At 39.8% G+C, this 72089-nt stretch overlaps 1 protein-coding gene and 1 long non-coding RNA gene across 2 annotated transcripts; both read right to left on the reverse strand.

Annotated features, from left to right (window-relative positions):
• Positions 1-14189: 14189 nt before the first annotated feature.
• pyroxd2 (pyridine nucleotide-disulphide oxidoreductase domain 2) lies at positions 14190-60708 on the reverse strand. The gene is made up of 16 exons (XM_034185100.1): positions 60540-60708; positions 52904-52923; positions 47328-47421; positions 41727-41800; positions 40460-40615; positions 39093-39246; positions 38889-38950; positions 38719-38816; positions 38489-38630; positions 38256-38390; positions 38108-38180; positions 22170-22323; positions 21594-21745; positions 19910-20016; positions 15264-15384; positions 14190-15104 (listed from the first exon to the last, which is right to left on the reverse strand). The coding sequence occupies exons 1-16, from the start codon at positions 60667-60669 to the stop codon at positions 15034-15036; spliced, it is 1743 nt and encodes a 580-aa protein (XP_034040991.1). The 5' UTR covers positions 60670-60708; the 3' UTR covers positions 14190-15033.
• On the reverse strand, positions 23500-30785 carry LOC117523538. Its single transcript, XR_004564531.1, has 3 exons — positions 30158-30785; positions 28025-28029; positions 23500-23509 (listed from the first exon to the last, which is right to left on the reverse strand). It is a non-coding gene; the product is annotated as an uncharacterized LOC117523538 (long non-coding RNA).
• Positions 60709-72089: the final 11381 nt, after the last annotated feature.

Raw genomic sequence — 72089 nt, forward strand, 5'->3', positions numbered from 1 at the left:
GGCAACATTACCGGCAACTGTTAAATTTTTCGCGTGTTTCCGAGAGTAGTTTGTGTGTCTCTCTATCAGTGTTATAACACTAAAATTGACAATGTCTGAACCCAGATCATTTATGGACACTTGGTCCACCTTCAAGACATTCTATTTGAAATCTGTAGAAGATGTTTCTGTGTAGGCTCTCAGTTGTCCAGGTGGTTTCCATAGTAGAGAGGCTTGAATCTTCGACTGGACTGGGTTGCTTGACGCGAGGACATTTCGCTTCAAATCGCAGAAGCTTCCTCAGCTAAAATTCTTGCTCTGGAAGTCTGACTTCTGTCTGACTCTTGTAGAGAAGAATAAAACAGAAGCCAACAAAAGCTGGAGTTTTAAACCTAACCAGACCCCTCCTACTGAGAGGCAGACTGCTATAGGCTAGTGACTAAACAATAGCTCTAATTAGTAACTATTGTGCTGTAGTTAGCACACCTAATGGCAGGACAGCTGTCCCTGTAATGATGGGATGGATGCCTTTCTGATGGCTCCCTTGATGACTTGAATGACTCATTACCATGAACAAAAGACTGAAACTCCTTTGACCTGAGTACCCCATTGTAAACAGGGGATAAAGCGTGTCTCAGACCCCCTCCCCGGTTAAGGCTGGGTTTCAAACGTTTCACAAAGAAAGCCTCCTTGACCCCTCTCTCAAACCATTTATTCTTTCTGGCTAATATTTTAACTTCCTTGTCCTCAAACGTGTGGTTAGTGTCTGTATCTGTAGAAGAATCTGTAGAAGAGAAAATTTGTATACCGGAAGAAAAAAAAATTAGACACAATTGTCTGTGACATGCAGGGAGGAGAAGAGCTAAAATGGCCTGAAATGACTGCTCTCGGTACTTGTCAAAAATGCTGACTGCATTGAAAGACCAGTACAGAGTAGTGCTGAGAGAAAAAATTGAAAGCAGAGAATAAGGGCCTGTTTAAAATCAAGACCAACAAATTGTGCAAAACAGCTGATAAAAATCCTATTCATTATCACAGTGCCGTAATACAGCTTCGTGCCTGTAAATCCTGGGAAGAAACTGTGGCTCAGAGAAAGATGACCAACACAGAGGGAACTGTGGAATAATCTGACACACCAAAATCCGAGAAAATACCACTGCCTCTAAAGGGTGAAGTGGCACCTGTGGTACAGAGAATTTATTCTACATTAGCAGACATCGACTCACCACCTTATAATAATGCTATGGCGATTCAAAATGGCACACTGCCATTGACTCCACAGCCTGTCCAAGCTCCAATTCTAGTGATTCAGTGTGGAAACAATATGGAGCAATAGAAAAGGACAGACTTTATTTATTGATGGGAGAATCTGCTTACCATCAGCATTAGCACACGTCATAACTGATGGAGCACATGGTATGGCTCATTTGTCAAGAAGGCTGACAGAAAAAAACTGTGTCAGAACACTGGCGGCATCCCAGACTAACTGAACTGATTAAACATCAGTTGGAAAACTGCAAGGTATGTCTGGAGTATAATTCGTGTCCAGGCATGACCCCCACAATGGGGTCATATCCGGTGCCAACTGCTCCGTTTCAGGACATAGTAATTGATTACACAGACATGGGCCCAGAAAACCAAACTCAAGGCTACAGCTACTTGCTGGTCATTGTGGATTGCTATAAAAAGTGGGTAGAGGTCATCCCCACCAAAAAGGAAGATGCTGCATCAATTTGCAAATATCAGTTCATACCTAGACATGGGTTCCCGGGATCAATCAGATCAGACAATGGTTCATATTTCAAAAATGAAGATTTGACTCGAGTCGAGAAAAGTATGGGCATTAAACACAGATTTGGCTCTGTTTATCACCCACAGTCCCAAGGACTGGTGGAGAGAGCAAATCGAACACTCAAGGAGAAGTTGGCTAAAATTTGTGCTGAGTCAAAGGTGACCTGGGTACAGGCATTGCCAATTGCCTTGATGGCTATCAGGGCTTCCATTAACTCATCAACGGAATTCTCCCCACATGAACTTTGCACGGGAAGGACTTTTCCCAACCCAGCTGCTACTGGCATAAGGGGGACACCCCTAGATGTTAGCCAAATACAACACACCTATTATGTCTGCATTGGTAGTCTCTCGTTCCTGGTGCAGCAATGAGAAGGCAATCCTCCACAGGGACCTGTGGGGAATAAAGTAAAATTTCAAATCAAATTTCAAATTTCAAATCAAGTACATTCAGGAAATTGGATCTGAGTGGACAGAACCAAGGTGGACTGGTCCACACAAAGTGATAAAGGCAAACCTACACTCAGTACAGGTGGAAACCAAGGAAGGCATTTGGTATCATTATCTGTCTCAGTGTGCTCCAGCAAGAACACCTGACAGAACATTGAACACAATTAGAAATATTCTAGCTGACCAAAGATTTGACAAACCATTAGATGAGCTAATTGAAAGGGAGTTGGACGAGCACCCAATTATAGGTTTTGTAGCGTTATTAAAAGATGTGTATGCATTCTGAACCCATTTTTGCGCAAAAATGAGTGATTTTTGACAATTGATCTGCTCTGCTGGTTTAATAAACCTGGTTGGTTTACCTTTAATTCAAATTTTTGTTGTTGGTGTATTCTATTTTCCACTGCCTTCAGATTCACGGGGGGAACCTGAGATTTTTTGTGTTTTGAGAAAAGGTTATTTTCCCCAGCAGGTCGCACTTTCATAACGCCACAATCAATGAGCTCGTTAAAAAAAAGTGTCTGGTCCCTTCAAGAAAATTGTACTTTGAGTGCATTTGGGTTTCCATTTATTTAAAATCAGAAGAGAAAAAACAGCACTCTTGCTCAAACTATTGAGTAACATATATGATGTGCATGTTGCTTTAAATATCAGACATGTTTCCATGGTAACCAGACAACAATTCATCTGCTGACGTTAGAGCACCAAACTGACGTTGCACACAGAACACACACAGACATTAAATTCAGAAACGCATCAACCACCAAACTGTCAACACCTCTAGGAGAAATAAGAAACATTTGTCTCCCAACTTTGTCAAACAGGTAAATTGAAATGATTTAAATGACATAATACACACCAAATTATTGTATATAAATTAAGCTGCTATCAATGAACAGAATAAGGTGTGCAAATTGAAATCACTTAATCAAAAGTGCAAACAATAAGTACACAGCCTATTTCCATCTGGATTTACTGTATCTGAGTAAAATATTGTGAAGGGACATGATGAGATGAAACATTTTTTTCCATTAATGACAGTAAATTAAGATGAATTAAAAATAGAATGTTCCTGTTATCCAGGCAGCAGGTACGAAAAACAAAACAGAGATTTTCTTCTGTTTGGTAACACTTTCATAACGCCACAATCAATCAGCTTGTAAAAAAAAGTGTCTGGTCCCTAAAAAAAAAAAAAAAATTGTATTTTGAGTGCATTTGGGTTTCCATTTATTTACAGTCATAATACCACAAAAAAACACCAAAGATAGCATTTTAGTTGAAACCTTTGAGTAACATATATGATGTGCATGTTGCTTTAAATATCAGACATGTTTCCATGGTAACCAGACAACAATTCATCTGCTGACGTCAGAGCATCAAACAGACGTTGCACACAGAACACACACAGACATTAAATTCAGAAACACATCAACCACCAAACTGTCAACACCTCTAGGAGAAATAAGAAACATTTGTCTCCCAACTTTGTCAAACAGGTAAACTGAAATGATTTAAATGACATAATACACACCAAATTATTGTATATAAATTAAGCTGCTATCAATGAACAGAATAAGGTGTGCAAATTGAAATCACTTAATCAAAAGTGCAAATAATAAGTACACAGCCTATTTCCATCTGGATTTACTGTATCTGAGTAAAATATTGTGAAGGAACATCATAATGTTACTGAGATGAAACAATTTTTTTCCATTAATGACAGTAAATTAAGATGAATTAAAAATAGAATGTTCCTGTTATCCAGGCAGCAAGTACGAAAAACAAAACAGAGATTTTCTTCTGTTTGGTAACACTTTCATAACGCCACAATCAATCAGCTTGTAAAAAAAAGTGTCTGGTCCCTAAAAAAAAAAAAAAAAAATTATTTTGAGTGCATTTGGGTTTCCATTTATTCTGAAACCTTTGAGTAACATATATGATGTGCATGTTGCTTTAAATATCAGTCATGTTTCCATGGCAACCAGACAACAATTCATCTGCTGACGTTAGAGCATCAAACTGACGTTGCACACAGAACACACACAGACATTAAATTCAGAAACACATCAACCACCAAACTGTCAACACCTCTAGGAGAAATAAGAAACATTTGTCTCCCAACTTTGTCAAACAGGTAAACTGAAATGATTTAAATGACATAATACACACCAAATTATTGTATATAAATTAAGCTGCTGTCAGTGAACAGAATAAGGTGTGCAAATTGAAATCACTTGATCAAAAGTGCAAACAATAAGTACACAGCCTATTTCCATCTGGATTTACTGTATCTGAGTAAAATATTGTGAAGGAACATGATAATGTTACTGAAATGAAACAATTTTTTTTTCCATTAATGACAGTAAATTAAGATGAATTAAAAATAGAATGTTCCTGTTGTCCAGGCAGCAGGTAAGAAAAACAAAACAGAGATTTTCTTCTGTTTGGTAACACTTTCATAACACCACAATCAATCAGCTTGTAAAAAAAAGTGTCTGGTCCCTAAAAAAAAAAAAAAAAAAATTATTTTGAGTGCATTTGGGTTTCCATTTATTCTGAAACCTTTGAGTAACATATATGATGTGCATGTTGCTTTAAATATCAGTCATGTTTCCATGGCAACCAGACAACAATTCATCTGCTGACGTTAGAGCATCAAACTGACGTTGCACACAGAACACACACAGACATTAAATTCAGAAACACATCAACCACCAAACTGTCAACACCTCTAGGAGAAATAAGAAACATTTGTCTCCCAACTTTGTCAAACAGGTAAACTGAAATGATTTAAATGACATAATACACACCAAATTATTGTATATAAATTAAGCTGCTGTCAGTGAACAGAATAAGGTGTGCAAATTGAAATCACTTGATCAAAAGTGCAAACAATAAGTACACAGCCTATTTCCATCTGGATTTACTGTATCTGAGTAAAATATTGTGAAGGAACATGATAATGTTACTGAAATGAAACAATTTTTTTTTCCATTAATGACAGTAAATTAAGATGAATTAAAAATAGAATGTTCCTGTTGTCCAGGCAGCAGGTAAGAAAAACAAAACAGAGATTTTCTTCTGTTTGGTAACACTTTCATAACACCACAATCAATCAGCTTGTAAAAAAAAGTGTCTGGTCCCTAAAAAAAAAAAAAAAAAATTGTATTTTGAGTGCATTTGGGTTTCTATTTATTTACACTCATAATACCACAAAAACACCAAAGATAGATGAAACACGTTTTTACATTAATGACAGTAAATTAACATGAATTAAAAACAGAATGTTCCTGTTATCCAGGCAGCAGAGGAAAAAAATAAAATAAAAAAAGGAACCAGCTTAGTTGCTTTTCACAGCTACATTTAATTTATAATAGCACATAATGTTAATGTTGGCACACTAAGCATTTATGGCATAATGCTGAAGGCAATTAGGATTAAAACAAAATGTGAATAAAATGTAAATTGGCCAACACAAAGTGTTGGAGAGACACATAGAGATGTGACTGTTTCTGAAGTCACCCCATCATGTCATTTGTCATGATATAAACTCAAAAAATAAATTACTTTAAATTTGTTTTCTCATGTTCATTAGATTTCACTTTGTAATTTGCTGTCGGAACTCTGAGCTCAAGGTGATCTAAAAACAAGCTTACGTATTTCTCAATTTTTCCACATTTATCAGTGGCGATTTTCCCTACTCTGGAAAAATGTCTATTTTAAGTATCATTTATGAAAACAATATTAGGATCTGATCAAGACTGACCCTAACTTGAAAGCAAATCTAAAGCTGTCTAATTTGAAAAATTAGGCTTCACTAATATTGAACCTATACAAACTATAATTCATCCAGTTAATGTAATCGCCTGTTTGCATTACACGTTTGTGTTTGGACCAGTTCATTGTATTCGAAACACCTTGAAAATAAACCTTTACACAATTAGTTCAAATCCATAGGTTCAGTGGTCAAATACTGCATGTGTTTGTGTTTTTCTGTCTTATCTGATCAGGTTTCATCTCTGCTTACTATAGTCATTGAATTTCATTTTTCCAGTAATTTTCAGTAAAATTATGAAAATGTTTGCTTTTGTCCCAGAAGGCACTTTCATAATGTTTTGGTTGTGCACCCAGATTAGATCTCACTTTACATATACAAATGAAATGGGCCTTAAAGATTTGCACAGTGTTGCACGTGTAGAAGGGGCAGGAAAAAAATATTAAAAAAAACCCCAAAGACAAAACCACTCCTGTTCTTCAAAATATGTGCAGAACATGACCTCTCCTGTGTGTTTCATGTAACAACAGGTTCCCATCTGGTACTTTGTGAATTTCTCAGAAAACTGATTTGTGATTTTTCTATCATTGTGAAGGTGTAACATCTGCACCTCTCCACAAGGGTGGTGCTGTAAATCTAAAAGAATTCTGTCAAGAATTTTGGCTGAATTTTGTCAATATGTTTTGCCAGATGGTCTTTACATCAGGGAATATTTGAATTTTGAGGAAGTTCCAAATTTGTCTCAAGATTTTTTTTAATCCCTTTTTTCTTTAACATTGTGAAATTGGGTTCTTTCAGGAGTTACCTTAATGACATCTTAAACTCAATAAATAAATATCCTGCTAAATTCAGGCTTAAAATTAATTTTAATCCACTGGCAGAGGTATGCACACTGAGTGTCCTGTTATTTTCTTGCCATTAAAGGTGAGCTATTTTGTGCACAATATTAAATTTGTTGTTACTTTTCTTCAGGGGTTTATAGAAAGATCCTCTGGTCTCAAGCCCAACGCTTAACCACGAGATCATCACCTCCACCACAAAACAGACTACAAGGACATTAAAACCAGGTGAAAGTTGGTTATTATTCAGCTGAATCATGTTCTGCCCAAGTGCTTTTCTAGTTTTTACATTGAAATTTTAGCTTGAATTGTCTTTGTAGATCATTTCACTTTACTTAAAGTGTTTAATTTTTCACATTTGTTCCATTTGAACTCATCTTGTTTTATGTTAATTTAAATTTTAAACTGTTGTATTTGATATTTTTCTTGTCTGCAATTTTCTATAACTAAAATAATCATCATTATTGATGTTGTGTTCTATCTCCAGTGGACGTCATGGATTATTCTCAGATTTTCTTCATGGATCTGCTTCATCATGACAGTGAAACTGACCGGCTGGTGCACATGGCCGAGGTTATGATGCGCTGCTTCCGCGATCCCAGAGACCCTGAACTCTCAGCGCCTCCTCCTGCACCTCTTGTGGAAGAACAGGTAGAGTTGGACAGAACACAGTCATTTTATTATTATTATTTATTATTTTATTTTATTTATTTATTTATTTATTTATTTATTTTAATTTTGTCATTACATCATAAATGAAAAGTTACAAAACAATTTAAAGTGTCATAAAAGCAGGAAGGTTGTCTTCAGTTCCACCTGATGCAACAAATAAAAACAACATTAAATACTGTATGTGCTCAGTAACACATGGATGTAGATTTGACAGATCCACCACTCACACAGTATCACAAATAGATGAGTACTAATACTTCTCAGTACTCCTAATGATACTTTGTTACCTCCGCCAAGGAGGTTATGTTTTCGGTCGCGTCCGTTTGTTTGTTGGTTGGTTGGTTTGTTAGCAGGATTACTCAAAAAAATCCTCAACGGATTTCAATGAAATTTTTACCAGGGGTGTATCTTGGCCTAACTAGAAGTCATTAAATTTTGGTAATGATCCGGAACACGATCCGGAACTAGTAATTTTTTAAAGGATTCTTTATCGTTGCAGGATAGGGCCAATTTCAACATTTTTGCATCTAACTTCATGAAGATGGGTCACAAAGGCTGAACAAAAATTAAGTTACGACACAACAATAATTTAGTATTTGCTTCTCCTCATTGAATAAACTTATTAGAAAATAAAAATAAAAAACTTGTGTAGTTCATGCAGTTTCTCTTTATAAATACATTTGCTGAAGATCTAAGGGTTTAACCACTGAATCTGAAACATGACGGTAGATGCGTGAAACGATGTGGAATAAGTCTCTTTGCCAAAGGGTATTCAATGTGACGTCAGTGACCCTACGGCCTTGGCGGAGGTGTGCGCTCTATGAGTGCCTCTAGTTTTGTAAATGAGAAAAGGAGAATGGAGAGATGGATTGGTGAAAATGTGGACAGACATCTTGTAATTACTGGTTGTGTGTGTTTGTATCTCCAGGATCAGGATCCTGTGATCATGGACCTTGGAGGTCCTCAGAATGTCAGTGCTCCTGGTCCACAGTCTACGTTGTTGCAGATTGCCCCTCCCACATGGTACCCTGATCCATACACCGCTGCCCCTCCCACATTATACCCAGATGCTGACACCACTGCCCCTCCCACACTGTACAGGGCTCCCTCCATTCCTGCTGCTTCTACCTCCATTGCTCCTCCCAGTCCTTCAGCCTCTGCAGGACCCACTGTCTCTCCCAGCACTTCTGAGCCCAAACCCTATGTTAAAAAACCCCCCAATGCATTTATGATCTTTAGGAAGGAGCAGCACCCTCATGTCGTGGCACGACATAATGTGCGAGACTGTGCCATCGTCAACAAGCTACTGGGACAGATGGTGAGTGTGTGCACACGACATGTGAATGTGCGCGATCTCGTGGTGGTGTCAGTGAGCATGTTAACTGACTGTGTGTTGTCTTGTGGTTGCAGTGGCATTCTCTTTCTGGAGCAGAGAAGAACAAATACTATGAAGAGGCACGAAAAGAAAGCCAGCTGCATTATCAGCTCCACCCAACGTGGAAGCCCAACAGGAAGGTGAGTAAAGAGCTGGAAAACACATGTTGGATGTTGACGTCACTCACGTATGTGACTTGTTTTTAGCAGCTGATGTTGTGTAAAAAGTCATAATATGCTTATGTTTCTGTGTACTCAAAAAAATCCTCAACGGATTTCAATGAAATTTTTACCAGGGGTGTATCTTGGCCTAACTAGAAGTCATTAAATTTTGGTAATGATCCGGAACACGATCCGGAACTAGTAATTTTTTAAAGGATTCTTTATCGTTGCAGGATAGGGCCAATTTCAACATTTTTGCATCTAACTTCATGAAGATGGGTCACAAAGGCTGAACAAAAATTAAGTTACGACACAACAATAATTTAGTATTTGCTTCTCCTCATTGAATAAACTTATTAGAAAATAAAAATAAAAAACTTGTGTAGTTCATGCAGTTTCTCTTTATAAATACATTTGCTGAAGATCTAAGGGTTTAACCACTGAATCTGAAACATGACGGTAGATGCGTGAAACGATGTGGAATAAGTCTCTTTGCCAAAGGGTATTCAATGTGACGTCAGTGACCCTACGACCTTGGCGGAGGTGTGCGCTCTATGAGTGCCTCTAGTTTTGTAAATGAGAAAAGGAGAATGGAGAGATGGATTGGTGAAAATGTGGACAGACATCTTGTAATTACTGGTTGTGTGTGTTTGTATCTCCGGGATCAGGATCCTGTGATCATGGACCTTGGAGGTCCTCAGAATGTCAGTGCTCCTGGTCCACAGTCTACGTTGTTGCAGATTGCCCCTCCCACATGGTACCCTGATCCATACACCGCTGCCCCTCCCACATTATACCCAGATGCTGACACCACTGCCCCTCCCACACTGTACAGGGCTCCCTCCATTCCTGCTGCTTCTACCTCCATTGGTCCTCCCAGTCCTTCAGCCTCTGCAGGACCCACTGTCTCTCCCAGCACTTCTGAGCCCAAACCTTATGTTAAAAAACCCCCCAATGCATTTATGATCTTTAGGAAGGAGCAGCACCCTCATGTCGTGGCACGACATAATGTGCAAGACTGTGTCATCGTCAACAAGCTACTGGGACAGATGGTGAGTGTGTGCACACGACATGTGAATGTGCGCAATCTCGTGGTGGTGTCAGTGAGCATGTTAACTGACTGTGTGTTGTCTTGTGGTTGCAGTGGCATTCTCTTTCTGGAGCAGAGAAGAACAAATACTATGAAGAGGCACGAAAAGAAAGCCAGCTGCATTATCAGCTCCACCCAACGTGGAAGCCCAACAGGAAGGTGAGTAAAGAGCTGGAAAACACATGTTGGATGTTGACGTCACTCACGTATGTGACTTGTTTTTAGCAGCTGATGTTGTGTAAAAAGTCATAATATGCTTATGTTTCTGTGTGCAGATTAAAAAGGTCAAACAGTCTCGACCCTGACCTTCAGGCAGCCTGCAGAGATCGTCCAATCAACTTTATTTTTGTATTACCTGTAAATATGTAATTTTAATAAATTATCTTTTTTAACATAAAATGTTTTTGTGCATTTTTCAAAGAACCAATGGGTCACTGATTTCATTCTTACTTCAGATAAAAAGTAAAACCTGATCAATTTAAAGGTCCATGTCTCCTGAAAATAAGAGATTCCTGACTTTTTCTAATGTAAATTTGTCTGTATATAGACATGGTCCACTCTGGACAGGACACCTGTCTACATATAGACAGACAAACTCGCTCGCACACCAACGGTCAATTTAGACCTGCACATCTTTGGAAGTGGGAAGAAGCCGGTGCACCTGGAGGGAACCCACGCAAACATGGGCAGAGCATGGAAACTCCACAGAGAAAGAACACAACAACGCCAGATTTTTTGTCATTATTTATTTTTTCAAAGTATTTGGGTGCGTGTATGAAAACGCCAAAGATCATTTAAAGTGTGTTTTTTAATTTGATGAAGATAAATATAAATAGCTTGAATTTATACTGTTAAAACTGAACACCCGTGTCCTATCCCTTCAAGGCCACACGTCCAGAACACACGAGCACAGACAGCCTGACAAACCCGGAGTGTGGCAGACTGAGACATTGATTGTAGCTCCAGATTGTGCTATGTCTGTCATTAAGAATCACCTTGGCAATCTGAGCGGCTCTGTTAAAGGCAGCCCGCGTAACCTGGGTGTCATTTTGGATGGAGGGATGTCTTTGGAACATCACACTAGGCAGCTCGTTAAGAACTGTTTTTTCCAAATTTGTAACATTTCCAAATTACGCAAAATGGTGGCTTTTAATGAGCTAGAGATGATTGTACACACATTTGTTTCTTCGCGACTTGATTATTTTAAGTCTCTTTACATGCCTCAATAAGAAAGACGACTTCTTACCCACACCCACAGGAGAATGCATATTACTTCTGTCCTCAAGTCTTTACATTGGCTCCCTGTTTTTAGCTCCACCAAGGAGGTTATGTTTTCGGTCGCGTTTGTTTGTTTGTCTGTCTGTTTTCAGCAGGATAACTCAAAATGTTTTGAACAGATTTTGATGAAATTTTGTGGAGTGGTTGGAAATGACAAGAGGAACAAGTGATTAGATTTTAGTGGTGATCCGGATCACGATCCGGATCCAGGAATTTTTTAAAGGATTCTTCACCATTGCGGGATAGGGGGAATTTTGACATTCTAGTTTCTAACTCCACAAAAACAAGGCAGAAAGGCTTGAAAAAAATTAGGGTGTAACATAGTCAAATGTTCTATCAAACAACAAAGTTTGGTGATGATCGGATCCGGATTCCGGATCTGGTGATCCAGAATATGCAAAAATATAGGGAAAATAGAAAATGTGTCAGCGTGAGGTGACAAATGAAGCTAGAGATGCACAACTAACACCAAATTGTAGCTGAATCTGTACTGATTCAGTAAGGTGTCATCAGATTTGATGTAGCTTCAAATGTTATGGAGCTAGATCCAGAAGAAAACCGCCATTACCGAAAAATCGTTTTTATACAATAACTTTTGAACTAATAAAGACATAAAAGTGATTCCAAGTTCTAGTGGTATGTTTTCATGGTCAAGGGTGTCAAATATAAAGGAAAGAAAAGTGTATGTATCCTAATTTTGGTTGTAACACTGAATTGTTGAATAGATCACTGTGCCAAGGAGGGAATCTCTTTAGGGTCAGTGACCCTATGGCCTTGTTTAGAGAAGTGTTTCATAAATGTTAAAAAATTCATATATTTGCAGTTTAGTTGAATAATAAATTGAATTTTGTCTGTTTTTGTCTATAAGCACATGCAATATCAATATCAGTGCTCAGATGACAGTAGCTTCTGGGAAAGGTGCAAGTTGCAATAAACTGTGATGCCAAGCGCTAAGGATACATGCTATCCGGTCACAGCAGATGAAACGTTTTTACTACTGAGCAAACATCATTGTTATGCCTAGTCTACACTGGTAAACTTGACCAAACTTTGGTTTGCAAACACTACCAAACACTGCGTTTGCTTATGTTTGGCTTGGGCGTCCATACTATGAAACAGTACCAAGCAAATATTTTCCACTGTTTTGTACTTTCCCTCTAAAAATGATCAGAAACAATGGCAAAATTCAAGAGAGAAGTCATCAGGGCATCTGCAGCAGTAATATGTGTAATTGCTGTGGAACATTGCTGCCGCCGCCAAAAACAACACAAGCCTCTGGATTAAGAAAAGACAAGTATGGGGCCTACAATTGCCTTCTTAAAGAAATACAGTCCTCAGACAAAGTTATAAGGACTTTCTGAGGATGGATGAGGCAGCTTTTGAGGGACTCCTTCAGAAGGTGGAGCCACTGATAAAAAGCAAGACACACACTTGATTATGGTGTTGTATAGGCATGGATGTTTCTCGTATTCCTCAATTAAATTTTGTATCTCTTCAAATCCCCCCCTCTTTCCTTCTTGGAGGCTGCCATTTTGTCCAACTAGTAATTCACATGATCACCAGCTCTTCTCTGATTGGCTGTTTGTTGGCAAACTTCACCAAACATGTTTTCAAGAATGAACATGTCCAAACTTTTGCACACTAGTTTGGTGGTGTTTGGCAATACGTCCACACTACCAAACTCGGGCAAACTTTTCATGGCAAACACGACCAAATATGAAGCAGAAACAAATGTTTGCTAGTGTAGACTAGGCTTTAGACTTTTTTAGGTTCAATGATTCCACGGCGTGTAGATGTTATGGCGTCAGTGACCCCATGGCCTTGGCGGAGGTTTGCACTCTCTGAGTGCTTCTAGTTTACAGGATAAATTACAAAATCCTAGTGCTGACCTATAGAGCTTTACATGGACAGGCACCAGAATACATTAAGGACCTGATCCAGCCTTATGTTTCCAGCAGGAGTTTGAGGTCTTCCAATCAGAACCTGCTGATGGTTCCCCGAACTTGTTTCAAAACTCAAGGGGACAGATCCTTTAAAGCTGTGGCACCTCGCCTCTGGAATGAGCTTCCCTGTTCCCTTCACTCACTGGATTCTCTGGATGTTTTTAGACAGCAACTAAAGACACATTTTTTCAAACTGGCATTTTAGTTGCATTTTTACTGTTTTTATATTTGTATGTGTTGGTTTTGATTGTCCATTTATATCATGTGAAGCACTTTGTGACCTTGGTCTGTGAAAAGTGCTATATAAATAAAGCTTACTTACAGAGAGTACCAGTTAATTTCTGAACATTTCACAGACAGCTCTCAAACTCTGTGGAAATCTTTGGGGAAAAAAAAAAAAGACTGCCATTGTAGGCTTTTATAGTTTTCTGCTCGTGCAAATCTCTGATCTGCGCTCTGAATTTTGACGCAAACCATCACAACTGCTTCACTCAGACAGAAAAGTGTGAGAATACCTTTGATTATAAGCAGAGGCAACAATATTTGCAGTACACATCTTGACCTCATGACCTTTGAGCATATCATGGAACATCATGTCAGGCATTAGTCATGACTTTATTAAAAAATGGTCAATTTCTGATATGTTTTAAACCAACATGTTACACCCTACTTCTAAGCATGTTATTTATGAGAACGTTAACCCAAAACACTTTACTGATTTAAGAGTCAACACACCTGTCAGCAGTTCCACATGTTCAATACAATTCATCATAAGCACATATTTCAATCATTAATCAAACTGTATAATATGATATCACTTCAAAACCATCATAAATCAACTGAACACCCATCAAAGCATAGGCATACACATTTTCACTCATTTGACATCATGATAAAACCCTTAAACACATTATGGAACAAGTATACACACTATTCAACTTCATTCATTCCATGCAGCACCTACTTCATTTAAGCCGGCATGGTGTGCATACTGCTAAACGTTTGCTACTTTTTGAAAATAATGAACACAAAACTTTTTATTCAGTTTGGTAACTTTTAGCAATGTTAGCATGCAAAGCTAATTATGAGCAAAATAGCATAGATTTTCATTTATTCTTTACACAGGAACAGTACAAAGAATGATACTGAACAGAAAGTCATAAAGACAGCCCAAAAGATCAGTGGCTGCTCTCTCCCCTCCCTGATGGACATTTACAGCTCCCGCTGCCTTAGCAGAGCCCTAAACATCACTAAGAACACCTCCCACCCTGGCTTTGAACTGTTTGACCTGATGCCCTCAGGTAAGCGCTACAGGTGTACTAAGACCAGAACAAACAGACTCAAAAACAGTTTCTTTCCCAAAGCAGTAACCATCCTGAATTCCCGCATACATCGACGATAATGTGCAACATTCCATCCCATAATGTGCAATATTTATAATTTTTAATAATGTATATAATAACAAACTTATTCTGCAATGTACATACCATCCAGGACCGTGCACCTTACCTTCTAATGTTTACACTGTATATATATTTTTTGATACATATTATTTGATATCACTGCTTTTCTTCTCACTTGCCTGCACTGATTTTGGAGTTGGCTTTTAATCTCGTTGTACATCGTATAATGACAATAAAAGGCATTCTATTCTATTCTATTCTAATCTTGAGAGACGTCTCAGTGAGATTTCAGATCAGCCATGACGGTGAGAGCAGCGTTGCAGCCAGGAGACCCCATCACACCACCACCTAAAGACAATCAAACATTAAACATACAAAAGGCAACATCATCAGCTGTCACCATATGACTTCATCCAAATGTCCCAATGTCGACATACAGTATAACAGAAACTATTTCACTCATAATTCAGTTGTCAGCAAAATCTTTAAAAAGCTTTCAAGGCCCACCTGGATGGCTGCCGCTGCCACACAGGTACAACCCTTTAATTGGTGAACGGTAGTCTGAGAGAGAAGGCAAAGGTCGTGCAAGGTAAAGCTGATCCAGTGACATTGATCCATGAAAGATGTTCTGTAAAGAAACTAAAGGTTAGCGTTTGTGTTAGGATCCTCCCAGGTTTTGATTATTTTTATCTTCAGTGCTTTGGTGTAATTGCTTCTACGAGTGGGCTGTCATGAGATTAATCCACCTCCTACCCTGATCCTACTCATCACACCCTGGATACATTTTGTGTGTGTGCTACTCAAATACTGTATGTTTTACCAGACTATGAAATACATTCATAATAAATAAGTAAAAGCCTTATGTGAAGTAATCAGTAAATTATTAAAACTTCCACCATCCAATCAGAACCCAGAGAAATTACAACCCTTTATCCACTTTTATTACTTTTATTAAATATACACTGGTGAAAAGTAATGACGTAATTCTTTTTATCCTTCGTCAGGGAAATAAAATGGAAGGCCAAATTACACAAGCAGCAATAGCCTACTTAAGGGTGATTCTTAGACTACGGGCACTTATTACAACCCCTGGCAAAAATTATGGAATCACCGGCCTCAGAGGATGTTCATTCAGTTGTTTAATTTTGTAGAAAAAAGCAGATCACAGACATGACTAAAGTCATTTCAAATGGCAACTTTCTGGCTTTAAGAAACACTATAAGAAATCAAGAAAAAAAGATTGTGGCAGTCAGTAACGGTTACTTTTTTAGACCAAGCAGAGGAAAAAAAATATGGAATCACTCAATTCTGAGGAAAAAATTATGGAATCACCCTGTAAATTTTCATCCCCCAAATTAACACCTGCATCAAATCAGATCTGCTCATTGACATTGACCCTATGCCATGACATTGACCCTATGTGTCTTTTTGCAAGGAATGTTTTTGCAGTTTTTGCTCTATGGCAAGATGCATCTTGAAAAATGATTTCATCATCCCCAAACATCCTTTCAATTGTCCAAAATATCAACATAAACTTGTGCATTTATTGATGATGTAATGACAGCCATCTCCCCAGTCCCTTTACCTGACATGCAGCCCCATATCATCAATGACTGTGGAACTTTACATGTTCTCTTCAGGCAGTCATCTTTATAAATCTCATTGGAAAGGCACCAAACAAAAGTTCCAGCATCATCACCTTGCCCAATGCAGATTCGAGATTCATCACTGAATATGACTTTCATCCAGTCATCCACAGTCCACAATTGCTTTTCCTTAGCCCATTGTAACCTTGTTTTTTTCTGTTTAGGTGTTAATGATGGCTTTCGTTTAGCTTTTCTGTATGTAAATCCCATTTCCTTTAGGCGGTTTCTTACAGTTCGGTCACAGACGTTGACTCCAGTTTCCTCCCATTCGTTCCTCATTTGTTTTGTTGTACATTTTTCGATTTTTGAGACATATTGCTTTAAGTTTTCTGTTTTGACGCTTTGATGTCTTCCTTGGTCTACCAGTATGTTTGCCTTTAACAACCTTCCCATGTTTGTATTTGGTCCAGAGTTTAGACACAGCTGACTGTGAACAACCAACATCTTTTGCAACATTGCGTGATGATTTACTCTCTTAAGAGTTTGATAATCCTCTCCTTTGTTTCAATTGACATCTCTCGTGTTGGAGCCATGATTCATGTCAGTCCACTTGGTGCAACAGCTCTCCAAGGTGTGTTCACTCCTTTTTAGATGCAGACTAACGAGCAGATCTGATATGATGCAGGTGTTAGTTTTGGGGATGAAAATTTACAGGGTGATTCCATAATTTTTTCCTCAGAATTGAGTGATTCCATATTTTTTTCCTCTGCTTGGTCTAAAAAAGTAACCGTTACTGACTGCCACAATCTTTTTTCTTGATTTCTTATAGTGTTTCTTAAAGCCAGAAAGTTGCCATTTGAAATGACTTTAGTTTTGTGTCATGTCTGTGATCTGCTTTTTTTCTACAAAATTAAACAACTGAATGAACATCCTCCGAGGCCGGTGATTCCATAATTTTTGCCAGGGGTTGTATATATATATATATATATATATATATATATATATATATATATATATATACACACACACACACACAAAGAAAGAAAGAAAGATTTGACAGCCAGTCCAAAATAAATAAAACAGTGGTTGTTAGAGTGAGTATGCGGGCAATGCACCGTTTTGTTTTTGTCCATAATTTTTGCCAGGGGTTGTATGTCCTTTGATCATATTGTATGAAAAACAGAAAAAAGGGGAAATTTCACACTTTTATAGTTATTTTTACAATGAATGTGTGTTAAGAAATTTGTTCTAGTAGTCTATGATGACTTTTTCACCTTTTTTCAGCATCATTATATGTAAATATTGCCGTTTTGTGCTTGTCCCACACCCAGACTTTTGATCTTCAATGATAAAAATGAATGGTAAAGAAACATTTTTTCTAATGTTTTAAAATATCTCTGAATAAAATATCAGTAAAATAATCAAAACATAATTGGGGTATTCAATGTCATACAACTGTTGTGATTTTTTTTTTAAACAAAATGTAGTTGTCCCACACTACTGCCGTAATTTCCACCACAACACTGTAATGTCCCTTTAAACAGTTTGTATGAAAGATTGTTTGGGTAGTTTCTATGGAGATAAACAGTGACATCAGAGCACATGTATATAGCGCCAAATCACAACAAACAGTTGCCCAAAGGCGCTTTATATTGTAAGGCAATGGTGTGGTGGAAATTACATTTACAAGGCCAATAGTGCCCATAGTTAAAGAATCACCCTTAAATATGGCTTTAGGAATGAAAGACAAACTGAAAAACAAGTTAATTTCAAGCTACATGTAACTTCAACGACACTTGCTCCTATTTTTTAATCAAGCCTGTGATAACTTTATTGCCTGCAACTATATGGTACATTACATTAGCAAGACAAAGTTTGTTTTTTTTATTGATCTGGTGCATTAAAATTTACTGAACTCTAAGGAGTTTACCCTCATATGCGCTTTTAAACTGGAGACTCACAGAATAATAATCATTTATCATTTTAAAGTTATTGGGTGAATAATCTCGCTGGGAATGGACTCACTGATCTATCTATTAGGGGTGTAGCAATTAACCAATATAAATCGCAAATCAATAATAAAGTTAAAAGATGTGTGTACATTGATCTAAATGTACTATGAACTGGTGAATGGCTCAGTTTTACAGTTAGAAATTGGTCAACGTCCTGCGTGCTTCCACATGTTCAAACTGTTGTCAAAATTTGAAGGTCGGTGTGAGGCTCTTGCTTGGTTCCAGGAATGTTAACTTTGAGGTAAAGAAAAAAAATGACATATCTGATAGCAGCAGGTGGTATAAAGGATAAATGTACTCATTTGAACTCCACAATCAGTTCACAATTTTTTAATACTGTCACATTGGAATATCAAAGCTATGCTAATAATGCCTGACGTCTTCTTCTTTTATGTTATGCATTTTGCTACTGTATCTTTTGCTACTGTAAAGTTTTATTGTTGGTTTATAAAATTGTTCATGGACTGGCACCTTCCTACCTGGCGGACTTGGTTAAGCCCTACGTACCTGCGAGGCCCTTGCGTTTACAGGGTGCAGGGCTTCTGTGTGTTCAGAGGATGAACAAAAAGTCTGTGGGGTATAGAGCCTTCTCCTACTGTGGTCCGGCTCTTTGGAACGATCTACCTGCTGTTATTCGGCAGTCTGACACGGTGATTTTTAAATCAAGACTGAAGACCCACTTTTTTAGACTGTCTTATCATTAATTTTTAATCTGTTTGTGTTTGCTTTGTAATTTCTTTTTATTCTACTGTGTTTTATCTTTTTACTGTGCTTTTCTTGCTTTTTAATTTTGATTTTAGATTAATTTGTGTTGTTGTGAATTATGTGAAGCGCCTTGGGGTGAGTTTGTCTTGAGTTGGCACTATATAAATTAATAAATTGAAATTGTATGTGGTGCTGCCCCCAGTGGTAAACAAAAAGCAGGAACAGGTAGTGCCAAAGTGCTACAGCACAGTAGCAAAAACCTGAAGAAGATCCCTGGACTTTTATGAAACATCTATTTGTAGGGTAAGAAAGGCCACATTTAGCTTATTGTAGTTCCAACCATCCATCCATTCAATTTTGTCCGCTTCATCTGTTACATAATGAAAAGCATTGTCTCTGAATCCTATGGTAGCCCATGTATCTAGATGTGTATCAGATCATTTTATAAGGGAGACATGCACACCTCAACTATCTAGCTGTTCATTCACTCATTGCATTTTAGAGGGTACAACTCCAAAGCCTTGAGAAAATATGGCTGTATTTGTAGTTCATATGAAATAACCACCTATACTCTACACCGTAAGATTAAGGTGTTATCACAGGAGGTTGAAGTTAATAATGCCCCAGGAAACCCGTAGCAATAAAGAACAGCACAGACTTTGTATAACTGATATTAACATCTGACTTATGGGTTATGACACAACCATCTGTAACCATTAACTGCTGATGTAGTAGGTCTGTTCCAAAGAGGAAACCAGCTGGCGGAACATTGTCAGTGACAGAGATGACTTCCTCATCCAGAGAACTGGTCTTCAAACACGTTTCCTGAATTACAGGCTTTAGTACGTACGCCTCCGGTGAGCCCAAAAATCCTTTCCAGGTCAGGTGGAGTCAGGATGTCTCTGCCCACGACAGAACCTCTGAACCCAGGGGCGTATCGCTCCACCCAGTCAAACACTACAGAAATACACAGACAAGTTAATCAGCACACATCCCAGCAAACACCCTCTAGGGTCATTACAATGAACACTCTGTATGTTTGGCTCAGTGTTTAATTAGTCAGTATTTAACATCTCAACTTCAAATCATGAGTCAAGTCAGTCAGACGATATATTTATAATCCATTGTTTTAAATAGGTGATTTGTTTTTTAAGAGAACATTTAAATATAATTTCACAGCTAGAAAGGCACTCACAGAGGGTCACAATAATGACGACTAATATGTATATGTCGCGGACATGAATGAGCGAAGCTCTTCAGCATGTCATTTAGGTCCTTCAGACTTTTCTTTTAAGTAAATGTTTCAGGGGAGCATTAGCATGGCTAAAGCCTTTCATCTTATGGAGCTTATCTTTTAAAGCATTTTTTATTTTTTTTTGCCTTTCAGTTGACACCCCCCCCCAACCCCAATTACAGCCCTCTTAGCCCCCTGCCACTTTAAGCATTTTTTTTTAATGTAGATGTAAATTAATATTCAAAGTTTTCAGCTAGTTGACACTAGGGCTGCACAATATGGCAATTTGGCACTTCCTGTTTGGGCCACGAGTGATCTTTGTGCTGCTGCGAAGCGCTTCGCTCGTATTATCTCTGCTACATGTGAGAGGAGGGAGCATTCTGAGGTTTTCACCCAATCAGAACTCCATGATGTAAAAAAACAAAACAAATTGAGCCATCTTGTCTTCAGGCCAAAATATCAACATCAAAAACCAGCAATACAACAGACAATCACATTAACCCGGGACTCTTTATGGTTCACGGTGACGCTGAATCTCTTTACTCTTCATTTGTATCAACGGCAACACTGAAGAACCCTGTCTTACAAAACATAAATTTTATAAATAATAGTTCTTGGCTTGACAAGTCTGTTCCAAAAAATCTGATTAAATCTCATCCACATCAGGACTAACCTAGTCATTAAAATTGAGCAAAATCAAAACTAGCAAAAAATTATTACAAAAATCTTTCCACTCATGTCTGGAAATCCATCCCAAAACACAATGGATTCTAGGCCATAACAAAAGTCAAGACAAGTTTTGTTAAAACTGATTATTTTTGGTATAAGCCCATCAACAAAACAACCATAGAACAAATGGTTCAGTGGGATGATGTGTTGGGCAACCAATGTTTAGACCTGGGTTTGATTCCCAGTCACGCATTTATTTCAGTTTTTATTTCATGCAAAACATTATTTTACTCTCAACTTTTTTGTCACCAATAATGCATGTTAATTTCATCTTAGTGTTTTTGAACACTGACAGTCATAGTCTCATTTTCGTCATGAAAAAAATGTTGTTGATGAAGATATTTCGTCTCATCTCGTCTGACGAAATTAACACTAATCACCTCACCAGTGGCGCTGAGGGCCTATAGAGGCTTCACTTTTTCTTCTGCGAACAAACCAACTATCGAAATGCTAAGTAATAATGGCAAGCCAGAGAATTTTTTTTTTTTTTTTTAAAAGACTGAGTAACACACACACACAGCAGTAATGGAGCATTTCTATTCTATGCTAAATGTTCAGGGTTATTTCTAACCGGTGTCTGCGAAAGCATCTCTGTCCTGGTCAGTCCACTCTCTCCCTTCTATGTGGTAGGGGGTAAACTGGGTGAACAGTGAAATGACATGGCAGCCAGGGGGAGCCAGAGTAGGATCCAATACTGAGGGAATGGTCATCTCCAGCATGGGTCTACAGAAATGTGAAATAGCAATATACGCTTGAAGGTTGTAAAAAAAATGCAATGTATGTGTCAAGTAAATTCAAACTGTGTTTAATGTGCTAAATGGTTACTTTACGACTGCACAAGTGAAAAACTGAGGCTGAAAGCACAAGATGTTGAATGACAAATGTCTTTTTTTTTAGGTGTTAATGGGGGGTGGGGGGGGAGACTATAATCCCACCAAATCCCATGGCAGAATTGAATTTCACTTTGAATAAAATCTGTTTATAAAATCTATTTTACCCAGATATCTGTTTACCTCCTTCAATATTTCATTCTTGTGAGGCCTCGTAATCATGACATTTGATGACAAAAGAATCATGCTTCCACAAAAGCTTTAAAAAACATTCCACTGTTCTAAATTGTACATGGACTGTATGCGGCATAGGGTACCTCGATGATGGACGTCCATTCACGGCCTCTTTGTATGCTGTGTCCAGCACCTCCAAACTCTCACAGTTGAGGTGAATGGAGCACTGATGGTGGGGTCCGGGTTTGCCATCTGGTGTGGGACAAGCTAGGAAGTTTGGCAGTTTGTCCACCGCCACTGTTATAAACAAGTAACACCAATAAAATATATATCAATCCTCCTGATATTTACATCTTAAACAAGTTTCAATAAATGACTTAACTGGCTTGAAATTAATGGAAAACAAAGTGGACATATTATCAGTTACAACATGAGGCAAAAATGCCAAAATTATATTTTCTTCCACCTGATGTCAGGTGTGCTCATTTTCTCTGCTTGTATCATTGTAAATTGATTAACTTTTGGTTTACAATTTTTGGTTAAAGTGAAGTTGCCATTTCCTCAGGAAAAACAATCAGCAAATTCATTGTAAAAGAAAATGGGGTATTTTCACAAGAAAGGCTGCAAAAACAATCCCACTTATGTTGTTCAATAAATGTTCAGGAAACTACATTTCTTTAAGCTTCATCAGTACACATCGAGAAACTTATTAATCTATACACCTGAAGTCCATGCCAAAAGTACTTGTTTTATAATACTGTTAACATTTTTAAAGTTAGGCCTTTCTTGCAAATATCTGCAATGTAGTAACTAAATAGGGTCACCTTTCAACTATTTTTTTAAACATTCTATTATCAGCTCATAAACACTCCCTACAGAAATTTCTAATGCCAGGATTTCAACAATTAATTCAATCGATACACAGTGCATCTAGAAAGTATTCACTGCGCTTCATTTTTCCACATTTTATGGTACAGCCTTGTTCCAAAATGGATGAAATTCCTTTTCCCCCTCAAATTTCTACACACAATACCCCATAATGACAATGTGAATAAAGTTGCAAATTTATTAAAATTGAAAAGAAAAAAAAAAACCCACAACAAAACAAAGTAAGTAATCACATGTACATAAGTATTCACAGTCTTTGCCATGAAGCTCAAAATTGAGCTCAGGTGCATCCTGTTTCCACTGATCATCCTTGAGATGTTTCTAGCTTAACTGGAGTCCACCTGGGGTAAATTCAGTTGATTGGACATGATTTGGAAAGGCACACACCTGTCTACATATAAGATCCCATAGCTGACAGTGCATGTCAGAGCTCCAGCATTCCTCTGTGGAGAAAGGAGAACCTTCCAGAAGGACAACATCTCTGCAGCAGTCCTCCAATCAGGTCTGTATGGTAGAGTGGCCAGATGGAAGCCACTCCTTAGTAAAAGACACATGGCAGCCCGCCTGGAGTTTGCCAAAAGGCACCTTAAAGACTCTCATACCATGAGAAACAAAATTCTCTGGTCTGATGAGACACAAATTGAACTCTGGTGTGAATGCCAGGCATCATGTTTGGAAGAAACCAGGCACCATCCCTACAGTGAAACATGGTGGTGGCAGCATCATGCTGTGGGGATGTTTTTCAGCAACAGGAACTGGGAGATTAATTGCTAATTGAAAAATTGCTATGGAGTCTGACCAGATGCCATTATATCAAACTGGGATCCAAGTGGATTGAAAATTTTATTCTGGAGCCCACAATGTTTATTCAAACTGAATCGAAGTAGATGAAATTGAAGGTGACTATACAGGTGAGAATTACATAAAATTGCATCTGAAAGTATAACTGTTCACAAAAAAATAAAAAAAATCTGCTTGAACCCCAGGTGTACTGATTAGGGTTAAACACATTTGATCCTGAAGTATCACAAGCAGAAGCCAATCAAAAGCCAGTGTGTGTCCCAAGCCTACATGCGCATGTAGGGTATATTCATGAACTTGACTGGTGTTTTAATTTTATTATACTGACTTACAACAACTAATGCCATGCTTCCACACACTGTGATACAATAATTGGTAGTAAGCACCTCAAAAGCTGGTTTGCGATCTGCTGATAAACACAAAGTAAGTTCTTTCAGCGAGAATCTGTGAAGTAGTTTTGACGTAATCCTTAAAAGCCTAGAAAGTGAAATCCTGAGCCATAAGCTGGATCTGGATCACTTTTAATATTCAGTGGAGTCTTCCATGCCCTAATATGTATCTGTGGTGCCAATTTGGTGAGAATCCACAAAGTATTTTTGACATAATCCTTCAAAGCTGACAGTTGTATGTAAAAGTTTGGACACCCCTGATCATTTTCATGATTTTCCTTTATAAATCATTGGTTGTCTGGATCAGAAATTTTAATTAGATATATCATTTAGCAGACAAACACAGTGATATTTGAGAAGTGAAATGAAGTTCATAGGATTTACAGAAAGTGTGCAATAATCCTTTAAAGAAAATTAGGCAGGCAAAGTTGGGCACCCCAACAGAAAAAAGTACATCAATATTTAGTAGATCCTCCTTTTGCAGAAATAACAGCCTCTAAATGCTTCCTATAGTTTCCAATGAGAGTCTGGATTGTGGCTGAAGGTTTTTTTTTTTTTTTGGTCCATTCTTCTTTCCAAAACATCTCAGGTTTGGTTTCCAAGCATGGACAGCCCGCTTAAAATCACATCACAGATTTTCAACAATATTCAGGTCTGGGGACTGCATGAATGTCTTAGTAGATTTTGAGCAGTGTTTAGGGTCATTGACTTGTTGAAAGAGCCAGTCCCAGTGCAACTTCATCTTTGTCACTGATTCATGAACATTGTTCTCAAGAATCTGCTGAATCTCCCTCAACTTTAACAAGATTCCCAGTACCTGCACTGGCCACACAGCCCCACAGCATGATGAAACCACCTCCAAATTTTACTGTAGGTAGCAAGTGTTTTTCTTGGAATGCTGTGTCATGCAAACTGCCCCTTGTTATGTCCAAATAACTCAATTTTAGTTTCATCAGTCGACAGCACCTTATTCCAAAATGAAGCTGGCTTATCCAAATGTGCTTTAGCATATCTCAAGCGACTTGGTTTGTGGCGTGCATGCAGAAAAGGCTTCCTCTGTATTACAGCATCTCCTTGTGTAAAGTGCGCTGTATAGTTGAACGATGCACAGGGACACTGTGCAGCAAGATCCTGTTGTAGGTCTTTGGAGCAGGTCTGTGGGTTGACTATGACTTTTCTCACCATCCTTCGGTTCAGCTTATCTGAGATTTTTCTTGTCCTGCCACTTTGGGCCTTAACTAGTACTGTGCCTGTGGTCTTCCATTTCCTCACTATGTTCCTCACAGTGGAAACTGAAAGCTGAAATCTCTGAAATAGCTTTTTGTATCCTTCCCCCTAAACCATGATGTTGAACAATCTTTGTTTTCAGGTCATTTGAGAGTTGTTTAGAGGCTCCCATGTTGCCACTCATGAGAAGACATGCAAAGAGGGAAAACATTTGCAAATGGCCACCTAAATACCCTTCCTCATGACTAGATTCACCTGTGTAAAGAGGTCAAGGGTCAGGGAGCTTACCAAACCAATTCTGTGTTCCAATAATTAGTGCTAAATGTATTCAAATCAATAAGGGTGCCCAAATTTATACACATGCCCAATTTTGTTTAAATAATTATTGCACTCTTTCTGTAAATACCAGAAACTTCATTTCACTTCTCAAATATCAATGTGTTCGTCTGCTATATGATATATGTATTTAACTGAAATTTCTGATCCAGACAACCAATGATTTATAAAGGAAAATCATGAAAATTATCAGGGGTGCCCAAACTTTTGCATACAACTGTATATAAAGTGAAACTTGATCCATAATCCGGATCCAGATTACCTACAAAATTTAATGGAGTCTTCCATGTCCTATCTGTGGTGAAAATGTGGTCAAAATCCGTGCAGTAGTTTTGACGTAATCCTGTTAACAGTAATCCTTCAAAGCCGATAAAAAGTGAAACTTGATCCAGAATCTGGATCTAGAGCCGGATCACCTCGAACAATTAATGGAGTCTTCCATGGCCTAATATGCATCTGTGACAAAAATTCCATCAAAATCCATGTGGTAGTTTTGACGTAATCCTGCTAACAGACAGACAAATAAATAAATAAATAAATGCTAATGATTTTATTACGTGCTTGGCAGACGTAATAAACTTTATATTATTACTGTTATGAGTACGAGGATTAGTACCTTATTAGTAGCAGCAGGAGGAGAACAAGAAAAAAATAATAAACCGTAATTAAGTTTAAGACACACACACAATGAAAAGTATGTTGGTTGTAAACTCTTCCTGGGTAATAGGTCTTTACTGCAACACCACTAATTAGCAAGCAGGAAACTACAAATGACTCCGCGCAGGGAAGCTTTTTTTCCAAGTAAGAACCCAGAAGCCACATGTACCAGAGCAATGTGCGCTTTGTACAAGAAGCTTAGGCAGCGGTGCAGTGATTCTATAATAACATGCTGTAAGCCACAAGGCCTAAGAGCTGATCCTTCATGATACAAACAGCTGTTTGAGCATTACTGCTGAGTCTTCAGTGTACCACACCTTCCCACTCACTCACAGTGAGTCATCAGTGGTGAAATGTGACAAGAGCAGAGCAATAGTGAAAGTAGGCCAGTAGTTAGACTGGCACAGTTCTGATCAGATGTTTACATACTCATTATGGGCATGAATGTCATGGTAATTTTAGGTTTTTAATGACTGTTTTTTTGTTGTTGTTTGTTTGTTTGTCAGGCTTGAATGATTGTACAACGTACACCATTAATGACTTTTAAAATACAAGAATTGGGTGCACAAGCTTAACTTATTTTTGATGTTTTCCAGTCCACACAGGGTCAAAATTAAACATTCAGGCTCAAATATATGCATGCATACATGCATTCACTTAAATCTTTTAATGAATGGTCCTGAAGGTCCTACAACCCCAATTCCAATGAAGTTGGGACATTGTGTGAAATGTAAATAAAAACAGAATACAACGATTTGCAAATCCTCTTCAACCTATATTCAATTGAATACGCCACAAAGACAAGATATTTAATGTTCAAACTGATAGACTTTTTTGTTTTTGTGCAAATATTTGCTAAAATTTAAATGGATGCCTGCAACACACTCCAAAAAAGCTGGGACAGGGCAATCATAGACTGGGAAAGTTGTAGAATGCTCAAAGAACACCTGTTTGATACGATACACTTTACTGTCCCTTCCGGGAAATTTGTCTTGGACTCCAAGAGCTGCACAAATAAAACTGCCATGACATAATTACATGACTCATGCATATTACACATAACTTGATACACACACCAATCATACATATTGCACATATTCCTAATACACATATCCAAATTGCACATACCCCTATTACACAGCAGTCTCACACAAATAATTGATGCATATTGCACATATCCCTAAACACATACTCCTATTGCACAGCTGTCTCACACAGATAACACCCCTATTGCACAGCCGTCTCCCACATATGGTTAAAAGGAAAATACTGACAATGAATAAACAACACTAAAATAGCAATGCCACCATGTCATTAATGCACAATCCTACTACCTATCCCAGGAACCATTATTTAAGACTCTAATTGAGGTGGGCACAAATGAGTTTTTAAAACGATTCAATCTGCACTGAGGGACTCTGTATTGCCTACCAGATGGTAGGAGTTCATACTCAGGATAGAAGATGTGGGAAGGATCCAACAAAGCTTGCTGTGCTTGTTTGAGAACAGACTGTTCATACATGGACTGCAGTCCATGTATGAACAACTGTGTGAAAAAATAGTCCAACAGTTTAAGAACAATGTTTTGCAACAGTCAATTGCAATAAATTTAGGGATTCCATCATCTACAGTCCATAATATAATCAGAAGATTTAGAGAATCTGGTGAACTTTCTACATTTAAGCAGCAAGGCCGAAAACCAACACTGAATGCCTGTGACCTTCAATCCCTCAAGCGGCACTGCATTACAAACCAACATAATTGTGTAAAGGATCTTACCACATGGGCTCAGGAACACTTCAGAAAACCGTTGTCAGTTAACACCTTTCGTCGCTACATCTACAAGTGCAAGTTAAAACTCTACCATGCAAAGTGAAAGCCATACATCAACAACATCCAGAAACGCCGCCGCCTTCTCTGGGCCCAAACTCATTTGAAATGGACAGACACAATGTGGAAAATTGTGCTGTGGTCTGATGACTCCACATTTTAAATTGTTTTTGGAAATCATGGATGTCATGTCCTGCGGACAAAAGAAGAAAAAGACCATCCAGATTGTTACCAAGTGTAAGTGGCATGGGCAACTTACACATCTGTGATGGCACCATCAATGCTGAAAGGTACATCCAGGTGTTGGAGCAACACATGCTGCCATCCAAGCAACGTCTTTTTCAGGGACGTCCCTGCTTATTTCAGCCAGATAATGCCAAGCCACATTCTGCATGTGTTACAACAGCGTGGCTTCGTAGTAAAAGAGTGCAGGTACTAGACTGGCCTGCCTGCAGTCCAGACCTGTCACCCATTGAAAATGTGTGGTGCATTATAAAGCGCAAAATACAACAATGGAGACCCTGGACTGTTGAACAACTGAAGTCGCACATCAAGCAAGAATGGGAAAGAATTCCACCTACAAAGCTTCACCAATTAAGCCCCATTTACACATAGACAGTAAACTCTCCCGGAAGCGTCCCGGCAGAGATTTTGCCCCCTCCGGGCCGTTTTAGGGATCAAACGCCGTAGTTAACGCCGGCGCACGGGGGCGTGGTTTGGTTCTGGCTTCACCGGGAATCGTCGAAAAAATTATTCAACATGTCGAATAATTCCGGGAGCGCTCCCGGAGAAGTGGCCTGACGACGGAGACAACGCGAACAACGGCGTTTGATACTTTTTAATCGCCGTGTCATCCCGCCCCTTCCTGTAGTGCCGCAGTTTACGCCGTCGTAATTGGCGGCCAGCATTGTATCCCTAACCAACGGTGTGTAAAACGGCGACAGAGCCCACATCGGCGTCCTCAAAGGCATTTTAACTGGCGACAGAGGCAGACAAAACGGCGGCGCTAGCGGACAGTACGCTGTTCTAAACGCCACCTCCTGGTTAACGGCGTTCCAAACGGCCGATAGGCGGCGGTCAGTATAAAAATACTAGCGCGCTGCATGCAGGTCTCTCACTCGCGGCCAGCTCCAGATATTTTTGCAGAGAAGCTCCAGTATGCCTCCTAAAATAAAATTGGCAGCGGCAAGGACTTACCAAGAGGTCTGGTTCAGAAGCAGAGGGTAGCCCTGTGGTGGAGACGGAGCAACACGTTGAGGAGGGGAAAAGGAGAGAAAAGAAAAGGCTGAGAGATGAGCTCCCTCCCCCTGCACTGACAGCTGCTTCAGCCCATTATACTCTGGGGGCGGTGCCTATATGCAAAAGTTCCTGGAGTAATGCAGGATTTGCCTGGATAAATCCAGCGGTACACAAGGCATTATTGACGGCAGCATAACACCGCCGTTCTCATGCACGTCTTAACCTGCGATTGTAAAGGATAGAACTGGGTATTAACCCCCGTTGCCTGACGTGTGCCGGATGCTACGGCGTCAAAACTCCGCTTTATTCGGCGGATTTAGCGGTGTTTTATATGTGTATTTGCGGCTAGTACGGCGCTCAAAATGCTGGCGAAATGCTCCGCCCCTTTCCACTGCGAAAACAGCCGGAACTACCGCGAACTTCGGTCTACGTACTACCCGCTGACAAAACCGTCTATGTGTAACCTGGGCTTTAGTGTCCTCAGTTCCCAAACGCTTATTGAGTGTTGTTAGAAGGAAAGGTGATGTTACACAGTGGTAAACATACCACTGTCCCAGCTTTTTTGAAACGTGTTGCAGGCATCCATTTCAAAATGAACAAATATTTGCACAAAAACAATAAAGTTTATCAGTTTGAACATTAAATATCTTGTCTTTGTGATGTATTCAATTGAATATAGGTTGAAGAGGATTTGCAAATCATTGTATTCTGTTTTTATTTACATTTTACACAATGTCCCAACTTCATTGGAATTGGGGTTGTACAATGAATTTTAAAGTAACAAGGCCAAGGCCTATTAACTCCATGTTAGTGATCATGATTCACTACAACTGGTAGTTTCTCTTTGCCAGCATAAAAAGGCTGTGTCTGACAGCACTCACTGGACTGGCCAATACTCAGAACAATGGGAAAGTCGAAAGAACTCGGTGACAATACAAGAAGGAGAATTGTAGATTTACACAAGCTGAGATAGTCATTAGGAGCCATTTCTAAAAAACTGCAGATTCTAAGATCAGAAGTTCACATAATTGTATGCAAGTACAACTTGGATGTGTCACCACTTTGCCAAGGTCTGGAAGAAGACCAAAACTGTCACCCTCCGATGAGAGGAAATTGATTAGGATGTTGAGGAAGAACCCAGAAACCACCAAGGCTTAGGTCTGCCATGAACTGGAAAAAGCTGGAACCCCAGCGCCATTGTCCACAGTGTGGTATATTTTACATCGCTGCTGACCAGTGGTGGGCACAGTTCCGCTAATCCGCTAACCGCTAATTATCAAAGATAATGTTTTCATTATCAGATTAGCTTTTCAGATAATTTTGAAAACCATTATCAGACTAATTATCTTATGATAAGTTTTGGTTTGATCATTTTTAGACAGCTAATGTATTTTTGCAGATGTGGTAAACAAAGCTGAATAGTTACAAACATTTATGAAACCCAAAATCAGTTGAGTACCTACCTGCTAAATGTTTTGTAGTAGATGCACAGTTCTATCCTCCATAAACAGAGGAGAGCTGGTTCTAAAAGAAACCACTCTATCCTCTGCAGGCAAAGGAGAACTGGCCACAGAAAAGAAAAAAAGCTCATTTCTTTTGACCCCATACTGATACGCTGGCAATATCACCCAAGTCATCCAAAGGCATACAGTTTTAACTTATGGTTAAAGTTTTAACCTAACTAATTTCGGACAAGTTATTTAACGTCATGTCTGAAGTTTTATAAAGTGAAAATATCAGATATATGTTTTAGTTTTAAAGTAATGCACTAATTTTGAAGGTTTTAGTGTGGAGATGCTGTGCCCAGCAGTGTATTATGGGTAATGTCAGTACATTCATGACAGAAGAATGTATTTGAGACGCTCTTATCAGGCTCCACACAGACAACAGTAAACTCTTTGTATATTGTGCCTAAAACTCTTGTGAATATATTCTCTGGTTTTATAAACGTGTTTGTTTTATGTAAAAATGCCAGAAGCAGCTCAGGTTGCTTCTCATTATTTTCAATTGGAATCATTGCAATCGATTCCTGTTTGCTATTTAGAGTCCTGCTTATGTCAAACACTGTCTCTCATCTTTGTTCCAGAGTAATATATAAGATGTCTGAAATTCAGTTTGCGTTTATTAAATTCCACGCATCTTAAACGTAGCAGACACGGATTATCTGGAATTTCGTTTTGGCAAGTTTTCACGGTCTCTACTGCCATCTACTGGCCAGTAGTGTTCATGGCAGTATTCGCCCGGCACCAGTAGATCATGGCAGTGTTCTATTTATTTTGACACCGCTTATATCAGACAGTTATCTAATTACAACTTGGCTTTTTTTTTTTTATGCCTTTTTTTTTTACAAATAAAAAATGGTATATTTTACAAAAGAACATTTATCTGTAAACACCAACATACGACATATGTCACATTAATGTGTTGGTTTACATAGAATGAATGAGTCAACCAATCGGTGTTTGCGGAGGCACATTTTATCCATAATCCCTTTCGCATCTGTCTGTGTTTGTTACAAAACTTCAGAATTAGTGCATTATTCAACATTAAAAGATATATGTTATACTTTAACTTTGTACAAATGACAGAATTGACATTAATGGAGTTATTCTCTCAGTATTAATTTTTATTTATAAACCAAGCCATAAGTCAGCACTGCTTTATTTTCCAAGACCTCTGCCTCACTGCAACACCGTTAAGAGTTGAGCTTCGCTGCTCCTCTCAACTGCTTTGGTGCTGGAAGCTATGTAGTAAACAGGAGCTGCCAGCAGTAGGCAGGTCGCACAAAGACAGAAATGCTGACTTACTGTCTGGGTCTGTGGTTGCCTTTGATGCTACCAGAAGCGGTCATGGTGTTAAAACTCAAAATCAGCTTGTTAGTAGTTGCAAGTGTATCGGAGACGATACCGAAAGTTATCGGTTATCCATAGCTCCTGATAAATTTTTGGTTGGTTTATCGGTTTTGCTTTATAAAAGTAACATTTCAGTTAGCTGATTATCTGTTATCGAAGATAATTTTTTGGTTATCTGTGCCCACCTCTGATGCTTACCAAGAAAGAAGCTTCTGATCCAAAATTGACACCTTCAAGCTAGACTGAAATTTGAAGCAACCCACATGTATAAGCCAGATGCCTTCTGGAGAAAAGTTATGGTCAGACGACACAAAGACTGAGCTATTTGGCCACAATGGCAAGGTGTATGTTTGGAAGCGTAAAGGTGAGGCGTTCAAGCCGAAGAACACTGTACCATTTGTTAAGCATGGTGGTGGTAGCATCATGTTCTGAGGCTGTTTTCTGTGAGTGGTACTAGTTCATTGCACAAAGTGATGGAATAATGAGAAGGAGGACTACCTCCAAATTCTTAACATCATCTCAAATCAACAGCTAGACAGTTGAAATTTGGCCACAACTGGGTGTTCCAACAAGACAATGATCCCAAACTCACATCAAAACTGGTTGAGTTGGATAAAGCAGGCTAACATTAAGCTTCAGGAATGGCCTTCCCAAAGCCCCAACCTCAACCCTATTGAAAATTTTGTGGACTCCACTTAAAAGCAGGATCCGCACCAGGAAATCAACCAATTCAAATGAACTCTACCAATTCTGTGTAAATATCCAGCCAGAATTATGCCAGAAGCTTGTTGATGGCTACCAAAAGCATTTGGCAGAGATGCAGCTTGGTAAGGGACATTTAACCAAATATTAGTGGGGAGTAGGTAATATTTGAGCCTGAATGTGTAATTCAAACTTGTGCACCCAATTCTTGTTTTCTACAGTCATTAATAATGTATGCTGCATAATCATTCCACCCTGGTAAATGAACAGTTCAAAGAAATCCTGAAAATTACCGTGACATTCATGCCCATGGTGAGTGTATGTAAACGTCTGACCACAACTGTAGATACGGCGTGGTGGGCAAGCAGTTGGTGCGCTTGTTTCTAGAGTGGAAGGTTCCCAGTTCAAGAACACCCTTGTCCATTCTTCATGTAATGTTAAGCTGCATCAGGAAGGACATCTGGTGTAAAACACATCAATGCAGGTGTCGCAGACTGAACGGGCCCCCTGAAAATTGGTCCAATCTGCCTTCACTGCACATGTGTCATTTCGGACCTCAGCAGCATGTCTGAGACGGAATCTCTACACCCAAAGCGATCAAATGGATTAATGGGATTATCAACCATCAGATGACAAAGTAAAACCTTTTAAATCACTCTAAAGTCAGTTTTAAGCAGAAACGAGGCGATAATCAGTGAGTCGTCGTACTCTGAAATGATGTAGGCGCGGCAGCAGCTGCTGTGCACTCTGATCGGTCCACCATCTTATTATGAAATAATGCTGAATTTTTGTGGAAATGATTGTTGTAAGCTTCAGATATACTCGTATGTTGTTGAGATAGATGATGACTGGAGTGCAGTTTAAAACAGAAATGAGGTAATAATTGGCTAAATGCTGGTAACACTCAGAAATGACGCTGCTGAGCTCCGAAATGACACAATCGCAGTGAAGGCAGGGCAGACCAATTTTTAGGAGGGCCCGTTCAGTCTGCGACAGTGGATCTGCTGTGGCTGTACATAAAATTGAATGCTTTATGTATTGGTAGGGTACATAAAGCTTAACTCCTTAGAGAATTTCCTAAGCCTACATTACAGTTTCACATAACAAGAAAAACAACAACAAAGAAAAACCTCATCGAACTAAATAGCCTTGATGTTAGCATCTCAGTTTAGTCGTTGCCACTCAAAGGTATAGTCTGGAAGATGAACACAGTCCTTCTAACCAAAAAAATTGTTCTGTTTGGTCTATGGTTTGGTCTTCTTAGACGTATTCCTGTGTGAAAACAAAGAAAAAATGAAACAATGGCTATTCTGAACCCTGATCACGTACTTGGCCGTGACTTTGTATCCATGCCATCAGGTCAGTGGTATTATGTGCCAATTCGGAAAACAAACCATTATGCAAATTATTTGATTCCTTCAGCCATATGGTTGCTCAATGCACAAGTGCAGAAATGAACTGTAAATGATTTTGCATATTGCTCTGCTGTGCTGCCTGTCACTGGTTGTGATTATTGTTGATGTGATGATGTTTGACTGAGGATGCTAATGGTTGTTTATTTATTTCCTTATCTCTTTTATCATATTTATTCTGTAATTATGGACGGGCTGACTGTATAAATGAATAGCCCTTTTGGGACTAATAAAGTAATCTGAATCTAATCTGGGACAATGGCATTCATGTTAATTGTAACACAGAATTTCCTTTAATCTCATTCTACATCAGGGGTGCCCAACCTTTTTTGAACCGAGATCTACTTTTAAAGCTGACAGTGTATCAAGATCTACCGAGCCATATGGAACGCCACAGCGTAGCCGCAACAAATTGTGCACCAATATAATAACACAATTTTCTGTCAGGTTTTAACACTAATAATGCATCATTGAAGTAAATGTGCATGGTGGAAAAGAATAAGCACAAGTAGGCCTAGGACTGGCCTCAATGGAAAAGTTGTTTCCTACCTTAGTAGGACTTCTGGCCCCAAGAGGAGGAAGCTCGTCTCTCATAGTCCGGACAGTAGGAGCTGAGTGCACCCATAAGCAGGCACTCAGACACTCTCTGTCTGCATTAGATTCCAGATTTGAACATTCATGTCAGGTGTTGCTCTGGATTTGAACTCCATGTCATTTTTTAGTGTGAGGATCCAGGTTGAAGAGTGATGTCACTTTGGACGATATACAGTCCACATCTATATTTTCCCCAAATGGAAAACAGAGAAAACTGACAACAGGCTCTTTGGAGGCAAAGACAGTGAAGCGCCTGTCAAATTCTGACAAGATGCTCTGCACATGATCATCATAACGTGGACTCCACGTTCTTTGTCCTGGTGCTTAAGTTCTGTGTCCATGTGTGGAAAGTTCTGCAGGTCACACTGTTGCAACCTGCTTGATAGTACGTGTAATTTGCTTTTAAACTTGCTTTTGCATCTAAAAGCTGTGCATGTTCAGCATGGTTTGAACATTTCAGAAATTCTTTAATTAATTATTATTGAAAATCAAAAAACCCGCTTGTGTGCCACGGCGGCTGCTGTATCAATTGTATTACATTACTAAGCCAGATATATAGATTTATAACACAAAACTGTCAAAAGGTGTAATAGAGATAAGTGTAAAGATGAGTAAATATATCTTTGGAGCAGTAAATTGATCACTCCATGTGAACATCGCAGAATGCTGCTGCATTCAGGTACCGTCGGAAATTACAGGACTGTTGCCACGAGCAACAGCTGAGATGTTTCAAACTCAGCTGTTGCTCGTGGCAGGAGTGTGGTTTTTGTTTTATTTTTGGTAAAAAAAAAAAAAAAATCATTGTATGCACACACAAGATTAATTCTGGCCTATATAAGGTGCCTGAGCCCAGTGAAGGAGACCCCCCAGCCACATAAAAAATAATCCAAGCAAACAAACTATAATTTCCAATGGTACATGAACGCAGCAGCGATCTGCACGGTGTTCACGCGGACTGATCAATTTACTGCTCTGATGATATATTCAAGCGTCTTTACACTTATATTTATTGCCCCTTTCGACAGCTTTATATTATAAATCAATATATATGGCTTAGTAATGTAATATAAGCGAAGCGTTGCGCAGCGGCATGAAGCTCACTCATGGTACAGGGCGTTCTAAACAGGAAGTGCCAAAATTCATGTCCACAGTAAAATAGGAAATGTTCAAATGTCAAAAAGTTCCTGGATTGACAGACAAGATCCCATGGAATCTTACAGGAACTCAGTGGCAAGTTCACACTCAAACAGGAAGTGCTGAATTCTCAGTCACAGTGAAACAGGAAATGTTGAACACTTCCTGGCATGGGTGGAGCTAGAGCAGAGGCCAGGGTTTCGCTGGACTCCTCTGAAATCTGATTGGACACAGATGATTGACACGTCACAGCACAACGCGTCTGTTTGAAAGACCTGCATTTTCAAATCAGTGAGTCACATTGACTGCTAGGTTCCTCCTGTCCAGTAGTTTGTGTTGTGTACCACAAAACGTTCTAATCTACCTTAGTAGAAGAAAAATGTTTGCTTCAGATTTGAACACATCGTTTGAACTATGGACTTCTAATCACACCAAACTTATATTGGTGAGTAAACGACCATATTTTATGTCAGAAATGAGGTCCAGGTTGTTAAAAGCAGCATTTCTCCTTTAATTCAGGTTGCCATGTCTGTCTGTTAGCTGTTTAAGAGTACAAACATGTTTAAACTAACAGACAACAACTGGTTCATTCTCTGTTGGCTTATTAGTGCAGCAGACAACTGAAACAATCCTTCAAATGGCGATACAAGCATCAAATTCAGCACAAATACAGCTGGAGCAAAATTAATGGAGCAGCTTTAACTTTTGACCCCTGTACAAACTGAAACTGACCTTTGTCACCATTCTTATCATTTGTCATTCTTATCACTTATGTTTCCATCCCCGACTTGTCTGAAGAAAACTGGCAATAAAACTGATTATGATTTACAGGTTTTATCAAGTTTTAGAGATTTGCTTTCAGTTTGAGTTTGAGGAAGATAATTTTAGAAATTTTTATTCTTTATTTTTTGTTTGTTTTGTATTTAAAATGGCATAAACAAATTAAAATGTGTGAAATTCCAAGTGTTCCAATACTTTTGGAGGGCACAGTATCCTAACCTTATGATGAGTGTGGTATTATTACTGTTTTGTTTAAGAATGTTTAATTTTCACTGTTGCTGCACTTTGTGTCAAATCGTAGTCACATCATATATCATATTTATATGAAAATTCAGTAAGGTATATCTTCTATTATAAATTCCACATCTAAGGTGGAACTCTACTAGTGTTTACTAAGGTACACCTAAATATCAAAAAAAAAAAAAAAAAAAGTAGAGCCACTTAGGTGCCTGGTCTTGAGAACCAGGGATGGGAGGTTAAAAAGCTTTTTTATCCCATGGGAACTCTCCCTACCCACCTAAGCAGCTCAAGAATATGGACAGCATAAGTGACATTTACATGACAATTTATATGACAATATTGAGATATGATAATTTGGCCATATTACAGCCCTACTGTCAACTAGCTGAAAACTTTAAATATTAATTTACATCTACATTAAAAAAATGCTTAAAGTGGCAGGGGGTTAAGAGGGCTGTAATTAGGGGGTCAGCTGAAAAGCAAAAAAAGAAAAATGCTTAGAAAGGTGGGGGAGTATGGGGGGCAGAGCCCCCCTCCAGAAGCTGAAAGGTTTTAGTCATGCTCATGCTCCCAAGAACCATTCTACTGAAAAAAGTCTGAAGGACCTAAAGGACATGGTTCGATGGTGAGGAGCTTTTCCAGGCATGTGAGGGCAAATAAAGAAAAATGCTTAAAAAAGTGGGGGTTCCGGGGGAAGCGGGAGTGGGGAGACCCCGCCCGGTTGGGCATGCCAGTTCTACAGTATTTGCAGTACAGCTTGTCACATAGAGCTGATGAGAATAAAAGAATTCTGGCTACAGTCATCATCACTGCATCATTCCAGTTTAGTTATGTACTCTGAGTTTACCTTCTAGATTACTAATGTATTAGGACACCAAGAATTTCTCAGGGGAAATTTTCAGGGGAAAAAGTCAAAACAAATATGCAAATTTCTATGTGAAATCGTGATTTGACATGAACATGCCAAAATATAAGTCGTATAGCTGTGGAACGGGTTTACCATTGATCTTGGTGACTGGTGAGGTATAATCAATCTGATCAACAGCTCTGATGAATTCTGGAAGTAGAGCACTCTGCAACGGAGAAAACATCAATTACAAAATGATGAAAAAAATGTCTTACCTGGTGTTTCATTTATGTTTTATCACCTGTGGTGTGAGGTTCTTGAACGTGACATATGGGGTAGCATTTGATAGGACAACTTTGCTGTGGATCTCTGTACCACCTTTCAACACCACTCCCTTGGCTGTACCATCTGGGCCAACTAGGACCTGATCCACATCCTACACCATGTTGTACAGGCATAAAAACAAAACACAGAGCCAGAATATGTAATTTACATTAGTACAAAAAAACCTTAAGAGTAATTAAAAAACATTACCTTTTCAGTGAAAATGTCAGCACCGTAGGCCCAAGCAGAGCTAGCAATAGCCTGTGACAGGCTGCCCATGCCTCCCTCCACATAACCCCATGCTCCCTTCTCCTGCTCCAGCTCTCCCATCACATGGTGCAACAGCACGTACCTTCAAAGCAAAAGCAGATAATCTAAGTTTAATCATGAGTTCAATCTGCTGTTTGTTCTTCATAAGTGTGTGTAAAACCATATCTCACCCACTACCAGGATTATTCGGACTGGTCATGGCTCCTATCACAGCATCGGTAGCAAGAGTCGCTTTTAGTGGCTCTGATGTAAACCACTGATTAAGGATCTGAAATACACAAGAGTTAGTCATGATACTGTCAGTACAGGTCAGTAATGCATTTGTTACATTCTATCCAACCTTTGTTGCAGGTGCAGTGATAATCTGGTAAAAATGTGGAATGTTTTGGCCCAATTTAAGACCTGTTGACACAAAAATAGATCATTCATCCATATGCTATTTCATCATGGGTGCCTCATGAACGATTAGTCTGGCATCCCATATATCTCTATGTTTTGGTTGGGTTTTTTTTTTTTTTGACAAATTATGCAACCATCAGCATACCACATCTGACAACAGGCATGAGTGTTTTGGTTGCAGTAAGCCTCTTCTTCAATGACCTGGCAGTGATACCAGGGATGTCAACAGGAGGAGCATTCAGGAGTGGATGAACAGCTCCTGCCAACTTGTCAAGATGTGCAATGAAGTCTGGATATACCTATATGAAAGAAGGATGGAAAATCAGAGTGGTAAATAGGCATGGACTGTGTGAGCCACTGATGTGAAATACATTTCACACACTGTAAGAAAAGAAATATGATGTTCTTAAAAGTACAAAACTGGCAGCTGTGGTTGCCAGAATAATTCTTGAAAAAAACAAATACTGTAAAAACACGTAAATACCTTTACAGAACAACCTGCAAATTTTATGGTGTGAAGCTGTTGTAACTGACAAAAAAAAAAAAAAAATTTTGAACCATTAAACCCAAGATTTTTGCTAAATTAATGTTCATTACTAATTCATATTATCAGTTATCAAGTTGTTCACCAATGAATATGGCTTTATACACCCTGAACCATACACCCTGAGGCCTGTATGGTTTTCTTCAGGGTGTATAAAGCCATATTCATTGGTGAACAACTTGATAATGATTTTATCATATACCTATAAATGATAAATGTTGTATGGTTTTCTGAAGGGCGTAAAAAGCCATATTCATTGGTGAACAACTTGATAATGATTTTATCATATACAGTGGTCCCTCGTTTATCGCGGGAGTTACATTCTAAAATAATCTGCAATAGGCGAAATCCGCGAAGTAGTCAGCGTTATTTTTTACAATTATTATAGATGTTTTAAGGCTGTAAAACCCCTCACTACACACTTTATACACTTTTCTAAAACAGGCAATAACATTTTTTCACTTTTCTCTCCTGTGTAAACACTCAAAGTTCAAACCTTAGAACGTTTTCCTATAAATAATTATGATGGTTTTGAAAACTAACGTATTTAATTTTAACGATCAACCTACGAGGTTGGACATGTAAGAAATTATTAATAGTGACTCACCAGTATTTCACAGTTCCTCTGCCCGTGCGTCTTCGTCGTGGCGCCGCTCCGCTGTCCAGATTGGCTGATTACTCGGGTGGTATGAAAAATATTACCCGTCTGCGAAAAGGGTGTATTGCTATTTATTCTTTAGTGTTTTATCCAATCCTATTGGCGGATCATTTATAGGTATATGATAATATTTTATATTCAGTTATTAGTTATTGCACATTGACTCCCATTCAATGAGATTTTGTTGTACTGGACAACTACTGATCAATGTAAACTTGCCGAAATTTTTAAAATCCGAAATCTATATGCACTTAACTATACAAAGTAGTCATGCACAATATGTTTATCTCTATATCTGTGGTTATTACACCTTGGCATCATTCTTTGAGAACTTGCCAATCTCCATCTGGTTCATGGCCACATCTGAGCCCAGTGTGAGAGACCGGGGTGGGGTATCTTTCACGCCATCCTCAAGCATAGGGGTAAATGCATGAGGGTTCCTCTTGTACACCTTCAGCCCATGTTTCTAAACACATATGTGCAAACATAAATGACACACATCAGCAGACATTTTAATCTGCAGTACACCCACAACAAAAAGGTTCCAGTCACTTTGTCTTACAGTTAATCTGTTAACAACTAGATAGTGTTGGGAAAGTGTAGTGACACGGACCCACAACAGGGGGCGCAAATGAACGGTCAATAGATGAGCCAAAATATAACAATTTAATGTTGTGAATGTGCACAACGAACATACAGACAATCTCAGAATATCATAACAGTCAATACACAAAGGTGACGTGTGGGCAGGCTCGAGGATAGAAGACGTCTGTCCTAAGAAGAGCCGGAACCACACGATTTCCGCCGCCCCAGAACCTGGTGAATACTGGAGCCGCCAAGTCCCGAATTCCCAGGTGATCACCGTCCCCGACTGTCGGATCTGGTACTGCTGGCGAAGAACAAAGACAGTCAAGTGTGGGTGTGTGTACACCCAGTAACAACAACGGTGGGAATGCCACCTCCACCTCTCACTCAATAACTTGCAGAGTTCTGTAGAGTCCTCAGGGGAAAAGAGTGCCTTCAGCGCTCTCACAGCTTCCACCGACGGAGGAACTGGTACTCCTGCAAACACTCACAATATACAAATATTGCAATTACAAAACGGCTGAGGATATTACCTCCAATGAAGTATGATATCTCGGCAACGAGGTGGAGATGACGTCTGGTCTTTATGGAGTGAGATGATGTTGAGTAGATGGGTGACAGCTGTCAAGAGGTAATGAGCGACAGCTGTCACCCCCGGCTGTGTCCATGGCGGCAGCGCCCTCTCGTGCCTGAAGCCCGCACTTCAGGCAGGGCGCCCTCTGGTGGTGGGCCAGCAGTACCTCCTCTTCTGGCGGCCCACACAACAGATAGTGCAGACAAGCGAAAATCAATCATTAAACATACACAGATACCTCTTTCTGAGAAAATTGATATGTATCTTAATCTGCTTCATTTAGCTCAAATGTCTCTTCATTTTTCTGTAAAGATTACTGAAGCCAGAAAAAAAACAAAAAAAAAAAACAACAGAATTCATAACTACTAAAATTTTACTGTTTTGTCTTGTTTCTCAGACTTAGAATGCATGTTTTTACCTTGAGCTCCAAGTCTTTGTATATGTGTGGTTGTAATAAACTGAGCAAGTACGAACATCTGGAGAAGCGGAATCCTGCAATGACAAAGGAAATTATTCCGTTATTTTCAAAATGACCAGACACAGTACTTGGCAGGAACTGAGGTGGTGAGGCACGGCAGACGGATGGACACAAATGCATGACTCAAATGTGGGTTAAGAAAAAAGGCTTTAACCAAAAACAGGCTCAGTTCGATACACAGGGAGTCAATCAGTATAGGCAATACAGATAGTCGTGAGCGAGCGAGGATCAGACACAGAGATGCTGGTTCACTGGCGTAGGCTAAGACATGGTCAAAAATGGGCGAGAGTGGAGCACAGAATAAATGCAGAGCAAAAACAAGAGGAGGAAGGCTTAGAACAAGGGCAAGAGCACAAGGTGTGGAGCACAAAGAACGAGCAAGGAACACTGAAAAACACGGGGCTCTCAGGTTTCGGCCTGGATCCAGCTTTCGATTCTGTTTTTCCTCCTCTCTTTTGCTCTCAATCTGCCCCAGCTTTTTTTATTAGTTGTTTATTTTCATCTTGTGTGTATTCAATGTTCCATTTTGCTTAACCACTTAGTTTCTTGCTTACTTCTACAATTTGGCCATAAGTTCAGTTCCATTGTGTTTTCATTGTTTAGTTGTTATCTGTTTATTTTTGCTATTCTTATTTCTGTCATCTGTAGTGCTTTAATGTCAGGTTTTGTGTGTCACTTACTCTCTGTTTTACTTATAACTTATTTCTTAGTCAGTTCCAGTTTAGTTCTGCTTTAGTATTTATTTTCTTATTATTCTCTGTTCTGTTCCCATGTAGCTTTTCATCTTTACTTATATTCTGATGGTTGCTGTTCATCCTCACGTTCATGTCCTGTTCATAGTACTGTTATATTCTGTCCTCGGTTTCTGTTTGATCTTTGTTCTCTGTTTCCCTCTCGCCCATCTGATTATGTTTTCACTTCACTTTACTGCACCTGCCTCGTGTCTCTGTCTCTCACTTTTTTTCTGTCTGCTTTGTGTTTTCATTCACTCACTCTTGGCACCTGTTCACACATCTTTGTAGTTTACATCACTCCACTTTGTGCACTCCCTTCCTTACTATCTTGCCCCATGTATAATCTTTGCCCACCAGCCACCCCTCTTTCTAGATTGTTCCTCACGTGCACCTAGTTTACATCAGCCTGCTCATCGTGCCGCTCTCGTTGGAGCGACAACACGTGTGTCTGTTCCTCACGTGCACCTAGTTTACATCACCCTGCTCATCGTGCCGCTCTCGTTGGAGCGACAACACGTGTGTCTCTTCCCAGGTAGATCTCTTTCAGTGCAGCTTCTTGTTCTGACTTTAGCACAAAATTAACACAAGTATTTCATCTCCAACTGTAAATGGTAATCAAAACATTCCAATCGTATCTTTCTGAACTCTTCCGCATCAAACTCCATCGTGTCAATGTTTACAATGTGCCACTCTTAAAACTTCAGTTATCTTTATAATTTTATTACTGGTAAATTTTAGAATTGATTTAGATGAGATATACTCATTATCTCACAGGAATATATCACAGTTATCTGGGAACTACTTTTTGTGCAGGAATTCATCAAGCCCGTCGGCCGCGGGCACGTAATAACACAGAATACCCAGAAACTGGAGAGTTGTTCGGCCATAACGAGAGCGTCCACATTTAGCTTGCCATAAGCTAAGCTAGTGGTGCTCGTGAGAGTGAGTTTACACCTGCCTTATTTAAACACCTCCCAGCCATCACTCCCGTGCCAGTTTATTGTTGTTGTACACATTCCAGCCTCTCGTTCTCCTCGACCACACCTTTTACCTCGTCCCTGAAAACTGTTTGCTCGTGCCACTGAACCTTGCCTGTATATGACTGCATTTTTGCTTGACCCTGATTGTACCTCTGCTCCGCTGCTTGATCACATGTGTACCGAACCAGAGCCTGGAATAAAGACCATGATTTCACTCACACCTAAGCCTAGTCTGGGAGTCTGCTTGGTGGGTCCAGCCACTTCGGGTGGCTGGCAGCTGCCCGGCTTGACAGAGGCATAAATACTGAGGGAAATCAAGATGTGATGTGGAGCAGGTGCAGAAAAGAAGGCGTGGCTGGACAAGACAAAGGTGAGACAGGAGACAAGCGTGGAGTGACAAGTGGGCGTGGCTGACACAGGCTGCAGAAATAGAAACGTGGCAGTATTCTCAACAGTGAAGACAAACCCCAAACTCCTAAGACATAAAGATAAAGAAAATCCAAACGTTAAAGGAACACAGACACAAATGTAAGCAACAGAAAAACAAAAGGCTGAATAAGAACTAGAACAGAACTTGACAGGTGGCTGAAGTGTAACAGAAAAACTACTAGTGACTAAAAAGTGATAACAAGAGAAGACAGACTAAACTAGACCAGAACTCACGTGTGGCAATAGTGATAGAGGATACAACTACTGATACAAAATGGAAAATCACACCTGAAGAAAAACTACCACAAAGTAGAACAACATAAAATAAACAGACAGACAAGACTAAAGTATGATAGATCGAACATGCATAATAAACAGAAAACATAAACTACGAAATAAACAGAAAAGGCGTGAGTTTTTTCACGCCTGTCGGTTGCGTCATTCACCTGTGAGCAGGCTTTGTGTGAGCAGTGGTCCACCCTCCTCGTCGGATTTTTATTGCGAATAAAATGTCTGAACGATTTGGAGCTTTGCTGCATCAAATTTTTCCAGAAACTGTGAGAGACCTCCAGGTGGACACCATTCGGAAAATTCAGATGGCTTTCAGGGACGATTTTATGGGGATCACACAGATTAAGGAGTGCTCCAGCCGGTTTAAAGACCGCCCACAGCGTCTAAGAGCGCGGTGCACTCCGAGCGCCGATCGACAGGCTGAAACCCCACTGAAACAACGAGATCATTTCCAAAGTGAAGGCTTTGTTGATCCGGGACGTCGTCTGACTACCACAGAACTAGGAAGAAGACGTGGACATCAGCACTTTTTCGGCACATTCCACTGTTACAGGAATTTTTGTCATGGAAAGAGAAGCAGAGGAATGCGCCACAGAGCCGCGAATGGCGCAGACAAAAGCACCTCCGTGTTGGTCTCACAGGACGGCTTTCAGACGGCTTTTGGTGGCTTTTCAGTCATGTGACTATCCGAGAAATTGTGGATGAGCTGGACATGCCAGAACATGTCCTGTGAGGCTTCATCACAGCGTTGCTTTGCGCCATGATGCTCTGTCCCGACGCGCGAATCCCTTCGCTCCTCTTTCCATGACAAAAACTCCTTTAACAGTGGAATGTGCCGAAAAAGTGCTGATGTCTACGTCTTCTGCCAATTCTGTGGAAGTCAGACGACGTCCCGGATCAACAAAGCCTTCACTTTGGAAATGATGTGGTTGTTTCAGCGGGGTTTCAGCCTGTCGATCGGCGCTCGGAGTGCACCGTGCTCTCAGACGCTGTGGGCGGTCTTTAAACCGGCTGGAGCACTCCTTAATCTGTGTGATCCCCATAAAATCGTCCCTGAAAGCCATCTGAATTTTCCGAATGGTGTCCACCTGGAGGTCTCTCACAGTTTCTGGAAAAATTTGATGCAGCAAAGCTCCAAATCGTTCAAACATTTTATTCGCAATAAAAATACGATGAGGGGGGTGGACCAGTGCTCACACAAAGCCTGCTCACAGGCGAATGACGCAACCGACAGCCGTGAAAAAACTCACGCATGCGCACGAAGGTTCAGGCTTGGCTGATGCAATCACACGTGATTCAAATCCATATAGTTTTTGAAAAAAATAAAAAGGTCCATTACTTTTTGGACAGACCTCGTAACTGTTATAAAGTCTGTTATAAAGTCAGGCCTGGGAGTATGCGCTGGTGCTAGACAACACCGCATCCACCACACCACCCTCACCTTACGGTCACATTAGCTACAAATGAGGGTGACAAACACTTGGCATTTATCACTTGATGGGCTTTCCTCGGGTGTGGCCAGCTTGTGGTTACTTGGTGTTAATGTGCACAATGACAGATTAAAAAGGACTGAAAATCATGATGCTGTCACTGAGATTTTACTCCGTGCTTGACTGCTTAACATATCCCAAATGAAGTGATTTGTTTCATTCCAATGTCTTTCACAGTGACGTTCCTGTTCGTATGCTAACATCTCTGTAAGATGTCTTGTTAGTCACTTCAGAGGTGTTATCTAGTTACAAAAAGAGCATTGTTTTTATTTTGAAGTGTATATTTCTCACTAACTTTTACAAAATTTATGAGAAAATAATGTGAAACATGTTAGATTTACACAGAAATACAGCTGTTTTGGAGTGTTTTTCACCATATTGGTTTATTTTGATTGAGTAAGCACCCAGCTGACATCACATTGCCTTTACTTGTGTTAGCAGTCACTCAGCATTTGCATAAAATAGACATCTCGTCTATTTTGGTCCTACTTAGCTAGCGGCATAGCGACCATTGTCTCTTGTCGCTGCAAACTGCCCGCTATGATTGAAAATTAATGGCTCGTCATCCTTTTGCCTCTGTCAGTTGTAGCTGATGTGACTGTCGGGTCATGGTTAATGTCTCTGATGTTTGTTTCTGTCCTCTGTCTCCATCTGGTGTCCCCGTAGCGTGTTTAGAGTTGTGGATTTATTTTACATGTGCTTTCCGCTTTGGTTTATTTGTCAATTTTGTTTTGGTTCTGGTTATGTGTTCTCTAGCTGATTAATTTCTGTTTTCATCATTTTGTGTTCACTTCTTGTTTTACTTCTCTTGCCTGGTTTTTTGTGTTTTCTTCCTGTGTGCCCTCACACCTGTGTTCATTCTGTCTCTGTGCACATGCCCTCAATTAGTAATCACCTCCCAGTCTATTTACACTCTGCTTTTGTATTTACTCATTGCTGAAACATCAGTTTTTATTATTCGATGACCTGCGCTGCCCCTTGTTTCCTGCGTTTAGCCTGCCTGTTACAATACTTTTGTCTAGTATTACTTATCTCTGCTTGCCCAATATGAAAACTGTCTCCCTGCTCCCTCACAAACACTTCTGCCATTGGACTGATCCCCTGTGCAGGAACCTTGACTGAACCTGATCTTGATTAAAGAATGTCATTTAACTACGTCCTCCCTGATCTCTGCGTTGAGGTCATATCGAATCTGAAATTCTGACAATCTTGAATCTGCCTTCAGGCCTGGATAGCAATCACCCAGGTAGACAACTGGTCCATGTTCACCTCTCTAAAGTAACCATTTATGTGCCACAGTCAGGTGAAACATTGGCGTACATTTGGCCTTCTCCAGCCATGCACCAGGACCCTCAAGATGTGGACTTTCTTTCTTTCTGCAAAGACAACGCCAATGCCAAACACCTCTGTCCAACAATCTCATGACCCCCACAGTCTCTTCCCAGGAGTCTCACGATCTCAAAGGCCTAGGACTCAGAGACATGAATGCCAATGCTGAGATAAGTGAATGTCTCTAACTTTGAAATTTGCAAATGAAAAAATAACAAAAACAAACGCTTATTCACAATTACACCAATTTCGGACATTGTATTGTTTTGCAGCAAAATGTTTTCTTACCAGGGAATATCTCCTCAGAAACAGCTGCTCCTCCAAGAACATGTCTACGCTCCAATACTGCTGTCTTCAGTCCTCCCTTCTGAAGATAGGCTGCCTATACATATGCATAAAATAAATCCTTTAATCATTTTAACAAAATCAGGATTGGACAATTGCAAATGCTGCATAAATACAGTGTAAAGCTGCAATTAGTCAATTAAAAAAAAATTATAAAATTCATAGTTAAAAGGCACTGGTAAGTAAATAAAAAAATAAATTTTGACTTGTTCCAGAATTTCACATATAAGGATTTAGTACTTTGTGTTTTTTTTTATTTTAGATAAATTGGTTGTAGAGCAAGGATAGACTGGTTTCAACAGTTTAAGGTTTTAAATTGTTTTTAAGAAGTACCAAAATTATTTAAAGTGGATATAATGTTTTAAGTTGTTCTAGACCAAACATAGACTTGTTTAAAATGTGTCAAATACACCAGCTCAATTTCAACTGGTTTTAAACAGTTATGATGTCCATATTAAACATTTTACAGTGTCTTTGATCAAGCTAAATTACAGACATTCAATCTCTTTTTTTTAAAGCATGTTTTAATCAGTTGTGTACCAAAGACATATAGTAAAGTGCTTTAAAGATACTTTCAATTGAGTTTAATTAATTTAAACCATAAAAAAATAGCCATTTTTGTGATGTGGTTTTAAACAATTCCAAACAAAAGAAAACTGATTTAAACCTTAAGAGATAGACTAGTGTTGGTGCTGATTGGTTGACAAAAATAACTGAGTATCTTCTGATATCAGATTTTTTTTTTTTTTGAACAGGTCAAGTTAGGGACGCTGTAGTCCCAAGCATCAAAAGATCCACCACACAACGGAACAGCTATGGGTCCTGGTTGCCCGACACCCAGCAGACAACTGATCCATCCCCATATCCCTAAAGTAGACATCTCTATATGCCACAGCTAGGTCATACATGGGCATATCCTTGATGTTTTCCAGTTCTAAGGCATCTGTGTGCTGCAGCACATTTATGGCCATAGTGCTGGGGCTGACAATCCCTCACAATGTAAGTATTAGTAATAAACCTCATCTGGGTCACCCTAAATCAGGGATGGGTTTTAGATGGTCTGGACCTGTTTTCACTGACAAAAACAAATTGTAGATGATCTACAACCTGTTTTTGCCAGCATCCTGGTACAAACTTGTCTAAAGCCAGTTTTAGTGTTTAGTCTCTCAAAAACTGGCTAAAACCTACAAAGAAAGCCCTTGGCAAAAGCCTAAGAAGTCATAGTCTAAACTTACATTTAAATGCCATGTGCTGACTGTGTACCCCTTATCTGATGTACTGCCATTACAGACTATGTATAATGTGATAATGTGGGGGGAAAAAATAGATGACAAAAACATTAGCTAGGTGGCAACGTATGGACGATTTGGACTATGGGGGAGCATATTGATAAAATATTAATATGCAAATTAACTGGTAATACGTGCATCATTTTTTTCATTTTTTTTTTTACAGAAGTTATGCACTTACATCACCTTTACTAACATAACATCTCAAACTGATTTACTACCAGTATGATTTCTAAGAAATCACCAATTGGTAATTGTAATCCTAAATGATAACAGCACTATATATTCAAGGTGTATAGCCGCAGATGTATCTGCTCTACATAGCCAATTGAAACAGACTTTTGTCAAATTAGCCCATGTTTAAATCTACGTATATCAAAGGATCACACCTTTTTTTTTAAAGTAAGTGACAAGAGTCAAAATCAAAGAGACCTCTTTAAGAAGCCTGTCTGGATACATTCAAACAGAAATGAGCTTTTGCCACCTCTTTTCATGTAGGTGTGAGAAACCTCTAAAGACTTTTGGATAATTAACTATGTTGTTGTTGTTTATTAAAATAATTGTAAAATAAATTTGTTCTGATATTTAAATATTTTTATGTCATTATTTAACTTGTGGACAGATTTCAAATAATTTTTCCTCTTTAAGAAATATTTTTACTTGTGGATAATTAACTATGTTGTTGTTGAATACAGTGCTTGTACAAAAAAAAATTGTTCTGATATTTAAATTATTCTTATGTTATTATTTAACTTTTGGACAGATTTAATCTTTTTTTTTTTCCTGTTTTAGAAATATTTTGTATTTTCGCCAGCAAAAACTTAAACTGTTTTTGCAAAGATGGTTTTTGACGGATTTTAACCATGATGTGTCTAAAATGGCCCAACCATACCCTAAGTAACTGCTAATTTGATGCCAAGCCATTGCAGTGGTACCCAAGGATTCTCCAGAGAGACACTGTACCAAAGACATCCAGTCATCTTAGGTCACTGGTTAGCATTCATGTCTCAGAGTCATACATTAAGACTGGAAACACCAGGAGCCTGAAGATGTGGATCTTCATTCTCTTGTAAAGGTATCACCATCATCAGACACCTCTATCCAGCAACCTTCTGACTCCATAAGTTCTTCCTAGATATCACTTGACCTTACAGGCTGAGCTCCCAGAGATATGTCACAGATGAGATAAGGTGTTTGACAGTTTCACCATAGATATACTTATCACTGAATGAGTGGACCTGAGTCACAATCCAGGATAACCACAAGCCCAGATACTTCTACTCCTCACTCAGCTTCTCAAATGCTGAAATCAACAAAGACTGATTCCACATAGATGACTGCATCATCCATAAAGTCAAGGTCAGCGACTCTCTTTTCACCAACTGGGCAGACATCAGAGGCTCTGTCTCCACTATGCACAGCATTAACAGGACCTGCTATGATTTTCAGCAAACTCTTGGGGATTCCACAGTTTGCCAGTAGTATGTCCCATAAAAGAAGACTGATCACCTGGTTCAAAAGCTTTACAAAAATCAATAGAGACTCAATAGAAGCTCTGCCGGTTTTCACACCTGCATTCCATCTGTACTTGTAGAGCTAGGGTACGGTCAATAGTAGACTTTTTGGGATGAAAGCCAGACTGCTCTTGTCAATCAGCAAAAAGCAGCTGACATCAAATTCTACCCTTGCAAGTACCTTGCTTGGCACAGATAGCAATGTAATACTGCAATGTAGTTACTGCAATGTGAGTAATCACCCTTTTGTAAAAGAGGGAGAACAAGTCCTGTTTTACAATTTTTTAAGATAATCCTTTAATAGTCCCACAGCGCAGAAATTTACAATGTTACAGCAGCATAGGGACAGTCACAGTGCAACAATGCAAGTATCCAACAATAAGGTGAAAGAAAAATAATTACCAAATATGGAAGTCAAGTTCTGTACAGAACAACAATATATACAGTAGAATAGATTACACTATATACAAGCAGAAGGAATGTTCTGTAATATTGCACTTGAGTGTTCAAGTGATGTTGTACACGAGTCTACAAGTATTATTGCACAGAATGTGTAGTATTATTGCAAATGGCTGAAATGTTCATATAACGATATTAATGATCTGAGTGGTCTACTGGGAAAAGTGCTGGTTGTGGAGTCTGACAGCAGCAGGAAGGAAGGACCTGCAGTATCGCTCTTTCACGCACTTGGCGTGGAGCAGCCTGTCGCTAAACAAGCTTTCTAATGCAGTCAGGGTGTCACGCATGGGGTGAGAGGCGTTCTCCAGCATGGATAACAACTTAGCCATCATCCTCCTTTCTCCCACCTCCTGCACTGAATCTAGGGGACTACCCAGGACAGAGCTGGCCTTACTAATCACTTTAATTCTCCTCCTTTCAGCACTTGTGATGCTGCTGCTCCAGCAGACCACTCCATAAAAAATGGTTGATGCCACTGCCGAGTCAAAGAAGGTCCTCAGGAGTGCCTCCAAAAGACCTGATTCACCTCAGTAGGTAGGGTCTGCTCTGGCACTTTCTTATAAAGTGCAGTAGTGTTGTTTGACCAGTCCAGTTTATTATTTAGGTGAACACCCAGGTACTTGTAAGAGTCCACCATCTCAGTATCTGTTTCCTGGATCTTCACTGCTGCTGGTGGAAAGCACCTGTGTCTGCAGAAATGTTGTGATGATACCTGTCATACCAATGGGTATATGGGACAGGATTTGCTTGTGTGTCCAAATTCAGCCAATTCTGCCAACCTGATAAGTGAAATATCCAACCTGAATTCTGTTAGAAGCTTGTAGATGGTACCACAAGGTAAAAGTTATTAAGGGATATTGATTCAAATACTCTGTGTGCTGTACATATACCGTATTTTCTGTAGTATAAATAGCACCAGAGTATAAGTCGCACCTGTTAAAAAATGCCTCTTGAAGAGGAAAAAGCCATAAATAAGTCACACTGGCGTATGAGTTGTAGGGGTGTTTGGAAAAAAAAAAAAAAAAAAAAATCTATTCACGCCTGAATTTCGATTCTTATTTATTGAGATTCTGAATCGATCCAAAATGTCCAAGAATCGATTTTTAAAAAGCATTTTTTTAAACATTTTCTTGCTTACTCGCTGCGTGTACTGTTTGTCAGACAACAGCCTCCATACTACAGTGTCCCCGCGAGGGACACATTCGTGAGCTGCAGCTTAGCATGGCGGACGAAGAGCTAATTCAGCTAGCACCATCTTTGCTGAAGGCAAATGTTTGGGCGCATTTTGAATTTTATTATTTGCTGTGTAAGAAGGAGCTTGACATGACTTATGCAGTGTGCAAGTCAAGTACTTTAGAAACAGTTCAAATCCGCAAGCCCACATGCTACGCCATTACCCAGAGTTAAAAGAAGCAAAGCAGCGGTATCTGCCTACTACTGACCAGCGCTTCGCTAAACTGCCAGCCAGCTCCGAACAAGCAAAGCAGATAAGTAAATTTACATCTTTAGAATCACTTGATTAACCTTGTAAAGCTGCATTTTCTTAAACAGAAACATTTTTTAAGTAATAACTATTTCTCAGAGCTCTTTCAATCAAAAATTGATTCTGAATCAAATCATCACCCCAAGAATCGGAATTGAATTGAATCGTGAGTTGTTGTATGATTTTCATATCCCTAATGAGTTGCATCTTTTTTCTGTATTATCAGTTCATTAATATGGGGGATTTGTACATTGTTGGAATTTACTTCTTATTATTGGCATTTATTCCTTCATTATTGGAGTTTCTTCAGTTTAGTCCTTAGATTCCTGTGAAAGTCCTCTATATATAGTTACTATAATTATTATGACTAATAAATGCATGACTTTTCAGTGTATACGTCACACCTGATTATAAGTCGCAGTACCTCTTAAACTATTAAAAAAGTGTGACATACTCCAGAAAATATGGTAATTTTGACATTGTGTTGATTTCAAAAAACACAAAACAAATCACAACTTTTTCACCAAATTATTTTGTTGTTTTGCTTTTTTATTCTTATTACAGATGTATGTTGTACAGTCATTGTGCTCCAGGAAAAAAAAAAAAAAAAAGAGTTCAAAGAAATCAATGAAAGCCCAATATTGCTGACATTCGTGTCATGACCATAGTGAACTTCTAATCACAACTGTACATAATATAGATAACGTCACCTTTGTCCCGTGTGTGAACACCTGACTTACTGCTGAAGTTGTTGTTGGAAAATAACAAACTCACCGCCACCAGTCCATTGTGTCCTGCAAAGATATAACATACTGTGCTTCAGACACACTTTTCAAGAAGTGAAATTTTCATACGTCCAAATGAAAGAAAATTTTAAAATTTCTCTTCCCTGTTGCACAATGAAATTCACTTTTTAGTAAGATATTGATAACAATGAATAACGGTGAATAACTGCAACTAATCATAGATATCCAAAAGGAAATGCAAATTTTAAGATGTAATACACCACCACATTCAGAAAGTGGACTATATCAAGTGTGATACTAGAGTATGACATGTTTTTTTCATTATTTATTAAACAATGTTGAAAAAAAATGATTTGAGGGGAGGTGATGGTCTAGTGGTTAAGGTGTTGGGCTTGAGTCCAGAAGGTCATGGGTTCAAATCCCCGCCTGACTGGAAAATCACCCAGGGCCCTTGGGCAAGGCCTTTAATCCCCTATTGCTCCCGGTGTGTAGTGAGCGCCTTGTATGGCAGCACCCTGACATCGGGGTGAATGTGAGGCATAATTGTAAAGCGCTTTGAGCGTCTGATGCAGATGGAAAAGCGCTATATAAATGCAGTCCATTTACCATTTCTCATTGTTTTAATTTTTGTTCATTTGAAATGTGCCAAATAATATGCAAGCTTCTTTAAAAACAAAATATCCAGTAAAGCAGCCGCTTACTTCCTCTTGCTTCCTGCATCCCTAGTTTCTCAAAAGTGTAGTTGCAACATTTATGGACTAAATTTTTTTTTTCATCTTACCTGCCATGTTGGAATACAAACACGTGTTAATAGCTGCAAAGAGGGTTAATTACTCTGACTTAACTGAATGGGAGCATTATTCAAACTTGTGACTGGTTGTGTATGTATTTATTGTCTTACAGACAACATCATGATGTTCACTATGCAACAAAGCCCACTTATCCCAACACATAAGGGGTGTGTATGCAGAGCTGAGTTCAGACCTGCGGTCAGTCAGAGGCTGCTGCTGCTGTGAAGGCCAATCTTCTTGGTGAATTTTATTACAAATAGTATCTGTAATAATATGCCTTGTTATGTGGTGAACTCTGAATGAATCATCACAGATTTGTGTGCAGCAGTATTTGCATCGGGTCAAATTATCATGTGATACAAATTTGTATGCTAATTTTAGTTAGCACTTTCAGCAGCTATCTGTAGCTTGATGATGTTAGGTCCAGTTAATCTACAATTACTGAGGAAATAAGCGAGCCATAATTTTTAATGCCCACATCAAAACAAACCATGATGAGAACATCACTTAGCCCCCAACAATAAATTTTTCAATTTATTTTTATTTACATAGCACCAAATCACAGCAAAGTTGCCTCAAGGTGCTTCACACAAGTAAGGTCTAACCTTACCAACCCCTAGAGCAAGCACACAGGTGACGGTGATAAGGAAAAACTCCCTCTGATGATTTGAGGAAGAAACCTCAAGTAGACCAGACTCAAAGGGGTGACACTCTGCTTGGGCCATGTTACCAACACAACAGACAATACAGGAAATTATACAGGAAATTTGGGGAAATTTTGGGAGTTCATGCTGGTGCACAAGACGGGAGGCCAGCAGAAGAAAACAAACAATGTGATTTATCAAGAGCAATCAGAGATTTCTGAGGTCCACCAATCTGGAACCTAAATCACCTCCAAAATTTAATGGAGTCTTCCATGCCCTAATATAGCCTAGTTCAAAAATAATGAAACCTAACTGCTGATTTGCACTGCATTTGTCATGAACAAGCCATTATTTTATTTAGCACCATCCCAATTTATCTGTGAGTTGCCTATAGTCTCTTTGACAGGTACTGAAAATTTCATGGAAAAATTCTGCACAGTTCCAGAGATATGCACGAAATTTACCCCAAAAATAGCACTTTTTTCATCAATTTTGTGTGACATTGATATTTAGCATTATCATTTAAAGTTGAATGTTACAGAAATAACCTTGTATTTTGTCAGTTTGTTTTTTATGCTTCATACTAACACACAGTAAGTTGTCTGAAGTAATACATTTTTGTAAAGGTAGAAATGTCATTTCCTAGAAAAAACATCATGTTTCTAAAGCAAGGTAAAACTGTTGCAGGCATAACGCTGAGAATAAGTCCTTGATTTATTTGTATCAAAACCTTAGCTATATCTCCTACTCTGCTTCAATAGAATAACTATATTACTTGTTCAATAATACCAGGAACTAATGGACAGAATTTTTTTGTTTCAGGCTTCCGCAGACTAAAGAAGATACCTCCAACTGTTGTCGCAAGTGTTATGCTCTAGCACATTATAGTATACGAGGGCTGTCAATAAAGTAACGGTCCTTTTTATTTTTTTCAAAAACTATATGGATTTCATTCATATGTTTTTACGTCAGACATGCTTGAACCCTCGTGCGCATGCGTGAGTTTTTCCACGCCTGTCGGTGACGTCATTCGCCTGTGAGCACTCCTTGTGGGAGGAGTCATCCAGCCCCTCGTCGGAATTCCTTTGTCTGAGAAGTTGCTGAGAGACTGGTGCGTTGTTTGATCAAAATTTTTTCTAAACCTGTGAGACACATCGAAGTGGACACGGTTCGAAAAATTAAGCTGGTTTTCAGTGAAAATTTTAATGGCTGATGAGAGATTTTGAGGTGATTCTGTCGCTTTAAGGACTTTTCACGGTGTGAGACGTCGCTCAGCGCTCTCAGGCGGCGTCATCAGCCTGTTCAAGCTGAAAACCTCCACATTTCAGGCTCTATTGATCCAGGACGTCGTGAGAGAACAGAGAAGTTTCAGAAGAAGTCGGTTTCAGCATTTTATCCGGATATTCCACTGTTAAAGGAGATTATTTTAATGAAAGACGTGCGGACGGATCCGCGCGTCGGGACACAGCCGACGCGGTGCGGCGGCACAGGAAAAACACCTCCGTGTTGATAACCATTTGTAAAATCCAGGCGGCTTTTGATGGCTTTCAGTGGAGTTGAGTATATGAGAAATTGTTTAACAGGCAGGACATGTTCCAACTTGTCCTTAAGGCTTTCAACAGAGGTGTTTTTCCTGTGGCGGAGCGTCGCGGCGCGGACCCGTCCGCACGTCTTTCATTAAAAAAAATCTCCTTTAACAGTGGAATATCCGGATAAAATGCTGAAACCGACTTCTTCTGAAACTTCTCTGTTCTCTCACGACGTCCTGGATCAATAGAGCCTGAAATGTGGAGGTTTTCAGCTTGAACAGGCTGATGACGCCGCCTGAGAGCGCTGCGCGACGTCTCGCACCGTGAAAAGTCCTTAAAGCGACAGTCTCACCTCAAAATCTCTCAGACGTTAAAATTTTCACTGAAAACCAGCTTAATTTTTCGAACCGTGTCCACTTCGATGTGTCTCACAGGTTTAGAAAAAATTTTGATCAAACAACGCGCCAGTCTCTCAGCAACTTATCAGACAAAGGAATTCCGACGAGGGGCTGGACGACTCCTCCCACAAGGAGTGCTCACAGGCGAATGACGTCACCGACAGGCGTGGAAAAACTTACGCATGCGCACGAGGGTTCAAGCATGTCTGACCTAAAAACATATGAATGAAATCCATATAGTTTTTGAAAAAAATAAAAAGGACCATTACTTTATTGACAGCCCTCGTATATGCGCTGATAATTTCTAGCAATGACTGAACCGAGACCAATAGAAATATTGAAACTCTGATATATAACCATACCTAAAATGATAACATTTCACAAAAAAAGACCACTTTTAAATTTTGATGGTTATGTCACAGTTTAAGCTACCCAGCAGTTGGTTATGTGAATACAGAAAGTATGCATGGAATTACATTTAAAGTAGCCACACATTTACCAGCATCAGTGAAAACATTAAAGGGCTACTCCTGAGCTTTATTTCCACAGTAGATGTGTTTTGGGGGTTTTTTTTGGGGGGGGGGGGGGGGGGTAACAAAACTCTTATAAGGGTAAGCAGCTAACTCGATGATTGATTGTCTTAAAGGTTTCTTTACATTTAATAAGATAAACTTCTGAATCTTTACTTCCACACGGAATCCTCTCCAGGCTACGAGACACTTTAAGCCTGGTTCACATGACAGGATTTTAAAATTATTTTTAGGTTTCCAAAACCTGAGACCACACACATGAAGATAAAAAATGATAGCTCTAACAGGTTTGGTCGTACAGTGTGTGGTGTTCAGCCACATGGTAAGGACAACACACACAAACAGATTTCACACACGGACATTCATAGCTCAGACAGGAAATCTTGCAAAAATCTCTCGAGATTAAATGTGACCTCAGAGTAAACAAACGGGGGTACTTTGTGGACTATTTAAAACAGAGGGGAAAAAAACGATACAAAAAGAAAAAGAAAAGGTGTTCTTTAAAGGAGTGGAGACAGCACGACCACCGGACTTTCTGGTAAGTCAGAACAGCCGTTTTGATTTTATTTTCCGCTCCGTGTGTCCGTCACCTCGCTTTCTGATTGGCTGAACGTCACATTCAGCAGGCTGCGTACTTGTTTTGGTTGGAGGACACAACACACGCTGCGATATCGGGCCAAAAAATCCAACATGTTGAATATCTCCGATTTGCGATCAGAGCGTTCCTGACGCCCTTCCGAGCAGATCAGAGCACTCTTAACACACCACACACGGCAGGAATATCTGATAAGATTATCTTTAACGTCATCATGATTGTCAGGGTGTCCTTAAGATTGTCGGAAGGGGAAGATCGGGTCTGATATCGGCCTAATTATCCTGCCGTGTGAACCCGGCCTTAAATGACATTTTCTCCTCTTCTGTGACAAGAAGAAGTGATTTACTGAGTGTCTTTAGCTTGCCCCATACAATTACACTGCATAGCTGTTTAGCCCGTGACCAGGCTATAAGCCGTATCTGAGTTCGATGGGATGCCAGTGTTACAAACAAACCCATGTGCTTCATGCGCTTCGGCAAAACACTTCAATATCGCTCATGAGCATGCGCTCTTCACACCACTGTCTTCCTTCACTATGCCTATTTTGTACACTATCATCTGGAACTGCTGTTCATGGACACACTTTACGCAGGAAAAGAGCAAAGCGTGCTCCCACGTCTGCCGCACCTCTCTATTTCTGCATGACTTGTGACTAGCCATGTTTAGATGTGCAGCACATCACAACCAGTTCGGAGAACAGTGTACAGTGTGGTGGATGTTGCAGATGGTACCACTGGGGATGTGCTGGTTATGGAGATGGTGATCATGATGATGATGTGGAAGGGACCTGGTATTGCCTGACATGCAGCCTGAAGTATGTACAGAGCAACATTAATCTCTTTTAGGTACCTGTTTTCAGGCTGGCAGGGGTGGTGGGGTCAGAATAGCATGCATGACTGGCTCACATATCCATTGTTCCTGACCCCCACCCCCAGTGATGTATTTCTTGAAATATAAGACTGGGCCATTCCACAAGAAAAATGTGCCAGCCATTTTAAAATATTTTTGGGCCATGTACTCATAGAGAAAACCTGCTAACATATACTCAACAAAAATATAAACGCAACACTTTTGGTTTTGCTCCCATTTTGTATGAGATGAACTCAAAGATCTAAAACTTTTTCCACATACACAATATCATCATTTCCCTCAAATATTGTTCACAAACCAGTCTAAATCTGTGATAGTGAGCACTTCTCCTTTGCTGAGATAATCCATCTCACTCACAGGTGTGCCATATCAAGATGCTGATTAGATACCATGATTAGTGCACAGGTGTGCCTTAGACTGCCCACAATAAAAGGCCACTCTGAAAGGTGCAGTTTTGTTTTATTGGGGGGGGATACCAGTCAGTAACTGGTGTGACCACCATTTGCCTCATGCAGTGCAACACATCTCCTTCGCATCATCCGTGAAGAGAACGCCTCTCCAACGTGCCAAACACAAGCGAATGTGAGCATTTGCCCACTCAAGTCGGTTACGACGACGAACTGGAGTCAGGTCGAGACCCCGATGAGGACGACGAGCATGCAGATGAGCTTCCCTGAGACGGTTTCTGACAGTTTGTGCAGAAATTCTTTGGTTATGCAAACCGATTGTTCCAGCAGCTGTCCGAGTGACTGGTCTCAGACGATCTTGGAGGTGAACATGCTGTATGTGGAGGTCCTGGGCTGGTGAGGTTACACGTGGTCTGCGGTTGTGAGGCTGGTTGGATGTACTGCCAAATTCTCTGAAACGCCTTTGGAGACGGCTTATGGTAGAGAAATGAACATTCAATACACGAGCAATAGCTCTGGTTGACATTCCTGCTGTCAGCATGCCAATTGCACGCTCCCTCAAATCTTGCGACATCTGTGGCATTGTGCTGTGTGATAAAACTGCACCTTTCAGAGTGGCCTTTTATTGTGGGCAGTCTAAGGCACACCTGTGCACTAATCATGGTGTCTAATCAGCATCTTGATATGGCACACCTGTGAGGTGGGATGGATTATCTCAGCAAAGGAGAAGTGCTCACTATCACAGATTTAGACTGGTTTGTGAACAATATTTGAGAGAAATGGTGATATTGTGTATGTGGAAAAAGTTTTAGATCTTTGAGTTCATCTCATACAAAATGGGAGCAAAACCAAAAGTGTTGCATTTATATTTTTGTTGAGTGTAAATACCAACTACCTTTTATTATTTGTCAAAATAAAAAATACATGACAAAAGCCTTCCAGTTTATCCCATGGAAAAGAATGACAGTCGTGCTTGGTGTGTTCCATTGTCATATGTTCACTTATGTAGTTTTTTTTTCTATGAAATATTCAATAAAAAGCTCAAAATTTTATGTTTGTCTGTGATTAGTCACTGCCGTACATGGTTGGTCAAGACATACCTAGAAACTTCCCCACTCTTCTCATTCAAATCTGCATCACACATCACACCAATTTGACAACGAAACGATATTCAGAAGCTTTTCTGGTAAGAAATGAAAAAGTGGGCAAGTGAAAAACTTCTTGGGAATAGCTGAAATGGCCTTGGGCAATCACAATCCCCAGATGCAAACCTACAGTTGTGTACTCCACACACTCTCTGCTCCATCTCTCAATTGCACATATCCTGCCCATCTTGTCTCTACTACCAGTTGAACATCTGCTGCTGGTCTGGGAGCTGTGTATCACTGAAGTCCAAGTGTTGAGAGTGAGATAAGCATGAATCGCTGCTGTAAACAAAGCCTGATGCAACAAGCAGTGCCTGACGTGCGCGCACGTGGGTTTGTTTGTAATGATGGCAGCAACCGGAAGTGGATTTGCGTCAAGCGCACTCGGAACTTCGAATCGGTCTATTTGTTGTTGTTGTTGCATTCGAAATCAATACTGTGCTGCTGATTATTTATTTATTTATTTTTGAAAACATGAACTCAAAAACATAAAAACATCAAAAATAAATAAATAGAGCACATATTAAAAAAAGGTTTTCCTTTAATGACAACATATTTATTTATTTATTTGGAAGTACGTTATTCTACATAACCAGCTCTTTTACTTTGGGTACGTTTAAGTATTTTATGATGCTAATACTTTTATAGCTTTACTTTAGAGCATTTTAAAAGCACCACCGAACACTTGGCGGTTTGCAGTGACTCAAACGTCACGGAGTGCTGCTCTTTGTCACAGTGTTTTCTTCTGGACTCACCTCCTCCGATCACCAGGGCGTCGTACTGCGTTTTTAAAGTGCACACACCGGATTTGAATCTGGACGTGGACGCGGTCCTCACAGCTGTGAGAGCTCCCCGTCCGCGGTCAATCCACGCTGCTGAAGCCATAGAAACGGCTCACGAGACGTGAACGCACGGGTTGAATATACAGCGTCGGAAGAAACCATTTGGAGGATGGGGTGTCAGCGGAAAACAAGCACGTCGATGTGCCGTGACCCGCGCGCATCCTGTGACCGAGCCGGGTCCGGAACTTTGGAACTTGTCACTTTGTATGTGCAGCTCATCTCACAAAAAAAAAAAACAACAACAAAACAAAACAAAAGCCAAACATTAAATAAAAGTACCTATTTGGAGTCAGTCTGGTTCACTCTGGTCCATTTTGTTATATTTTACCCCCCATTTCCTGATTATCAGTCCCCATTTGGTCCCCCATTTCGTATTTTAGTATGACCCTATTCTGTTTTATTGTGTTCAAAAAAAAAAAAAAAAAAGAATCAGGTCGCACTACTAATCTCTGCAAACACATCATCACTTAAAAACATAAATATAAACATCATTTTAAAAAAACATTTAAAGATGTTAGATTTACTTAACCCTTGTACAGTGTTCCGGCCTGTGGGACTCGATTTAAATTTTTACTATAAGATTAATGATTAAATATTTTCACAAAATCAGATGAACTGGCCTTTGCTCACTTTCTGCGAAGAACATAAACATTGAAATTTTTTCAATGACTTCCCACTACACACACAATTTTTGAAAAAAATTTGGCCAAATGTTTGAGTGTGAAAATGAGATTAAAAAAAAACCCTCTTTTGAAACTGAAGTATCCCCACTACATATCTCACTGTGCCCTCATCACATTTAAATGAAATATTTGATCTCCTCATGCACACACAGCAATTGTCGAATTGAACAAATTCAGGCTTATTTTTCTACATAGTCTCCCTGTAACTCCACACACTTCTTCCAGCGGTGCTTGAGTGCTTCGATTCCCTTGGCATAGAAGCTTTCATCTTGAGAGTCAAAATAGTCCTCAACGGCAGCCATCACCTCATCATGGCTCCGATAGTGCTTCCCAGTCAAGTTTTTTTCAGGTTTGGGAACAGATGAAAGTCCGAGGGTGCCAAGTCAGGGGAGTATGGTGTGTGATCTACCAGTTCAAATCCACACTCGTGGATAGTGGCCATGGCCACTGTTGACTTGTGAGCTGGGGCATTGTCTTGATGGAGCAGCACCCCTTTCGTCAGCTTTCCTGGTTGCTTCTTTTTGATAGCCTCGTGTTTCTGTCTCAGTAGGTTAGAATAGTGCTGTCCATTTATGGTTTGTCCCTTTTCAAGATAGTCCACAAACACAATGGCCTTAGCATCCCAGAAAACTGAAACCATGACCTTCCCCACAGACGAAACGACCTTTGCCTTCTTTGGAGGTGCTGACCTTGGGTGTTTCCACTGCATTGATTGTTTTTTTGTCTCTGGTTCAAAGTGGTGAACCCAACACTCATCCTGGGTAAGAAAACGTTCCATGTATACTCAACAAAAATATAAAAGCAACACTTTTGGTTTTGCTCCCATTTTGTATGAGATGAACTCAAAGATCTAAAACTTTTTCCACATACACAATATCACCATTTCCCTCAAATATTGTTCACAAACCAGTCTAAATCTGTGATAGTGAGCACTTCTCCTTTGCTGAGATAATCCATCCCACCTCACAGGTGTGCCATATCAAGATGCTGATTAGACACCATGATTAGTGCACAGGTGTGCCTTAGACTGCCCACAATAAATAGACTGCTCGTTGCCCCATCCCCGTAGAGACGGTGCCTGCTCCCAGACCACCAATAACCAGCAAAAATCTATTTAAGCATAAAAATTCAAAAAGAAAAAATAATATAGCACCTTCAATTGCACCACAGACTAAAACAGTTAAATGTGGTCTATTAAACATTAGGTCTCTCTCTTCTAAGTCCCTGTTGGTAAATGATATAATAATTGATCAATGTATTGATTTATTCTGCCTAACAGAAACCTGGTTACAGCAGGATGAATATGTTAGTTTAAATGAGTCAACACCCCCGAGTCACACTAACTGTCAGAATGCTCGTAGCACGGGCCGAGGCGGAGGATTAGCTGCAATCTTCCATTCCAGCTTATTAATTAATCAAAAACCTAGACAGAGCTTTAATTCATTTGAAAGCTTGTCTCTTAGTCTTGTCCATCCAAATTGGAAGTCCCAAAAAACAGTTTTATTTGTTATTATCTGTCGTCCACCTGGTCGTTACTGTGAGTTTCTCTGTGAATTTTCAGACCTTTTGTCTGACTTAGTGCTTAGCTCAGATAAGATAATTATAGTGGGCGATTTTAATATCCACACAGATGCTGAGAATGACAGCCTCAACACTGCATTTAATCTATTATTAGACTATCGGCTTTGCTCAAAAAGTAAATGAGTCCACCCACCACTTTAATCATATCTTAGATCTTGTTCTGACTTATGGTATGGAAATAGAAGACTTAACAGTATTCCCTGAAAACTCCCTTCTGTCTGATCATTTTTTAATAACATTTACATTTACCCTGATGGACTACCCTGCAGTGGGGAATAAGTTTCATTACACTAGAAGTCTTTCAGAAAGCGCTGTAACTAGGTTTAAGGATATGATTCCTTCGTTATGTTCTCTAATGTCATATACCAACACAGAGCAGAGTAGCTACCTAAACTCTGTAAGGGAGATAGAGTATCTCGTCAATAGTTTTACATCCTCTTTGAAGACAACTTTGGATGCTGTAGCTCCTCTGAAAAAGAGAGCTTTAAATCAGAAGTGTCTGACTCCGTGGTATAACTCACAAACTCGTAGCTTAAAGCAGATAACCCGTAAGTTGGAGAGGAAATGGCGTCTCACTAATTTAGAAGATCTTCACTTAGCCTGGAAAAAGAGTTTGTTGCTCTATAAAAAAGCCCTCCGTAAAGCTAGGACATCTTTCTACTCATCACTAATTGAAGAAAATAAGAATAACCTCAGGTTTCTTTTCAGCACTGTAGCTAAGCTGACAAAGAGTCAGAGCTCTATTGAGCTGAGTATTCCATTAACTTTAACTAGTAATGACTTCATGACTTTCTTTGCTAACAAAATTTTGACTATTAGAGAAAAAATTACTCATAACCATCCCAAAGATGTATCGTTATCTTTGGCTGCTTTCAGTGATGCCGGTATTTGGTTAGACTCTTTCTCTCCGGTTGTTCTGTCTGAGTTATTTTCATTGGTTGCTTCGTCCAAACCATCGGCATGTTTATTGGACCCCATTCCTGCCAGGCTGCTCAAGGAAGTCCTACCATTATTTAATGCTTCAATCGTAAATATGATCAATCTATCTTTGTTAGTTGGTTATGTACCACAGGCCTTTAAGGTGGCAGTAATTAAACCATTACTTAAAAGCCATCACTTGACCCAGCTATCTTAGCTAATTATAGGCCAATTTCCAACCTTCCTTTTCTCTCAAAGATTCTTGAGAGGGTAGTTGTAAAACAGCTAACTGATCACCTGGAGAGGAATGGTCTATTTGAAGAGTTTCAGTCAGGTTTTAGAATTCATCATAGTACAGAAACAGCATTAGTGAAGGTTACAAATGATCTTCTTATGGCTTCGGACAGTGGACTTATCTCTGTGCTTGTTCTGTTGGACCTCAGTGCTGCTTTTGATACTGTTGACCATAAAATTTTATTACAGAGATTAGAGCATGTCATAGGTATTAAAGGCACTGCGCTGCGGTGGTTTGAATCATATTTGTCTAATAGATTACAGTTTGTTCATGTAAATGGGGAATCTTCTTCACGGACTAAAGTTAATTATGGAGTTCCACAAGGTTCTGTGCTAGGACCAATTTTATTCACTTTATACATGCTTCCCTTAGGCAGTATTATTAGACGGTATTGCTTAAATTTTCATTGTTACGCAGATGATACCCAGCTTTATCTATCCATGAAGCCAGAGGATACACACCAATTAGCTAAACTGCAGGATTGTCTTACAGACATAAAGACATGGATGACCTCTAATTTCCTGCTTTTAAACTCAGATAAAACTGAAGTTATTGTACTTGGCCCCACAAATCTTAGAAGCATGGTGTCTAACCAGATCGTTACTCTGGATGGCATTTCCCTGATCTCTAGTAATACTGTGAGAAATCTTGGAGTCATTTTTGATCAGGATATGTCATTCAAAGCGCATATTAAACAAATATGTAGGACTGCCTTTTTGCATTTACGCAATATCTCTAAAATCAGAAAGGTCTTGTCTCAGAGTGATGCTGAAAAACTAATTCATGCATTTATTTCCTCTAGGCTGGACTATTGTAATTCATTATTATCAGGTTGTCCTAAAAGTTCCCTAAAAAGCCTTCAGTTGGTTCAGAATGCTGCAGCTAGAGTACTGACAGGGACTAGCAGGAGAGAGCATATCTCACCCGTGTTGGCCTCTCTTCATTGGCTTCCTGTTAATTCTAGAATAGAATTTAAAATTCTTCTTCTTACTTATAAGGTTTTGAATAATCAGGTCCCATCTTATCTTAGGGACCTCATAGTACCATATTACCCCATTAGAGCGCTTCGCTCTCAGACTGCGGGCTTACTTGTAGTTCCTAGGGTTTGTAAGAGTAGAATGGGAGGCAGAGCCTTCAGCTTTCAGGCTCCTCTCCTGTGGAACCAGCTCCCAATTCAGATCAGGGAGACAGATACCCTCTCTACTTTTAAGATTAGGCTTAAAACTTTCCTTTTCGCTAAGGCTTATAGTTAGGGCTGGATCGGGTGACCCTGGACCATCCCTTGGTTATTGTTGTGTGGGCCGCTGAAGAGGAGGTACTGCTGGCCCACCACCACCAGAGGGCGCCCTGCCTGGAGTGCGGGCTCCAGGCACCAGAGGGCGCTGCCGCCGACGAAGGCTGTCAGGGTGACAGCTGTCACCCATTACTAGACACAGCTGACTGCACTCAGGACGGAGTATATCAGCAGGACAGCGTCTCCACCTCAGTGCCGAGATATCGCCTTGAGATTAAGGTAACCTTCTTTGCTAGTATATATATTGAGGACTCTGATAAACCTTGCTAAACCATTTCAGGACAGCTGATTACAGAAAGCACCTTGCTTGGATAAGTACTCACCTTCCTGCTTCATTATTACAAGAGGTGGAGGCGGCTTCTCCCCTCTCCGTCTACTGGGTGCTGTCGCATCCATACCTGTGTGTTTGTGCTCTTTCCCGCCAGCAGTACCGGATCCGACGAGCGAAGGCAGTGGCCACCTGGGAATTCGGGACTTGGCGGTTCCAGTACTCCTGGTTTTCGGTGGCAGAGGAAATCTGGGTGGTTCCGGTTCGACTGGGACGGACGTCTCCTACCTTCGAGCCTGCCCACACAACACCAGCAGATTTCGACTTACAACTCTAAAGTATTAATTGTTGTATTGGTTGTGCCCTGTTCACAACAGTAAAACTTGTTATTCACCTTTCTCTATTGTCCGTTCATTGCGCCCCCTGTTGTGGGTCCGTGTACCTACACTTTCACAACAGTTATGCTGCTTTAGACGTAGATTGTGGGGGGGTTCCCATGATGCACTGTTTCTTTCTCTTTTTGCTCCGTATGCATCACTCTGCATTTAATCATTAGTGATCGATCTCTGCCCCCCTTCACGGCATGTCTTTTTCCTGGTTTTTTCCCTCAGCCCCAACCAGTCTCAGCAGAAGACTGCCCCTCCCTGAGCCTGGTTCTGCTGGAGGTTTCTTCCTGTTAAAAGGGAGTTTTTCCTTCCCACTGTTGCCAAGTGCTTGCTCATAGGGGGTCGTTTTGACCGTTGGGGTTTTTTATAATTATTGTATGGCCTTGCCTTACAATATGGAGCGCCTTGGGGCAACTGTTTGTTGTGATTTGGCGCTATATAAGAAAAAAGTTGATTGAAGTTGATTGAATAAAAGGCCACTCTGAAAGGTGCAGTTTTATCACACAGCACAATGCCACAGATGTCGCAAGATTTGAGGGAGTGTGCAGTTGGCATGCTGACAACAGGAATGTCAACCAGAGCTGTTGCTCGTGTATTGAATGTTCATGTCTCTACCATAAGCCATCTCCAAAGTCGTTTCAGAGAATTTGGCAGTACATCCAACCAGCCTCACAACCGCAGACCACGTGTAACCACACCAGCCCAGGACCTCCACATCCAGCATGTTCACCTCCAAGATCGTCTGAGACCAGCCACTCGGACAGCTGCTGAAACAATCGGTTTGCATAACCAAAGAATTTCTGCACAAACTGTCAGAAACCGTCTCAGGGAAGCTCATCTGCATGCTCATCGTCCTCATCGGGGTCTCGACCTGACTCCAGTTCGTTGTCGTAACCGACTTGAGTGGGCAAATGCTCACATTCGCTGGCGTTTGGCACGTTGGAGAGGTGTTCTCTTCACGGATGATGCAAAGGAGATGTGTTGCACTGCATGAGGCAAATTGTGGTCACACCAGATACTGACTGGTATCCCCCCCAATAAAACAAAACTGCACCTTTCAGAGTGGCCTTTTATTGTGGACAGTCTAAGGCACACCTGTGCACTAATCATGGTGTCTAATCAGCATCTTGATATGGCACACCTGTGAGGTGGGATGGATTATCTCAGCAAAGGAGAAGTGCTCACTATCACAGATTTCGACTGGTTTGTGAACAATATTTGAGGGAAATGGTGATATTGTTTATGTGGAAAACGTTTTAGATCTTTGAGTTCATCTCATACAAAATGGGAGCAAAACCAAAAGTGTTGCGTTTATATTTTTGTTGAGTATATATATATATATATATATATATATATATTATTCCTCAACTCCACTAATTCTCCATGTCAGGAATAGCATTCAGCATAAAACGTGTCAAATCAACATGCAGATCCACCTCAGGTCTGCTGTGAGTGGAAACAAAGAAAAACACAAGAGCAGCCGAAGGGACTTGCTAAAGCATTATGGTAAGATGTTTCCATCATGTGCCATCCAAGAGAAACACATGTGGTGCATATATGAAGGAAAGGAAAATGATGATATATATACATTTTTTTTCACCCCAGGGGTACTGCCTGTTATTGTTGTACCAGCACTGTGCTCCGAAACAGCACATGCACTGCTGATGATGTGTGTGATTAAACTAGAGGTGTGCTGCATATTTAATGTGAAGCAGCATGTTAACATTCCTCAAATGTGTGAAATCTTGACTCACTGGGTGCAATATTGAGAAATGGTCATTTCTCAGAAAGCAAAACATGCTTTACTTTCTGAATCAGGCTCAAAACTTCTGCACCCTTTGTACTTTTAAAACATTTGTGCTCTGAGCTGAATGCAGGCACTGAGCTGCATGTGCGTGCTTACTCTGACATCACACATATGAGACGCGGTGAGGAGGAAACGTGTGCTAATATAGAGAATCTGATTTCACTTATCCTAAATCAGTCAGTTAGAAAAATGCTTGACCAGATTTCATTCTAATTGTGGCTGAAAATTAATTTACCACGTCAGGCATAGAGCATGAGTCCAATAGCAATGTTCACCCTCCAATCTTGAGAGGACAAGTATTACTGTTGAGCCCTGGCAGAAACTGAAGGCACACTCTGCTTGTTTCCCAGGTATGAGTCACCAGTCAACTTAGTAAAGTCCTACCTGCTCGTCTCATCTTAGTTATACAAGTTTTGAAGACAAACTAGTTTGCTGGTGCTGCTTGTGAAGCTGTCATCTTGGCCTTGGCCACTCGCTTGTAATAAGACAAGAGGATAAATCATGCTGTGGGTCTGAGCAACAGCTCAGAGCAGTGGCGGCGCCAGGAAATTTTTGTTGGTGGGGCTGAGGGGGGACTGGTGTAAAAGTTGGAGGGGCTCCACAAAATGTTGTAGAAATGAACAATATATAGTAAATTGCTTTATAAATACCAAGGTATATGTTTTAGTCACCTGTGCTCCTCTAAAATGTGGTATCAATGCACATGTTGTGTGGGCTGCCAGAAGAGGAGGTACTGCTGGCCCACCACCAGAGGGCGCCCTGCCTGAAGTGCGGGCTTCAGGCACGAGAGGGTGCTGCCGCCACGGACACAAACGGGAGTGACAGCTGTCACACATCAACTCATGACAGCTGTCACCCATCTTCATTTCATCACTCCATAAAAGCCGGATGTCATCTCCACCTCGCTGCCGAGATATCATCTACCTGTGAAGGTACTTTTCTCTGCTGACCTAAATTATTGAATAATAACCTGAACTTCTTTGCAGCTGTATTCCTGTGGCGTTTCATTATCTGTGGATTGGCGTATGGTGTGAACAGCGACAGCTTCGCTTCACACCCAAACCCGATAAGTGGTCAGACAGGAGCTGCACGTGTGTGTGATTAGAGGTGGAGGTGACTTTCCACCTTCTGACTGTTTTTGTTACTGGGTGTGCACACACCCACATCTCACTGTTTGTGCTCCTCGCCAGCAGTACCAGATCCGACAGTCGGGGACGGTGATCACCTGGGAATTCGGGACTTGGCGGCTCCAGTATTCTCTGGGTTCTGTGGCGGTGGAAATCGTGTGGTTCCGGCTCTTCTCAGGACAGACGTCTTCTATCCTCGAGCCTGCCCACACGTCACCTTTGTGTATTGACTGCTATCCGATTCTGTGATTGTCTGTATAATCGTTGTGCACATTCACAACATTAAATTGTTACCTTTTGGCTCATCTATTGACCGTTCATTTGCGCCCCCTGTTGTGGGTCCGTGTCACTACACTTTCCCCAACAGCACACACACATCACTTAGAATGATTGCAAGTGCACTGGCTGACTCAGAGGGATGCCACTGGCTCAGAGGGATGCAAAATCTCAGGTGGGACTTCAGGAAGGGAGGAAGCTGATTGGTGCACAAATCAAACAAACACAGCAAAATATAAGCAAATTATCTCCTTGTCTTGTATGTGCATAATGTGAATTTTTGTCTGTTTTGCTTAGCTAGTGTAAAATAATTCCTCCAGCTTCCCCAGATTGTGCACTCTCTTGGCTGAGGGAATAAAATGAGGTGTTATAGTGAGCTTGGGTTTCCCAACACGCCTCTCCCTCTGTGTATTAGAGGAGCATTAGTTTCAGGGAAGAGAAATGATCCAAATATGCTGTCTGCTTCATTTTCCTTTAAGGAACGTCTGCGGACAACAGCCAATCAACCATAACTAGATTAGAAGGAGGACATTTTGTTCTTGTAAGCAGAAATTAACACTTCATTCCTCTTTGTCGGCAGAAATTCAACACTACACCCTTTAAAGGCTCTCCCAGACAGTAAAGGAGAAAATTCAATTATGGTGTAACGGCACCACGTCAGAACGCAATTACCTAATTTTCTAAAAAAAAAAATGTGCCTCTTCCCTCCAGGCAAAGAGGTTAAGACGTTTAAGGTTAGAGGCAGTTATCTGACAAATGTTGTAGCCAGCAGCATTTAGAAAGTTTCAATTTGAAAGCTCTCAGCAATCAATGCAAGCTATTAAAAGAGAGCTTGTGAATGTCTTAAGAGGTTAGTTCCTAATTGCAGCACATATTTATGATATCTATTGTATGTCAGTGGTGGAACGTAACTAAGTGCATTTCCTCAAGTGCTGTACTTACAGTTTTGAGCAGTTTGCACTGTTTGCACTGTTTGCACTGCGACTCCGACACCTTGCAAGGATAAATATTCACAAAAACCCCTAACGCACTCATTTTAATGAGCGTAAGTTGATAAGTGTTTTTCAGCAAAGGAATAACCCATTATTTCACGTGCAATATTAATATGTCCACAAATCATGTGCAATAACAACTCGTTTACAAATCCCTGAACTAATGTCACCTTATCACATCTAAATTCCACTTCACATATTATAAATAAGATGCTCCTATCTCTTTTTCAATCCCAATCATGTTTATATATATGCATATGTACTTATATATGTATGTACATATATATGCATATGTATATGTGTATGTGTGTGCATATGTGTATGTATGTATATGTATGTGTGTATATATATTCTATTTCTACCTCATTTTCTTATTTTATTGTACTGTTACAAGGATTATTATTGCTTATCCTTGCACACGCTGTTTGATGAACATTTTCCTCTACTTCCACCCATCTTGTGTGTTTTTTAAGAGCTGATGTAACATGTGAATTTCTCCTCTGTGAGATCAATAAAGTTGATCTTATCTTATCTTATGTACCCATTATGTGGATGAAAAGTGAGGAACAGGATCAAAGATTAACAATCAGTTCAAATGAGAATGATCACAACAAAAGTTCAGAAGTTTGGATCAAATATCAGCAATCACGATCAATGCTCAGCTATTGGGATCAGACGGGTAGAATAAGGATCAAAGGTTAGTGATCAGGAATAAATTTCAGTGATCACCATCAAATGCCATGGAACAAGATCAAAAGTCAGTGATCAGGATCAAACATCAGTGATCAAGATAAAAGTTCATTGATCGAGATAGGTTCAATGATCAACAATCAGGATAAAGGTTCAGGAATGTGATCAAAAACAAAGATCAAAATCATGTCTCTCTGTAGGTCTACGTTAATAAGCAGCCCAATTTGCAATGCCTTACATCGTAAACCTTCAACATATGTTTAACTGGAGCCCCACGCTTGTTGAGTGCAAACCTCCACCAACACTAGTTTCCAATTCCACAAATTTTTACCTTGGAAAACCTTTTCAAGGTCAAAGTCCTGTTAAAAGTGACTTTTCATAAACTAAATTAGATGTGATCAAATGTCAGGAGTATGTATTTAGTTCATGCACTTGAATCAAAATCTTTTGTGGTGTTGTCAGGTTTTTTTTTTTGGCAGTGGATATTTTGCCGGATACGGCAAACAAGTACCTAGCGTTATTTGACCAGATCTCCTCGCTGATTGGCTAGTTCAAATGACGTCATCGTCGAGTTTATTTCAACATGGTGGTGCCCTCAGCAAAGTTGAACTGGATATTTGCCATACGTGGCACCGGCAAAATGGCGGGTTATGCTGTTTTGCCGGCTGACTAAATTTATTCACGACGGACGGAACGGCCGCGGTCGGGCGGGAACTTAAAGGCGATCGGAGTTTAAGATCTCATTTCACATTCATGATAGTAGCTTGATATTGGTGATTTTCATTATTGAAAATTGGCATATTTTACCATTCATTATTTTCAGGGGTGAACTGATTGAAGGTTTTGGAGACATGACACTGACAGAGAAAAAATAGGATTTTGTTTTTATTCTGTCTTGAATTTGCAGGTTTTGGAAATCACAAATCTAAGAGATTTTCTGTTTACCATGGCATTTTGAATGTTTTATCATGTTAGCTACACAAAATGAGGCCACTTAAGGCCAAATAAAAAAAAAAAGTTGTTTATCATCCCAAGACCAAGACCAAGACTGCAAAAATTATTTCCACCGTGCCCGAAATTATTTCCACCACATGGCGAAAAGCGCAGGTGGAAATAATTTTCACAGCAGTGGAAATAATTTTGGGC

This window comes from Thalassophryne amazonica, chromosome 13, assembly GCF_902500255.1.
Source record: "Thalassophryne amazonica chromosome 13, fThaAma1.1, whole genome shotgun sequence".
NCBI lineage: Eukaryota > Metazoa > Chordata > Actinopteri > Batrachoidiformes > Batrachoididae > Thalassophryne > Thalassophryne amazonica.

Bases quoted from the DNA above. Each gene is read 5' to 3' on its own strand.
- pyroxd2 (XM_034185100.1), bottom strand. From the start codon at position 60,669: ATGGCTTCAGCAGCGTGGATTGACCGCGGACGGGGAGCTCTCACAGCT. The intron at 38,631-38,718 runs GTGAGATATGGT...TTTGCTTTGAAG, and splicing joins CCGAATAATCCTGGTAGTGG to GTACGTGCTGTTGCACCATG. The intron at 15,105-15,263 runs GTGGGCCTTGAA...GATTGTCTTTAG, and splicing joins TGGCAGCGGCAGCCATCCAG to GTGGTGGTGTGATGGGGTCT.